This window comes from Alexandromys fortis, unplaced genomic scaffold (assembly GCF_014885135.2).
Source record: "Alexandromys fortis isolate MF-2015 unplaced genomic scaffold, M_Fortis_MF-2015_v1.1 scaffold_17, whole genome shotgun sequence".
Lineage (NCBI taxonomy): Eukaryota > Metazoa > Chordata > Mammalia > Rodentia > Cricetidae > Alexandromys > Alexandromys fortis.
In genome coordinates, this window is record NW_026067896.1 from 8,161,723 (window position 1) to 8,233,371 (window position 71,649).

At 39.0% G+C, this 71,649-nt stretch overlaps 1 protein-coding gene across 1 annotated transcript; it reads left to right on the forward strand.

The window, feature by feature from the left end:
• The first annotated feature begins 28,605 nt into the window (after positions 1 to 28,605).
• Positions 28,606 to 58,718, forward strand: Trhr (thyrotropin releasing hormone receptor). Its single transcript, XM_050163354.1, has 3 exons — positions 28,606 to 29,394; positions 53,246 to 53,632; positions 58,662 to 58,718. The coding sequence occupies exons 1-3, from the start codon at positions 28,606 to 28,608 to the stop codon at positions 58,716 to 58,718; spliced, it is 1,233 nt and encodes a 410-aa protein (XP_050019311.1).
• The last annotated feature ends 12,931 nt before the right edge of the window (positions 58,719 to 71,649 follow it).

Genomic DNA, 71,649 nt, shown 5'->3' on the forward strand with positions numbered 1-71,649 from the left:
CATGGTCGCCCCACATTGGCCAGGCACTAATAGGACTTAGCACCTGTTGATAGGCCCTCAGACAGACTTCAGGTTGGCTCAGCGTTGGAGGCCTTATCTTCCTACACTTGACTACAGTTCTCTGCATACAAATCAACTACCAACATGTCATACTCTTAAATATAAAATGTAAAAATATAAAGTTTCTCAAATTAAATGAAAGATACTTGTGAACTTTGACTACAAGATTTTTAGCTAGAATAGAATCATGAAAGAGAAAAAAATGGGTTTTATCTGATTTTAGTTACAAATAGTGGTTCATGCTTATAAGCCTCACAATCAGGAGGCTGAGACAGTAAATTCGGGTCAAGGTCAAGGTCAGATTGGCTCTATAGTTGATTCTAAGCTAACCTGGTGTCTCAAAAAAAAATAAATACTTCACAAAAGCCTAGGAATAACACATTAGAACATTAGGATGTTAAAGTCTTCATTACTCTTTCAGTAAGCATAAGTCTACACAAAACACAACTGGAATGGCCACCGCTAAAGGCTGATAGTGCCTGGCTGTGTCAGAATGCATAAGAGCTAAGATTCTCATGCGGTAATGACAGAGAGAATAGTTCTTTCATTTTAGAAAAGTCTAATATATGCCTCCCCTTTGGCTTCCATTCTAGGTGTATTTTTAGAAAAGAAAATAGAAGACATATGGATGAACAAAGACTCAAATTTGAATACTCATTGCCATTTTATTGGTGAAGCCCCAAACTGGAAACAACCTAGCTTTCTTTTTTTAAATTGGCCAAGATATAAATTCCAAGTGGCCAAGCGAGTGTCATGCTTGTGATTATAGGATCTCCCACCCCACACTTCACACTATAGCTAGATGGGCCTTGAATAACAAAACAGTAGATGTAATTGAATGATAAGCTCAAGAAAGTTTTAGCCAGAATAAATAGGTATTTCCATTAATGGAAAAGATGTTCCAATCAGAGGAAAGTCTGTGAAAATGCATGTAACCAAAAAATATCAAAATAATAAAGAAACATTAGGAGTATGACAAGTCACAGAGACTACAAACAGTCTGGCAAGAATGGAGAATAAGGGACTTAATAAGAGACAGAGGCTACTGGTGCGATTCTGAGTCAAATGTGATGAACACAATAATTTCACCTCATGAATTTGAGAATAAATTACTTCCTTTTCCATAAACTGGGTGAGAGTTCTCTAACAGGTTGCATAAAGTCTGGATTTTAAATACTTAGCCACTTTCTCTAAATCATTATGGGTTCCTGAAAGTATCACAATAAACACGCCTATCCTTCTGAGTTTAAGCAAATATGATCATTTAAAACATAACTTCTTTAAGAGTTCCCCACTCTTAGTAGCTTGCTCCTAGTTGACATGGTTGGAAAGCTCATAAAACCATTCTACAATTGAGAAATGGTATTAATCAGTCTTAAAATTAACCTTTTGTTTTGTGCATCTGTAGCAGTGGATTCTGAATGTTTCATTTTAATTAGAAATATTCAATTATAATAAATTTCTCTAATGATGACAGAAATAAAAGCAGAAGGGATTAGAACAGAGAAAATAGATTTCTACAGGTCAGCCATGATTTAGCCTCTTGTCATTGCCCTTGGAATCCAACACCTGGCCTAAAAGAAGGAAATAGGAACCACGTGTGATTAGTAACAACTCCATTTTAGAAGTCTTTAGAGGAGTCAGGCATCTTTCCCATCTGAATATTTAAGAGTAACAGGATTGATTTCAGAATACTACATCAAGAAACAATTAATCCTTCTGCATTGCTTCAATCACAGTGACCTCGTTCAGACAATCTTGAAAAGCTGAAAGGAAAGAACCCATCAAGCGGTAGCAATCCTTTGAACCTAAGCTCATGGCTTATCGGTTAGAATTTTTTTCTACCTTTCAATCATAATTCTTAATTACTAGACCACTAACTCTGCCAGCTGTAAATTCTTACAATGCATGACTGGGAATAATCCTGAATGGTTTTTAAGAAATCACTGAAATTCAGATATTCTGGCAAGGCTTTTAATCACACAAGTAGCATTAGAAACAACCTATTTTAATAAAACTTACAAGCCTACATTTTTTAATGTGTAGGCATCTACCTAAGGCTAGAACAGCACTTCCAAATTGATTATCTGGGTAGGTTCAGAGAGGCAAAGCATTTTTTGAAGACCTTTTTCCAATTGTAAAGAATATAATTTTGTTACAAATTTAGTAAAAAAGGAAAGTCAAGAATTTATAAGAAATAACACAGGAAGTCCATGGAATAACTGTGTTTACTATTTATTAACTAACATCCATGCTTTTTGTTTGGTTTTAGATTTTTGTTGTTATTGTTCCATAGTTTTCTCCTTTAAATTAATTTTTAGATTACATTATAATTGCAACATTTCTCTCTTCCCTTTCCTCTCCTTAAACCCTTCCATATAACCCTTCCTTCCTTTCCTTCTTTCTTTCTTTCTTTCTTTCTTTCTTTCTTTCTTTCTTTCTCTTTCTTTCTTTCTTTCTTTCTTTCTTTCTTTCTTTCTTTCTGATTAATGGTCTCTTATTGTTTACATTCCCAGATCCACTCCCCTTTCCTATTCATCCAACTCTGTATCCTTTTCTTTTTTAACTTGGCCAACTCCAGTTTTTGATGCTCAAAATATTCTTGTCTGTGTGATCTTCCACTGGAGAGTGGCTGACATACCAGGGGCTGCACTCTTGGAGAAGACTGACCCTTCTTTCCCCAGTAACTAATAATTGCCAACTGCTGTGTAGTTAGTGGTAAAGTGTTGTGCCCAGTTATTTTCTCCAAGCTGGTCTGGCTTAGATCTGCACAGTAGTAATGTAGGCTGTTAGAACTGCTCTGCATTCATAGAGTTCACGTGTCTAACTGTCCTACTGTGCCCCAGATAGGCTTAGTTTCATTCATCTAACACGTCAAGTTCTTACATTTTTCCTGGTGCCCCTTCCAGAGTGATCTCTGAGCCTAGGTGGGGTAATAGATCAGAATATATACTCCCTTTAGGGCTGAGCATTCTACCGCCTCTTATTGTCTGCACTTTGGCAAGTTAAGATCAACATTAATCATATTCTACTGAAAATAGAGACTTCTTTTATGAAGGTTGAGAGAAGCATTGATCTATGGCTATAATGACAAAACTTTAGAAGTTGGTGTAATAGAAATTGGCCATTTAGCAGAACAATAGTAGTGGGTTCTTCCTTAGGTCTGTGACCTGACTAACCTAGACTCTTGACACAAAAATTGTGTCAGATATGAGTGCCATCTTTTGAGTGGGGTTTAAATACCACCAGAAAGCGGCCTGTTACTCCCAACATGCTAATGCCATCATTATAGTAGTGGGCATGTATTCTCGGTCATTTTTGCAACCGGAAGACTTCACAGCTAGGTAAGATTGGCAATTACTTTTCTTCTCCTATAGCTTTACACTGAAACCTGCTATCAGTGCCAAAGCTAGCCAGTAGAAAAGATACTTCCAAATACATTCTAGTGATTTATCAGGTTCTATGACTCAAGTATGTGGTGTCTTCAACAATGAAGTCTTACCATCAAGTTCTAGAGGGTAACCAAGAGCAATGACAGTGTCCTGAAATGTTTGAGGACATATGCGACATCACTGTTCAACATGCCCAAAAGATATGAACCATTCCTGACTCCGGGCTTTGCATTCATTCTCCTATTGTGACTAGTAGGGTCATTAGCAAGTTAAAATTACTGGCTCTCTCTCTCTGTGTGTCTGTCTCTGTGTGTGTCTCTGTCTTTATCTCTCTCTCTCTCTCTCTCTCTCTCTCTCTCTCTCTCTCTCTGTGTGTGTGTGTGTGTGTGTGTGTGTATCTAAGAAATTAAGAGACAGACACTTGGCTAATGACACAGCCTAGAAGAATGCAAGTTTACAACATTCCAAAGCCCACAGCTTGTATGCCATACCCACAAGAACATTAGCATTTTAAAGATAACTTGGAGTCCTTAGCAACTTCACCCCTAGTACCCAAGAGGTGTTGTCCTTTTCCACAAGACTGTATTTTCACTGGAAAATATACGTAAAATACTGCATTTGTTCTTTTTTGCTGGTTTTGTTTTTGTGATAGGATCTCACTAGCCCAGATGCCTCAAACTCACCATTGTAGCTAAAGATGATCTTGAACTCACAACTTCGCTTTCCACATACTGAGATTATAGTTGCATACTGCCACAACCAGCCAACAATCGGAAACTAAAGAACAATTGTAAATCAACAGCTATCCCACATTCCCTATCACACTCTCAACTGCATGAGGCACAGAAAGTAAGCAACTAGATTCCACAGCCATTGGTTTGAATTTGCATTCCGTCTTTGTCATGTTAGATATACCTCAGTTTCCCCCAATTTGGAATGGGGACAATAAGTGCTATGGCCTGAATAAGAAATGCTTCTCCAGGTCTCATGCTTTGAAGGATTATTTCCCAGGTGGTGAATACAGCCACTGAGAGACAATGTGATCACAAAGGCTCCAAGCCACCCTTGATAGATTCATAAAATGAAAGCTTTATTAGGCAGTGATGGAAACCTTCGGAGGTGAGCCTAGCTAAAGAAAGTAGAACACTGGGAAGAAGACATAACCTGGAAGGTTATAGTTTGCCCTAGCTCTGCCTGCTCGCCTCTTCTTTGTGTTCAAGATGAAAATGAAAACTCTGCCACATGCCCTTCCTTATAATCTACCTAGCCTTAAGTCCAAAGCAATAGATTCACAAACATTAGACTAAAACTTGAATCCAAATTCTTTCTTCTTTGAATTGTTTTTCTCATGTATTTGTCCAGTGACGAAAAAAAAAAAAAAAACCAGCATGAGCAGAACCTCCTTCACATAGCTGTACTGAGGAGTAAATGTGAAATGACTATAATCATGTCTGGCTCAGATACATTTACAATTCCTGTTAGCTCTTTGAAGTAACCATAAATTTGACTCTACTAAGTCCATGCTTGTATAATTTTAGAATTTCCACTGTATTTTCTATTTGATTTTGGAAAATGGTGATTTTTATTCCAAGCTTCATTAATACCTCATTAAACACTCACAGGAAAAGATCCTACCTCCCTCTGAACAATATTACAAACATCACTGGTCACAAATACCCTTCTCCTCAAGCTTGTTCATTCTAGCAGGGTTTATGATCATGCGTTTTTAATGAGTTGAACATTCACACATTTCTGTCTTTATTTCCTCTAGCTTTTAATAGTAACAATAAATACTCTCATCTGTTTATTAATTCAGTCTAAGTAGCATCCTACTGTCTCATGTCTTTTGGTATCTCTGTGACCTTTAAAGCCAACAAAATTGCAGAGAAAAATGAAGAGCTCAATAAAAATCAATAAAAAAGAAGCCAACAATTGCTTTGTTTTAAAGTCCCACAAATGGTTATTAAAAGGTGACACCACCCCCTATTCTTTGGGATTTCTAAGTTTCACAACTGAAAGTTCTTTATCCAAGAAAACTTCTGGATCCTGTAAGAACTAGAAAGCCTGATCCTTTTATATCATTAATACGGGACAAATATATTCCAGTTTGTTATTAAAATATCCCAAATCATTAAAAAGTGAAGCACAATGATGCTATAAAATAAATACTTTGCATTGGTATGGATCTTGGTTTATTGATACAAATTTTAGGTCAATTTTACTATATGTATATTGCTGTTCTTGATTAAGGTATTGTGTTTGTACAACTCATTTTAAAAATGTATTATATAATTAAGAAAGATTGGTAGATAGTCATCTAAGCTTGTAGTCATGTTAGTTAAGTTTTCTATATATAGAAACATATGTCAGTTAGATAGGTATTCTTCAAATTTTCCAGAGACCTTCAGAATAGGGCATTTAAAATGTTTAAGAACTTAGGACTTTTCATGACAAGGAGACACATCTGCTTCTGGCAGCACCAATAACTTCAAGAGGAAGATGGGCACTAAAGAGGCTCCTCATGGAGTTTGATAGCCATTTGTCAAGAAACGGCTTTTGCCTAGACTGCTTGATGAACCGGACATGCAGGACCCACAGAGAAATGACTGCTGAACTTGCCTAAAGGTGAGAAATTCCTTCAGGGTTCCTGCTTCATGAAAAGTATGCTAGACATTCTACAGGACACAGAAGAATGTGACTTTCAAACTGCCAAAACAGGCGAAACTGTCTTTGAAATTTCCTGTTTCGTGAAAAGGTCTGCCAGATACTATGGGCCTGTGGGCTGAATATTGGATGTCCCAATGATACAGAAAAACTTTGGGTGACTGTCCAGGTAGAAAGATGTCTCTAACAATTCTGAAGTTTTAGAAGTTGTCTACAATGTACTTCCTGTTTATTTAGGTAATATCTCCTTCTGGAGTCTTTGATAGAGTTGAAAAATATATAGCTATAGTTTTCCTTAGTTATGATAGATAAAATAGATACAAATATTGTAACTGTAATTCTTGCTTGATAACTGTTTTGTTATATGTAATTACTATGCTAAAGTTAAAACCTTTTTTATTTAAACAGAAATGAGGAAGTGATACAGGACTCCCTTCTTTGTGCTGTGCTTACGATTAATTAATAAAAAAACTGCTTTGTACCTATAGCAAAGCAGAACAGAAGTAGGTGGGGAAAACTAAAACTAAATGCCGGGAGGAAGAAGGCAGGGTCCAAAAGAAACCATGGAGCCTCTACTGGAGACAAACACCAGACAAAACCTTCCTTGCTTAGCCACAGCCACGTGGAGATACACAGGTTAATAGAGATGGGCTAGTTTAGAATATGAGTTAGCCAAAAATATTCTTTTGGCCAAATAGTATTGCAAATAGTATGGCTTCTGTGTGATTGTTTCTAGGCTGAGCAGTCGGAAAACAAACAAGAGAGCTCCTTACTACACAGTGGAAACAGCATTAGACTAGTTTTCAATAACATGCTAATTGTGTACTTTTATCTCTTCTATATTAGCAGCTATTGAAGTATTTAAAAATTGAAAACACTGGTCACTCATAGTAGGTATTTGGGGATTATACAACGTTAAAGGTCAGGTACACAGAGTGTCAATGAAGAAAGCTTCACCTGTTCTCTGTTCCGGTCATAACATTTAATGCTGCAAAACTGTATTTCTACAAGATTTCAACTGCATTTAGTCTCCAAGAAGATCTCTTCCAAAATTTTATGTTAAGGTTTTTCACATTCAAGTACTCACTAGAGTCAAAAGATGGTATCCCAGTGCCTTTTGGTTCTGAATAATGGTGTTAATGTGATCTCAGCACCTGCAACCAAAAGAACTTTCATTTTTATTAGCCTTTCCATGGGCCGTCTTCTTCAAAATATATACCTGAATATTAATACCACCTCCATTAACAAGCAAATATCTGGTTTCCACGGTTTTGCATAATATTAATAGAATTGAAGATATCTCCCTCAGCCAAGAAGTTGAGGCATCCTTTGTAGCCATGGTGACCATTCTGTCAAGGCAGCCTCATTTCCACCCAGTCTGCTGTGACTGCCTTCCTGCACTCGCCATGTTGTCTCACTAATTCTGCAGCATGAGTCATCTCTCTCTACGAGAGAGAAAGTGGCCACTGACTTGCTGCTCTGACCAGCTGCTCAAGGTGTTACTATTTAAATTTTCTCTGCTTAAATAAGATCACATCTGTCTTGAGTAACTGTGAACCTATTGCTTAATGTAATGAGTAATGTAGTTTTTGTCAGTGAGATAACAAAACTGTCTTGAAAATGGCAGCCAGGTCTTCTCACTTCTCACAGGTATTCTGTGTTTAATTCTTAAGGGCAAATGGGGATAACAATGGATAACAATTTTGTTGACATGGCTTCACGGAAGTAAGTCTGGTGCCATCTCTTGTCCCCTAACCGATGGACCATTAGTCAACCTCCACTGATTAGAATAAATTAAACCAAAAAAGAAAAAGAACAAAAAGGACAATAAAGAATAAATTGTATAAAAGTCTATAGTATAAACACACTAATTATACTTAATAAAACATGAAATAATTGCAAATGTAGGAGACTGAGAATGGCTCTGTTTAAGGACAGCAAAGACCCAGGCTTTCCCTTGCCAGATAAGGCAGCATCTAAAAGATATTCTGGGATCCATAATGGCTGCAATATCTCAAGGGATCTCTTCTGTTCACTGGGAAGAGACAAAATCCAAAGATCTCACCTCCTAATTTGCAAACTTTAGCCTTCTAAGAACTCTGGAAAGACAACTCCCACTTATATATCTGCAACTAGGAATTAGAGGTCAGAGATGCTCACAGTGCTCAGAGGAAAATGAATATTGGGAGGCTGATAGCAACATCTGCCAAAATGTCTAGGAAGAAATCCTCTCTCCATAAATCATGGTTCACAAGATGAAACATGCTTGCTTTCCTGGAGATGAAATGACTGTCGAATATAATGGTGGCCTTTTCCCCAGTTAATTTTGGGGCAGGTGACTCCATTTCATTTTGGCAACAAATAATTTTGCAGCTCTCCACTCACAGTGTGTTACAAAGTTTTCAGGTTCTTACACTGAAGCCGTGTCCAAAACAGAGGATAGCAAACTTCGTGAGCAAAGACTTGAAAGGGTGATGTCTACAAAACTGTGCAGAATGCTTGAGGGAGCGCAGTGAGCCCCAGGATGCCCATCAGCCGGAAGCTGCAACCACAGCAACTCCAGACTTCATCAGAGACGAATGTAAATGAAGCGCAGGCTGGCATCTTGTCATCTCCAAGGCACAATCAAGATTTAACAGGCTGTGGATAGTACGGGGGGCAATCATACAGAGGCTAGCTGGAGGGCGTCATTCCACTTGGGAGAGGAAAAGTAGCTAGGAAGGCAAACTTAATGAGCCTCCTGTGGGCTGAGAATCAAAAGAAGTAAGATGTAATTTACGCTGACCACAGAGACTGCTTTGTATCGGTCCGTGAGCCTGAGCTACTCAGCATTCCTTTTAAAATATCACTTTCAAGGAAATTAGTTAAACACTTTATTAAGCTGCCATACCAACATGATTCTATCTTCGTTACTGAGAATGGTATGCCAGGCAAAACAGAACCTTAACAAATCCATGGAATGCCCTATCTTTACTTCAACCATCTTCGCCCTCTAGCATTAGCTAAATATTAGTTTGTCAAAATTAGCTTATCATTTGACCATGTAAATTGCTATGCATGCATGACATGTGGCCACCGTGCAATACTTGACAAATGCATATATCCAAAGGAAAGTCTACTTTGTGTGGGCACTGGGAGTCCCAAAGCTTTGTAATGAGGAGCCAGAGCTCAGGAAGAGTCCACCTCCCACCCTCAGCACTGCTTAACTGCCTAAGTTTTCCCACCTGCAGGACTAGGATGCTGGCATTTTATAGAGTGGGTTCTCAGTTGGTTTCAGGTAGGGTTGGCAATAAGGTTCACGGGATGACTGAAGAAGGAACGCGGTAGCAAAGAACAAATAAGTCTGAGTATGAGGCATCTAATGTTTTCTCCCAGATATTCATAAGCAATAAAGTTAAATCTGAATGCTCAAGTACTTGCTTTTAAAAAAATAAATAATTATAATGACCTTTATAATTAATGACTTAAGTCTCTTAAAAGCATAACTTCTCAATAATTTTGGAAGAGAGCTGAACACATGTTCCCAAACCAACATTTCTGTTTTGATGACAAATTAAAAGCAATTGAAAAATCTAAGGGCAGTCTCTAGTCCTTTCAGTCACACCAGGACTTTGTGGTCTAAAATCTATCCTTAGTTGCCTGTACTTTTACTTTTCAATAATCTGCTACTTTTCAATAATCCATTGTACATGGAGCTATGTAAGCCTGACTAGTCAAGTTTATATGATGCAATAAAGCAGAAAAAAAAAAACAGAATTGGTTATTGGGTAGTTTTAAATTTTTTCAAATGATGCAAATTTGGCTAAGCTGAATTTATTAAATCAATCTTTATTCCACATTAGGCATGGAGAGGTAATTCCTACATCACCATGCAAAACAGAACAGGACTGACATCCGAGTTAGCCATAGTACAAATGGATCCCTTGCCTCCATGATTAAGAGCTCTGAAGGGAGCCCAACCACGTTTTAATGTCAGCTCTAAATGAGTCTCTCAAAGAAACTCTTCACTCTAGAAATGCTGCTACTTTGCTTGGGGATTTGGCATGAATACATAAATCCATTCTCCTGGACAGGAACAGATACAAAGGTCTGGCCAACCCAGGCTATGCACTAAAACCCTATCTCAAGAAGAAAATACACACACAAAGCAAAAAAGAATCAAAACAAAAAACCTCATATGGGTTTTTGACAATCTGCTCAAGTACTTTCCAGCTTGTACTTACAGGTAAGATGTTAGGACTGCTGACCCTGGCCATTGCTATTCACTTTTTTTCTTCTTCAAACAACACATTCACTGTCAGGCAGCTCATCCTTGCCGATGCTGCGTGGATAGGACCTCCTGCTGCCTACAAGAACCTTACATGCAGCAACTAGAAGTAATGTGTACAAAAGCCTGAATTTCATAGAGGGGAAAGATTTATTAATGCACAAACAAAATCCTCTCATACCTGAGATGAAAGACCGAGAACTACACATTTGCAATGGATTCCAACTATCACTCGTCCCTTGCTATTATTTGTGAGGTGGTTTTGTTTTTCTTATTTCAAAGTGTTAACCCGATGCTTTGAGAAAGTTTCCTTTAAAAATATTTTAAGATGTTTATTATAAACTCACTAGAGGCAGTTCAAAGTAAAAAATGTCTCTAGCAGTCCTTTAAGTTTCGGGCGATGGGAAACAAGATTGTGCCTGGTATAGCCTTATGTTTTGACCCTCAGGATATCCAAAGGGATGTGAGAAGCCATGCTACGGACTTACGGGAGTGTTGTTTGAGAGCTAATGCATTACTTTCCAAAATTACTTCTAGTAAAATAAAACACAGAAAGTGCACGCCAATGAATTCTATGCCTAAACATAAGACGATGTGCTATATACTCTATACCTTCACAGAGGTATTTGATTTATTCTGTCAACATTTCATAAAGAGGTAGGAAATGTTATTCAATAAATAACTTTGTTTAATACAGAGTTTCTTCAAATTTTAAGTCACAAAATTCTTATCATGTAATATTAGAAAAATGCGTGTTTTCACTAAAACATGGTGGGGATTTTCTCTCCATAATGCACAGGAAGACTTGACAAATTCGCTAATTTTACCTTTGTTCAGGGTTTCAGTATCTATTAATAAATTTTTTTGAACAAACTTTCAGTTTCACAGAAAAGGTAAGGGAAAGGTACTGAGGCTTCCTGCACTGCTCTGACACAGGCTTGCATGGCTTTCCCCTTTATCAAGACCGTTCCCATCCCAAAGTGGTACAATCATTGTAACTGATGAACTGTATCCAATCCACACAGCATCTTCCAGGGTTCACAGTTCATGATGGCGTACACCTGCTGCTGCGCACTCTGTGACCAGCATATGATGGTGTGCACCTACCACACTAGCATCATGAATAATAATTTTATTGGTCCCGAAGTCTCTCTCCTACATATCTGTCTCTCCCCAGACCACAGCCTTAGGCAATCATTGATCACTTTATTGTTTTCATAACATTGCTGTTTCTAGAACATTAATTTAAATAGATAAGACTCAATTCTGCTAATTGAATATCAAGAACTGTAAATATCAAGTACTGTAGTAGCTGAATTTATGATACGAATGTATTTACTTTTATCAGAAATTTCATGATCACCGTGTGTATTTCTATCGCTTTGTGTTTCTTGAGCATTTTTGTTGCACCATTGCCTCCCCATCTTTTGATACTAGATTTATGGATTTTGGTCTTTTTAGCAAGTGGCATCTCATTGTTAATATAATTTGTACTTCTTTGGTATGGAACACCTTTACATACTATGTCCTATGTGGGTGGTTTCTACATTTGCCTCTCCAATTATTCGAGCAGCATTTGTTGCATGAATTATATTTTTAAATGTAACTTCTGACAATTTTAGTGTTTTTACTGTGTGGCCTCAGCAATCATTCTTGTTCTTTCACTCTTCATAAGTTCAAAATTAATAATGTTAATTTGACTAGCAATGTTAATGTTTTTGTCTCTGCCGGCTGAGTGATTAGGCCTTATTGAAATCAACGAATGATTGGTTTTATAATCTTATTACATATTTGGCAGTGGTAGTCACTCCTTCCAACTTAGTATCTAATGTCAGAACCTTATCCATAACTCCCATGTGCCAGGTATTAACACATATTTTCTCGGAACATCCGTTCAGATAGGTGGGATGAAGCTCACTGGAAGCCTTGTTCCCTCAGAGAGGCTGTGAACCTGTATTAGTTCCTTTTTCCTTGCTGTGGCAGAATGCCCACATAAACAGCTTACAGGAAGAAGGAAACATGGTGCTCATGATTTCAGAGGTGCTGGTCAGACGGCGTGACAGAGCAAAGCAGCTCACTCCATGCGGCCACAAAGCAAGGAAAGAGAAACAAGACAGGGACAGGGACAAGATGCCCTCAAGACCTGTCTTTTGTTTGTTTGGTTGGTTGGTTGGGTTTTTTGTTGTTGTTGTTTTTAATTTTTTCACCTCCTCTCCTCCTCCCATTACCCTCAAGGACCTATCTTTAGTCTCAACTCATACTTGCCAGAACCTCCCAAAACAATGCCACTAGCTGGGGACCAACTTTTCAAAACAGGATACTACTTGGACTTTACATAGTTAAGCCTTAACAAGATCTTAATTAGTAAGTATCAGAGGACCCAACTCATGCATGACTAGTTAACTACTAACACCTTCCTCTGGATCCCTCACTTTCCTGCTGCAATGAAGCCAGCTTGCCTTCTGTTTTTGGTCAGAATGCATGTTAACTAAAAGCATCCCGAGATACTGGTTTTAAGGGAGAAGAAAGGTTGTAGTTATGTACTTTAAGTTAGCCATTGTATACATCTCATCACGAATACCTGTGGGCTTATCCAGTTTGTGTGTGGAAACTATCTCAGCTATGCCTGACTTCCCCTGGGAAAATAGCAACTGTAGTGCTATCAGCGATGAAAATGAGCACTTACTCAGCAGTGTGATTTAAACACATTAAATATGTTATCATCCCTTCTTCGCACCTCACTGCCACCGCAAAGGCGCTTTTATTATTAACGTATTGTGGGTAAGGAGCCATGCATCAGAAAGGGAAGCAACTTGAGCAAGATTCCACATCTTAACAGAGGTGAGGAGCCAAGGTCTGAGGATTCTGAGGACACACCAGTGAAAAATTAATTACAAAGTGAAGACATTGAACTCCTGCTCTGTGCCAGCCATCATTCTCCGTCTACAGTAACTCCTCTCATTCTTCACACACCGATGCTGTGAATGCGATTACTACGCCCCTATGTCTTACCCCAAAGGAAACTAGGTTTAGAAATAGGAGCAAAATAATCTGGCAAAAGACCTTCAGTAACTCACCAACATCCCGACGCTGCTGAATTCTAGGGCACCAATTAGAGCTAACCTCGGTACTAGGGCTTTCGTGTTTGAATAAATGAATAAATTAACTAATTACAACCTCACTCCTAAAACACACATACCTAAATTTTTTCAAAGGTTTAATTAAAAATGACCAATCCCAGAAAAAATTAGCCACATTTCTCGTGAAATAATTAAAACACTGAGAGTGGGGCATTTAGGCTGCTTCCAGATTCTGGCTATTACAAATAATGGTGTGTGAACATAATTGAGCACATGTCCTTGTGGTGTGACTGAGCATCCCTTGGGTATATACCCAAAAGTTGTCTTACTGGGTCTTGAGGTAGGTTCTTTCCTAATTTTCTAAGAAATCACCATAATGATTTCCAAAGTGGTGACACCAGTTTGCACTCCCATCAGCAATGCAGGAGTGCTCTCTTTACCCCACAACCTCTCCAGCATTGGTTCAGGTTCTCATCAGTGATTTTGATCTTGGCTATTCTGACAGGTATAAGAAGGAATATCAGAGTTGTTTTGAATTGCATTTCTTTGATGGTTAAGGATGTTGAGCATTTCCTTAAGTGTCTCAGTCATTTCAGATCGTCTATTGAGAGTTCTCTGTTTAGGTATGTATCCCATTGTTTTATTGGATTATTTATTATTTTGATGTCCATTTTCTTGAGTTCTTTGTGTTTTGGAGATCAGCCCTCTGTCTGATATGGGGTTGGTGAAGATCTTTTCCAATTTTGTAGGCTACAGTTTTGCCTTGTTGATCATGTCCTTTGCTTGACAGAAACTTCTCGGTTCCAGGTGGTCCCATTTATTTACTGTTGCTCTCAGTGTCTGTGCTACTGGAGTTATATTTAGAAAGTGATCTCCTGTGCCAATATTACTGAAGAATGCATAAAGAAGATATGGTATATTTACAACAATGGAGTACTATACAGTGGCAAAAATAATGACATCTTGAAATTTGCAGGCAAATGGATGGATCTAGAAAACACCATATTGAGTGAGGTAACCTAGGCTCAGAAAGACAAATACAGTATAGTATGTACTCACTCATAGGTGGCTTTTAGACATAAAGCAAAGAAAAACCAGCCTACAATTCACAACCCCAGAGAACCTAGACAACAAAGAGGACTCTAAGAGATACATACATGGATCTAATCTACATGGGAGGTAAAAAGAAGACAAGCTCTCCTGAGTAAATCGAGAGCATGGGGACCAAGATGGTAGAAGGGGAAAGAAGTAGAAAGGAGGGGAGTGAAGAAAATATATAGCTCAATAAAAACAATTTACAAAATACTGACTCCATTTTGAAATTCTACAAACTGATGTCTGCGACCCCTAAGTTAAAGAAAATATTTTAGCACAGCGTTCTTTTTTGTGACTTTCATTCTATTTTAGAGAAAATCAAATCAGCTTTTGTTTTGGTGTTCCAAGAAAACTACTGAGAGATTTTAAATCCCACTGCATTCCAAAAAGGATGAAGACCATTAATAAGACAATCTCCAGGTATTTGCAAACTCCTTCCATATAGGAAATGCCTATCCTTTCTCTTCTACGCTGCCTCCCATCCCAGCCAAATCCTCGGCCCTAAGTTCTCCTAAAGGAACAAAAGTTAACAATAACCAGAAAGAGTTATATCACAGAAGATATAAGTAACATTAAAATAACTGTGTTTTTTATGGGTGGCGCTGATAGGGCAGTTTTCTGATGCCTAACAGCTGAACAATGTTCAGCAAAAATCTGTCCGCATAGATTTATGAGGTATAAAACATGACCATCATCAGGCCTAAAAATGAAGCGACCAGTCCTGAAAGCTCAGTGTCGACACTTAGAAGCTGCAGTAGGGAGCAAATAAAAATGATTAAATTTTGTGTGACAGAAGGTGCCAGAATGCGGAGAACAAGCAGCTGTTTCCTTGGAGAACCATTCGTTGGAAATGGTCCGTTGAGGCTGGCCAGGAGCCGGTGGGCAAGGGCAGGTGGATAAAAAGAGGCTTTTGATGTTCTGTTGACTTCAGAAAAGAGGAGACGTGGAAATGGCCTTACTCCGGGCTGCATGAGCTCTTTCCAGCACCATGTCTTCCTGTTTCAGCTAGGTGATGGTTGCACATCTCCCATAGTGCACAGAGGCGAATCTATGACTCAGCAGCACTCCTCTGAAATGGCACATCTTGTGAAGAGCAGCTCTAAGGATGACATCGTCCCATGTGTAGCCCCCAACATTTTTCTTTGGTTTTGCATTATTACCAACTTCCTGGTCCACATTGAGAGACCATGACATGAAGACGAGCTGCACAAATTGAGTAAAACAAAATAACCCAGGCTTCCCAAAGAGCTAGTATAAACCCAAATCATACTTTCTTAACATTCTATCCAAATCTGTATTTCACTTCCTTCGGGACATAGCAACTCCTCTATTCCAATTATCTGTGAACTAAGAGTAACTGGGAAAATTGAAATAAGTGTGTTGTGTGATATATGAAAATCACACAAGAGTCTAAATTCATTGCTAATATATAAAGTTTTATTGACACACAGTGAAGTTCATTCTGGTGTGTATTATTTAAGACTTTTTTTTTTTTAGTTACATTGGCTGAACCAAGGCACTACAATAAGTGATTTGGCAGCTGACAAAGTCCCTCAATATTTTTTCCTTAGATCATCACAGAAAAGAAAAAATGCAGCACCTGGTCTGTGAAATCCAGGAGCAAGAGAAAGGCAGATGATCCAAATTCCCTTTTCCTGCTCTAGAGATGTGGTTGAGTAGTTGAGTGTACTTGCTGCCTTTTCAGAGGACTTGGGTTTGGTTCCAGAACCCACCTTGAGCAGCTCACAGCTACCTGTAACTTCAGTTCCAGAGGGTCTGACACTCTTGTCTGGCCACCCCTGAGCCCAAGTGCACATGCATATTCACACACAAAGACACATGCACAGAAATCAAAACAGACTTCCTGTCTGCATGGAATGATCTAGTCATTTACACTGCCCAAGCCAACCCTCCAACCACCCGCTTCTGTCTCTTCCACGTTCACATCTTCCCCTTGAGCTGAAACACAGCATGACACCTGCAGTAGATTCGCTTGTGCTGGGGCACGTGAGCAGAAATAGCAGCATGAAACACCAGCACTGAAAGGGGAAGGCATTCTGTACAAAACTGAATAACAAACAGAGTAGTTGTCTGTAAATGAAACTTGTTTCATTTAAAAAGTATCTGGGGTAGTCTGAAAAGACGGCTCATTGGGTAAGGTCATTTGCAATGAAAATATGAGGAACTGAATTTGGATCCCAATACCCACATAAAATAACAGGCCTGGAGAGATACTTATAACCTCTGTCTGGCAAGGGAAGAGAAGAGACAAGAGGGTTGTGGCTAGCTCCAGATACCGTGAGAGACTGCATCTCAAAGGAGTAAGTCAAATAAGGATAAAGAAAGACATCTACTGTTCTCTTCTAACAGCCACATACACAGATGGGCACAGTGCACAGGCAGCTATATACCACACACACACACACACACACACACGCACACGCACACGCACACACACACACACACACACGTGCATGCGTGCGCACACATACATGCACTTGCAGGCGATCTTGGCCAGTGTTCTAGGCAGAAAGAAGGGAATTCACATTTGAAGACTGTTTTTTGTCAGAGTGCTCCTATTGAAGAATCAAAGTTTGAACAGTCACTCAGAAAACAAAATGCCTTGGGCAGATCAGCTCTGTGGCTCAACCATCCACAGCTGAAAAGGAGACAAGCCAGTGCAGGTGCGTCGCTCCTGAGACAGACACAGATGTGCATATGAAAGCAATCACAGAGAGGGCACAGCAATTGGGAAAGTAGTGCTTCATCCTCCCAGATGACCAGATTTCAAATGTTTTAATAAATAAAAGTAAAAAACACATTGAATTTAAACATCAGTTTGGTAAAACATTTCACCTGAATACTTCATGCCTGGCTTTTGTCTCTCAGGCATCACTATAGCAACAGCCAGGGCAGGATTCAGCATTTCCTAAACCACAATTAAGTAGATAACAGATAAAAGGTGCGAGCTTACAACAAAAAGGCCAGAAAACATACATCTTTAGACTCTGTTTTCTTTCCTCTTGGATTAATATGCATATATTAAGAACAGAAAACAAGAGGGTAAATACCATGATTACCTCCAAATAGGAGGTATCACTCTGCCTTCAAGAGATGTGTTTATATATCGAGAGATTAAACAGTCCTGTTCTTGGTTCTTTGACCTCAATGCACAATTTTTATCTGTATGTTTACATAACTCTTAGTCTTCATAAACACCAGCCAGTGGCAGTGAGCCTTGTATACAGAAGAGGCTAGGCATTTCCACCAGGGAAATGAGGAAGTACAATAGAGACAGCACGGTAGAGGTCACACATAGCAGCCTCGTAGGCATCCAGTAAACATAAGCAGCGGCGTTTGACAGATGTGAGGAAAAGCAGGGTGCACACGCTACAGGTTCAACTGCATCTTCTAAGATCAAAGCAAAGCTTTGTCTAGCAAGAGAAGAAACTAACCTCTCCTTCAGTTTCCTCAAAATAGTCAGCTGAGAGAGATGCTATGGCCTGACCACAAGCCACCAGAACCTTCTGTGGCTCTCTAGCAGAGCCTGAAATAAACTTAAATCCAATGTGAAAAGCAAAGCAAAACATCACTTCTTCTAATCCTCATTTCACAAATGAGGAAACAAAGGCACAGAAACAAATAGCTCAGTACTAACTTATTTATGGGTTACTGAAGTGTGTGTGTGTGTGTGTGCATGCACGTGTGTGTAAGAGAGACAGAGAAAATTAGAGAGAAGGGGAAGCAAGTGGGTACATATGGAAGTCAAAGGAGGATTGTAGGTGTTAATAGTCTCTCCTATAACATTAGGGGATCTGGGTATCAAACTCAGGTCTCCATGCCTGTACTCAAACATTTGTCCTTTCTGAGCCATTTCGCTGTCTCCTATACAGAGAGAGAAGACTCAAGTACTTCGTTTCCATAACCTATAAGACCACCTTCCTCTTTTGTTCTTCCAAAACTACAAACATTTGTCTTAAAGACAGTGGATTGCTGCGGAGCACACTATTGTCAAGAATTTTGTTGCTTACTGAGAAACCTGTGTCTAGGAGAAGGAGACAATCTTCTATAGTGTTGTTTCACTGGGAGAAGTGGTAAACACTTGACAGAATCAAATTGAAACAAGTGAGGCAAGTTTGGAGTTGCTGCCCACAGCATCTCTCTTGAAAGATCATACATCAATCAATAGGAAGTGCTTCAGACTTTGAAGTGTGCAGCCCCTTAGGTAAGCCATTTCAGGGAGGATTTATTAAGAATGGGCATAATATTGAGGACACTTTCTTTTTTCCTGTCTCAGCAGCATCCAGTTGTACATAGTGTAAGAAAAAGAAAACACCTTCTTTTCCAAGGTTCGGTCTTTCTTCAGCTATGAAGACTTAGGAAATATTATTTCCAATGATGATCTCAATAATGGAAAGCTTGATGTTTGATTAGTAGATTGGAACAAGCCATGATCTGCTTTCCCAATCCTCCTGTTTTCTACACATTCTTCCCTCAGCATGAAATGTACCTCTCTTCTTTCTAGCTTCAAGCTTGAGGTCAAGCTTCAAGATTACTCCTGAGGTTTTTCTGACCCTGCAAGCCAGAGCAGTGGTCACTGTTATATCTAGTTGAAGACCTTGCATAATTTCTTGTACTCTCCCCATCACACTTACAAGGTTTTATTGTGAGTTGTATTGTGTTATACATCTATTAGGTTATTCATCTATTAGAACGACGAATTACTTGCATGTGGAGGGCTTTGTTCTATTTACCTTTGCCCATGGAATATGTAAAGGCATAGAATACTTACTGCCTAAGAAATGTTTTGTGAGAGATACTGAAATTTTAAAGCTGGCACATCCTAGAAGTCCCTAAAAGCGTGTCCTTTAAGATATTGATGCTTTTTTCTTTTGTATGCACTTTTATTCCTTTTTCATTCTTAAATTGATTAGATCATTTGGCTAAAACTCAGAAGTAACCTGAACACTGACACCAGGAGTTCTTGCCAAGACAGTTGACAGTCTGTAGACGTAGTGCCTCTGCCTAGAAGGGGTGGGGTGATGGGTCTGCCCATCCTCTCTCCCCGTTTGTTCTTACAAACAAACGCTACTGCTGCAGGCCCATGGAGATATGTGCAGCATACATTACCCTTGTATCTTTCCTAGTTCCTAGAGCCAGGCTTCCAAACTGGCATCCTTTGTCCTTAGAGGTTTTTCAACCTCTTAGTTTCTTCATTTGCAAATTTATATTAGTAATAAGATCTATCTCTTGGGGTTGCCGTGTGAGTTAACTGAACTATCATATCAATTGAGTTCTTAGAACCATGTGAGGTGTTATGACTTGTATTATTTATATACATAAACAAAACCAGAAGCTTATGAAACACTTTGTCATTATCATCTGCACTTAAAGCAAATTTCTCATGGAATTTCAACTTGGTTTCAGAGCCAACATTTATTGCCATTGCTAGTGGATATATCTTTTATGTAACCATTTTTCCTAGTTCACATGAAAATGAATTGCTTTCTTTTCGCATGGACAGATGATACAATTTCAGCCAGAAGGATCAATACACTTAGCCCTTTATTTCAAAGATGTTTTCATCAAGAAGGGATCTACATTACAGCACTTGAATTCTGTTCTCTATAATACAAATGAGCATTAAGTTTTCTAAAGTTGGCCCTGTATGTAGCAATAACCTGACAACAATTTCAGAAGCCTAAATCTCAATGACCAGCACAATCAGAAAGAGCTTTTAAATCTATGCAAATGGAAGCAACTGCTAAAACTTAGTGTGCATTTTCTCAGGTATAGTTCTAGCAATTTCTACTCATATAATTCCACCTAATGCTAAAAAAAAGCAATAACAATACAACCTTAAGCAATAACTACTTTTACTAATGCTACTTTGCATGTGAAGAAATCAAGGCACAGAGAATTTAAATGACGTTCAGTCACACAGGCAGTAAGTGAGCTTGGACAGAAATCAAAAGTCATGAGGTGAGCATAGGCCTTTGTAATGAAGCCCAAGACCCAGGGAGGAGTCAGTGTCAACCTGGGCTGTGGAGTAGAGCTCACAACAGGGCCTCTTTAGAGAAAGATTTAGGCACTCGCTGTTCTGAGACTTTGCTTTGTGTGGATTCTTCCTTATACTCCAGTTGGCTGGCCCGAAGATCTTTTCCCAGCTCTCTCTAGCCTCTTTTGTTTTCCTATTGGCCTGTGTCCTCTTGGCTTCTCCCTGGTCTCAGAAAGCTACTCTGTATCTAACATTTCTATCTCTGTACTCACTTGACGATGTGCACAAAACTCAGGGATAGCAAGGAACACTGCCTTATAATTGGCAGTTTTTGTTACATCACCAATGCCAGCCTAGGAACTCCTCTGTGCTTTCTCTATTTATATTTGTCATTGCAAGGGCTGGCATATAGCCTGCCAAATAATTGGCACTCGATCAGTGAGCACTTAACCAGTGTGAATGGGTGGCGAGGCAAACCTCCTCACCGCAGGTGAGAAATCTCCTTAATGTAGGCTCCTATTTCACTCACCACGCTTCTCTGCCAGTCTTCGTTACAGAGGCTTTCCTAGTGGGCTGGAAAATTCAAGCCAAAAATATAACAAGGTATCTCAGAAGTGTCTTGCTGTTAGTGTTATTTGTGTTACACTAATAGTTTGATATTTCCACTATTAAAGTAGCTACCGATTATCTAAAGTGTGATACTTCTCTGCCTGTGCCAGGTTTTGCTCACCTCCTTCAAGTAAAATGCCATTGACTACCATGATGACTCCCAACAAGTTCTCACCAAATCCACCTTCTAAAGGATTGGGCCACCCATGGGCTGTCAGACAACATTTCCATGAAGGAATATAAAGCGTGTGGCTGCACATCAGTGCTGGGGTGACCTTGTTCACCATCCAGTTAGTGTTAACAACTGGAATCCTTGACTGAATTCTAGTCATGATTACTACCTTTCTTGCATTTTGAGGGAATAAGAAATGTGTGTTTGACTTAATACCGTGTGCTGTCCTTTCTGTCTGAAAACAATACTTAAGCCAATGCAGCAGAGAGGGCAGACTATGTAACACAACACAAAGTTCTCTGTAAATAAGTTGCTTGATCCCTCAGACAATTGACTTACAATTTAACTTATAGCGTAGCCATGATAAGTTAGTGATGCACAATACAGTTGTCAGAGACTCAGTCAAGTGTCTGGCGCACAATTAAAGCTTCTGCTTACTAATCTATCAATGTGAGGGGATTGTGAAAGATAGAACTGATATCATTATCCTTGTTAAAACTCCACTTAACACTTTCAAAGTGATATCAAACTTACAAAATTATCTCTTTCTGTATCCAATGAGCTTTTTGGTGGTTCGGCAAAAAGACACATCACTATAGAGACGGTAATGCCATATCACCAAGGAGACAAGATGACAGAACCTAAAAATATGTGATTCACAGCATGACAACAACAAAGAAATGGAAAACATGTGAATTTTTCTGTATATTTCCACACTGTATCCCAGAAATCAACAGAACAAGTAGGCAGAAAAATCAATAGGGATGTGGAATACTTAGCACCACCAGCCATTTCAAGCTAATCAATATTTACAGAACATTCTGTCAACCTGAAGAGAGCATGTGGAATATCCATCACAATAAAGCATGTTCTAGGCCATAAAGATAAATTGCAATACATTAAAATGAATTGAAATCATGACTAGTATGGGATTAAAGACAGTAAATAACAAAACATGTCTAGAAAATCTACAAGAATCTGGAAATTAAATAGCCCATTCCTAAGGTCTTAAAGACATCATAATATGAAAGTCAGGGAGAAAATGATTTGGCATTTTGGAGATGACTCAGTGGGTAAATGCCTGCCATACAGGCTTGTGGACCTGAGTTCAAATCCCAAGAACCCTCATATAAAAAGATGAATGTGCCTGTGAGGGTAGAGACTGGGGGCAGGGCTAATGGAGATTTTTGGATACCAAGCCTCACTCCAGGTTCATTGAGAGATCCTGTCTCAAGGAAAGAAGGTGGAATATTGATATGGGATTCCCTTCTATATGCTGTGAATACCATTGGTTAATAAGGAAACTGGCTTGGCCCTGATAGAGCAGAGTAGAGCTAGGCAAGGAAAACTAAACTGAATGCTGGGAGAAAGAGGTGGACTCAGTGAGATTCGATGGAGACACCAGAGAGGAAAAATGAGAGTTGCCAGTTGAAACCTTGCCAGTAGGCCACAAACTTCATGGTAAAATATAAAATAGTGGAAATGGGTTGATTCTACATGTAAGGGTTAGCTAGCAATATTCTTAAACTATTGGACAAACAGATTGCCAATAATATAGTTTCTGTGTGATTATTTTGGGAATCTGGGCAACCGGGAAGCAAACAAGTAAATATCATAGGGTAAGACATATGAAATATTCCTGTTCAGTGTACTCTGTACAATGTACTCTGAACATGCCTGATTCTGGACACACACACACTCATAGACATACAGAAAATATAGCGAACTTAGTAAGAATAAAAGTATAACATATTAACGCAATTCATTAATGCTAAAGAAGTAAATTAGTTATTCTAATATTTATGTTGAAGACTACGAGTTCTAACATCAATGAGACAATAAGTTTGTGATATAACCCTGTATTTCTACAATAAAATATTATACAGCGAAAACAAGAACAAAGTACTGAGTCTTACAAGTATTTAAATTATGCTACTTAAAAAAAAACAGTTGCATGCACTACAATCCCAATTATGTGACAATTCTGTAAAACAAACATATTTTAGAGATAGAAAACTGAGCCATGACTAGTTGACTACAGAATTTATTCAGAAACAATGCACAGAGACCATTTTAGGATGATAAAGTTTCTTTTTGATATGGCTATAAGAAACTTACATAGTTGCTGTAGCTCAGAAAATTCATAAAACAATTCTTTTGTTCTACAGAACTTGCATTTCAATGAAGTTTCTTTTAAGTAATGTGCATGCATTTGTTTGATCCTTATGATTTTCTGAGAGGTCTGGGAAATAGTATATATTTGTTCATTTGTATACACATATGGTATAATAAAAACATGGTATAATAAAACAGTATATATAAACAGTATATATGGGTGTTCATTTGCATACTCATATGGTGTAATAAAACAGTATATATAAACAGTATATATAGGTGTTCATTTATATACACATAAGGTATAATAAAAACATATGGTATAATAAAACCGTATATAAAAACATTATATATAGGTGTTCATTCATATACACATAGGGTATAATAAAAACATAACACTAGGAGAGTAACCAATGGCCAAGTTCTAAATTGATTAACTTAGTGAGGAAAAAAAATACCATTTTAGCAGTAAAGATTTATACAACTTTTCATTTTTAGAGGGGAATTTGACTTAAAATTTCTAGAGTACAAAAAAGAGCGTAGATACAATCCACTAAAATATTCAGATTTCACACTAGTTTTCTTATAGTAACCTCCTCAAGTTACATTCATTTTGGAAAATCAGGTTATTGCTTCATAAAATATGCAATAAATCAAACTAGATATGAACTCACAATCTAGACAGTTTGATTAAAGTCTATTCTTTTGTTAGGTCATTTCCTCGTGTAACACTTTAGAGAAACTTCTTCAAACTGTTAACCTTTCCTGAATATAAGGTTCATCTGGCCTGATAAGAACATAGTACATAGTACGAAGTACTAAGTCTCTGTCTCTCTGTCTCTCTCTGTCTCTGTCTCTGTCTCTGTCTCTCTCTCTCTCTCTCTGTCTCTCTCTCTCTCTCTCTCTCTCTCTCTCTCTCTCATTGTTTTCTGAACTTGCCACTTTTCCTTGCCAAGTTACCTATGACAATTTGATGACACCTCCCATGGCCTCCAGCAGCCTCAAATGAGAACTGTGGACAGCATAAATTGTGAACTACTAGTGGATTTGTGATGTATGGTGAACAACCACCTAGCTACTAGAAAAGCTCCCCCTAAGTGTGGAGATAACTCTCTTATAAATTGCTCCTGTGGTTTTGGCAGCATACAGCCATGCATGTCCTACGGAAGGAGTTTGGTTGTATGAATGTAAACTTTCTTGTGGCAATTAGGAAAGAGAAAACCAAATATCACGAGCAAGTCATCTAGCGGAGAATATGATTGGGCCTAAACAAGTGCTTGCAATTTTCTCAAGTTCAAACTGGAAGTGCGAGGCAAGATCAGAAAACCAATGAACAAGTCCCAGCCAGGAACTGAGACACTCTTCTGAGGTACCCTATGAACTGTGGTGCTGATTTTTCTTGTGAGAAATGAGGCACATGGCTGAGAAGCTTTGCCTAAATGGCAGAGGGCCAAAGAGAAACAGCCAGCACGTGGACTCCAGATGTGTGCGTGACACCTTGGGTCCACCATCTGTTTATAGTCCTTATTATGGTGCACCTACTATTTCAGAAGAAACGCCTTCATTTCTCTCTAATTAGTGGTGGAGCACGCCTTTAATCCCAGCACTCAGGAGGCAGAGGCAGGCAGATCTCTGTGAGTTCAAGGCCAGCCTGGTCGATAAGAGCTAGTTCCAGGACAGGAACCAAAAGCTACCGAGAAACCCTGTCTCAAAAAAAGAAAAAAATACAGTGTTGTAGGGGGCATGGAGTTGATAGAAAACATGTAGGAACATAATGATCTGATAAGTTTGGAGGTGAAAATGGGTGTGTGAAGAACTTTCTCCAGACTGTAAAGAGCAAGTTGAAGGGGATAATGTGAGCCCCAGCCCAGGGAGAACCCTCCTTAAACACCCGATCTGGCAGCCACCCAATGTCTGTCTCAACTCCTCTAGGTCAAGGAGGCGGTCACATCTTTCCCGACCCCGTGAAATCCTTGCCACTTTATGCAGCCTTGTACATCTCATTATCATTAATCCCAATGTCATCTCTTGTTCCCTCTTCTAAAGGAAGCTGTGCTTTTCTTCAAAACTTTTCAGATGCTACCTTGTGTGGGAGAACACAACCCGGTTTCTCTGTCCACTGCACAGCCACTCACAAGTACCTTCGTTTCATGATTCAACCCACTGAATGTCCATTTTCAATGTACAGATCACGTAACTTTTCCTAAACCTGTTTCTCCCAATAACTGTGAGCTATTTGAGGGTAAAATGTGATGTTTACTTACTAACCATACAGCACATAGTCCGAGCTTAACAGCTATCTGTTAGGAGGGAAAACAAAATGAGGTGAGGAGTATTTATTCAGAATAGAGATGCTGAGGGATGCCCTGGGGAAAGATTTGACATGGAGCTGGAGCTGAAAGAACTGACTTCCTAGCCCGCAATTGTTAGCTGTATTGTAAAGACATGCTGCACGGGAGTCGTCCCATACCAACTGAGATCTAATTAAAGGCCCTGGGAGAATGAGGAGGGAAGGTTAGCTTAGGAAGTAAGGCTTTAATTTGAAGTAGGGAAGTTAGGACTGAAGAGGAAGACAATGCCTCCCTCAAAAGCATTTTCACGCTGATGAGCAGCCAAGAGAGAAATGGTTCAGAGTCTTCTCTGCCCTGTAGACCAGGGAGAAAGCATCCCTAAGCCAAACCAGTGGGCAGAACAAACTAAAATTCAGGCAAAGATGGACCCAGGGTGAGAGAGCCTACACTGGACTGGTTTCCTCCTCGCCACTCAGAATTTGGGGATAATTCAGAGGCCAAAACTCAAACCTTGACAGGGGCCATACATGTATGGTTATGGGGGGGAAACTGGCTTGTGTAAAAGACAGGTGGAAGGTTGTGCCACATGTAGAACATGGGAGAGATGGCATCCTATATCAAGGACTCTGACTACAGTCACTGCTGGTCCTCCGTTAATCTCCAAGCGGGACTGTAAGCCCACCAGGGCCAGACCCTTTAAATTTTTATGAGAAAATGTCCTGGTTTTAATATGTAATTTCTAAATTTTGAAAGGTAAAAATAATCCAATTATTAAAATCACACTTGAGCTGGTCCTGTTTAGGCCAAACAATTATACCCCTGAAACCTAAATGTGCCTTCTGGGATGTTGCTCTGTAAGGAGCGGTGATTGGGTAAAAGAGATGGGTACCAAGGTTCAAAGGAGAGGTTGTTCCCTATGATCGGAGCTTTAGCTCAGTCTCATTGTTACTGGCATTGGGCATAGCTCAGATGCCCTTTTGGTCTTGTCCACTTAAAATAGACTCCCTGAGGATCTGATCTTTTAAAACAGAGACTTGGTGCCTCAGGCTGGGAGTCCAGCTAACGGTTGTTTTCCATGGTAAGACAGTCAGCTAAAAGTACACAAACATTAACGGCTGGTGCATTCAGTTGGTGTCCAGAGAAGAACCCTGTCATAGACTGGACACAGGAGGCTTTAGAGAGTGGGAATGACCCTGGGCTAGAATTTCACTGGATACTTCTCCCTCTTATGAGTATATTTAGATAAAGTTTTCACGGGCAGCCTCACAAGCCTCACAAGTTTCCACAGGTGGCTTTAAATTGAAATATTCTGATTGCTAATTTTACTTATTTATTTATTTGTTTGTTTTTATTCATGAGGCAAGGTCTTGATATACAGCCCAAACTGGCTTCACACCACCGTCCACTGAGATACCAGTGTGCACCACGCCTCCTAATCTGCAAGTCCTTTTTGAAAACTAATGCTTTTATGTGAGCCTCAGAAGCTCATAGTTAAAATGTTTTAAAATCAATTTTAACTTATTTTTCATTCATATGATACAAAAGGAGAGACAGCTACTTTTACTGATTTCCTGAAGCATCAGTCTGAGGCTTTCCACAGCAGAGAGAGAAGTTGATCTCACTGCGGACAGTTATCGCAGGCTTCAAGGGCTCTGCAAGAAAGAAGTAAAAATATATTTCAGAGCAGCTCAGGCACAGGAGTTTCTGCAGAACTTAGAGCACCATTATGTACAAGATCAGCTTTTCTCGATCTTTTACCTGTGATCAGTCTTCCACACTGCACACTATCAGCCACATGTTTAAGAGTACATTCTTCAACGGATTACGAATCAGTCAGATCTGACGGGCAGTTGGAAATGCATGTGCAGTGTGTGTGTGTGTGTGTGTGTGAGAGAGAGAGAGAGAGAGAGAGAGAGAGAGAGAGAGAGAGAGAGAGAGAGAGAGAGAGAGAGAGAGAGAGCTCTCATTAAGGGACGATCTATGATTTGACAGCCTCACTGCTGCGCCTGCTGCTGCCTCTGTTACTGCGGCTGTAGGGTCTGTCATGAGTTGAAAAGAGATGTGAGGCGTTGGAGGAACTGCCGCTCCAAAGACTGAGCCTCTGCTAAGTGATCTCCCTGCCAGACAGACTAGACACGATTTTCTGCAGGACTGGAAACTTGGACCTATTTCCCTTTCGTCTGCCCTGAGAAGCAGGCAGTGAGACAGAGTGAAAAGGTAAGAGAAGAAACTGTCTTCTATTGAGGCAGGGGGTTGGGGAAATGGGGAACTTATGTGCAAAGGTTTTCTATTTTATTAATGATGTTTTACTCCTGAGAGCCAGAGGCAGTAGCTAAATTCCTACCAGGCTTGACCACTGAGGCTTTCGGCTTTTCCACTGCTACCTTTTCCTTCTTCACTGTACTTTTTCTGAGCAACTGAGGGGTTTCTTTGTATTTATTTTGCAACTAGCACATTTTCTTTTTAAGTTTGGAATTGTTTGCTTGTTGTTTTTTGTTCTCCCGAGTGGACCCAGCTTCAAAAGAGGAGTTTTTCTGCCTCTCTTGTCTTCAGCATTTTTCCTCTGTGAAGAGAGACTTACCTTGTCCTCTTAGCATGATGTGGTCAAAACAATTGCTACGTTCTGCCTAGAATTGCAAAATAAGGAGTTTCCAGAAGTGCATAGGAGCCCCGTTACTGTAGAAACTCAGGTGTAAAGAGAGGAAATGAGTCGCCTGTAATTGTACCTTGCTTGGCGGTCATGGCATTGTGAGTGAACATGTGTGTGACTTTTCCCAGGGGGAAGAAGTATTCCAATAAAGGTGAAGTGTAGAGAGATGTTCTAAAGAGTCTGTATGAGAGAGAAACTTCAAGCCACAGAAGATGGAGAATGAAACAGTCAGTGAACTGAACCAAACCGAGCTTCAACCCCAGGCAGTGGTGGCACTCGAGTACCAGGTCGTCACTATCTTACTTGTGCTCATTATTTGCGGACTGGGCATCGTGGGCAACATCATGGTCGTCCTGGTGGTCATGAGAACCAAGCACATGAGAACCCCTACCAATTGCTACCTGGTGAGTCTGGCTGTGGCTGATCTCATGGTCCTGATAGCTGCAGGCCTCCCCAACATAACCGACAGCATCTACGGTTCCTGGGTCTATGGCTATGCTGGTTGCCTCTGCATTACCTATCTCCAGTATTTAGGGATTAACGCATCCTCATGTTCCATAACCGCCTTTACCATTGAGAGATACATAGCAATCTGCCACCCCATCAAAGCCCAGTTTCTCTGCACATTTTCCAGAGCCAAAAAGATCATTATATTTGTCTGGGCCTTCACATCCATTTATTGCATGCTCTGGTTCTTCTTGCTGGATCTCAATATTAGCACCTACAAAGGTGCCATTGTGGTATCCTGTGGCTACAAGATCTCCAGGAACTACTACTCACCTATATACCTAATGGACTTCGGTGTTTTTTACGTGGTACCAATGATCCTGGCCACTGTGCTCTATGGATTTATAGCCAGAATCCTCTTCTTAAACCCCATTCCTTCTGACCCTAAAGAGAACTCTAAAATGTGGAAAAATGAGTCAACCCATCAGAACAAGAATTTGAATGTAAATGCCGCCAACAGATGTTTCAACAACACTGTGTCTTCCAGGAAGCAGGTAAGCAAAGCTGAACTTGGAAATGAAGAGGGGAAGTGTGGAATAGAGATTAGGTAAAATGAGATCAACTTTGTCCTACTTAGCTGAAGGCAAAACCAAAACACAATCATGCAAATGTTTCCCAGTGTAAGCTTCTGCTTTGCATGTTAAACACACCTCTGGATCCACTGGAGATCTAAAAATAAATGGAGGGATTTGCTAGCCCTGTAGCAGGAAGCAGTTCCCTGTTAGGATGTAGGGGATTGTAAACAGAATCCCAGGAGTCTTGGCTTAAAACTCTTGTGTCTCTCAGAAAATGATAACTAAACATTGAGAAAACTTCCGGCCTCTGTAGGGGAAAATTCTATTGCATGACGAAGAAAGGTAATTTCAGGAATTTGACGACACAGTTATCAGGAGACTTTGAGACAGTTTTTTAATGTAGGTTTCTAGCTTAGTGTAACTGGAACTCTTTTATGTGTTCAGGTAACCTAAGTACACATGTAGCTGCAGTGGAATGATGGTTTTATTAGTGAGTAAAGCACCTCGTTCATCAGATAATGTAAAAATAGGAGGCTCTGTGACATATACTCATCTGTTTGTGTCAGCACAAGGGTCCTAAGATACACATGAGCCCAGCTCTCAATTCTTCCTGCTTCTCTCTTGCATGTAATAAATAGGTAGTAGATATTTATTCTCATAATGAAAAGAGAAATAAATAAAAATCAAAAAAAAAAAGAAAAGAGAAATCATGCAATCAACAATACTGGTTCTTTCAAATCATCCGAATTTTTTTTATTTCCTTCAGGGAAAACAGTTAATTGCATTTATATGGGTAGAAAACTGAATGTGCTCTTAAAGCCTGTATGTGGGTCAGGCATACTGTTATCTCTTAATCTCTAGGCTACCTAGTACATTATGAACTGTGACTGGATGAATAAACACACATGTATACATGCACACAACAGGGCAAACTCATAAAAGTGGAGATGTTGGCAATAAAAGGTGGGCTGTAGCTGAAGGGAATGCATGCAGCATTTTGAATGGTGCGTGACACTCAATTCACGTGGCATTTATTCTGAAGACGGAGGGAGCACGTGAGTAATGACTACCAAGTCTTTGCTTCCATGGCTAGACAGCGATGCTACCTAATGCAAGGTGTAGCTGGACATTACCCAAAGCTTGATTCATGGAGATGGAGAGAGAAACATTGGCCACCTGCCAAGACAAATAGTAACAATGCAATAAGACAATCAAGAATATGCATATATTAACTGGAAACCAAACATTAGTTAGTATCAGCAGCAAGGGTATATTGTTCCTTATACCCATGTTTACATTATATACATACGTATATATATATATATATGTATGTGTATATATGGTATTTAAAGCTTGCTTGTCTGGTCTAATGTCCATTCTTTTGATTACAGTCATTAGCACCTATCAGCATTTATAATGTACTTTAGATTGCTAGTTAAGTTAAATGCTCACAATACTTTCAAAGGATGTTAGTGATGAGCATGTGAGAGCCGTGTAGAGATGAAAAGCTGCCAGCTCTGGACAAGGACGATTGGAAGGCTGAGAGATGGGTGGCAATATGTTTGCAGGAGTAAGATCCTCCTTATCAGACAGAGGTTCTCAACCTGCCTAAGCTGTGGCCCTTCAATGTGGTTTGTCATATTGTGGAGGTCCCCAGCCATAAAATTATTTTCACTGCTACTTGGTATCTGTAATTTCGCTACTGTTGTGAATCATAATGTAAATATCTGTGTTTTCTGATGGTCTTAGGCTACCTCTGTGAAAAGGTCATTTGACCCTGATGGTGTCAGGACCCGCAGATTAAAAACCATGAACATATGAGACCTAAGGGATGAGGAAGGGGCCATTCAATATGTAGCAGGCTCACACTTACTCCCAAAATAATGAAATTATTCTTAAATAGAATACAAGAAGTAAAAGCAATCATGCCTCAATCAGTTTTCCTAAGCCCCAGTTTTCTCATCAATAAAATGGGTACTTCTACTTCTCATCAATAAAATGGGTGCTTCTACTTGTATGGTTGTTGATGAAACCAAATGAGATGCATTCTCGACCTTAGGGGGCGGCCCCGGAGAATGGGATCACGGCTGTGAATGGGGCCAATGTGTTCTAAACTTAGAGACCTATATTCTAGCCTTGCCCTTTTCTAAAAAAGTCTTAATTCTTCATAAGGTTCAAATCTGCATGTCCTATAACCTAAGGACTTTTATTTTAATATTTCTCTCTGATTTTTTTTCTTTTAGGCAAGTGTAATTTACATTTTAATAAATACTTATCTGGGCCAGCACCTTCTTACCGAGTTACTAAAATCAAATGCACATAGCTTAGAGGGCTACATTTTTTTTTAAAGAGAATAAAAGAAAGATTGTTTTTGTGCAAAAGACAAATATGATGCTTTCTTTGCCTGCTCATTTTTCACTCATATCTCCAATGTAAAAAAATCTAGATCAAAAACTTTTCTCTATTACTCAAAGACTTGATTATATTGTGGTAAACTACCTGAGTTGAGATAAATTAAATTCAGCTGCACTCAGTGGCTAGAAGCTATGTGAAGGGATTGCCTAACTGAATTAGTCTTTTGTTTAACAGTCGGGTGGTTTGACTCTACAGAGACAGGGTTTAAGTGGTGGTTTTTGCTACATTTTAGCTCTACTACACAAAGCCATAAGGCTGCAGTGCATTCAGCTCCTATGCTCAGCATTAGGAAGAGAAGCCACCTCTATCACTGACTCTATTTCTGCATACGTTATTGAATTTTAAATTTGGAAATACAGGGGCCCTTTTTGGTAAAACTCTGTACTATCAATAAATACATTAATTTTAAATATTTACTTTTCATGGGCCACAGGGATATGTAAGATATTTTACAAACTAGGCTTCGGGTTTTGTTTCCAGGGGAACCATTTAGCAATTTCTCTTGTCTTACAGGATAAGGAATAAGAAAATAGTATGACCTAATCCCAATAGAAACTTCCAGAGATATTGTCAATTTTTTTTTTTTTTGGTTTTTCTACACAGGGTTTCTTTGTGGTTTTGGAGCCTGTCCTGGAACTAGCTCTTGTAGACCAGGCTGGTCTCAAACTCAAAGAGATCCGCCTGCCTCTGATATTGTCAATTTTTGTAGGTTTATCTGATTAATCCAGTCTTCAAATTACCAGCCTTTCCTCCTATGAAGTGCTTACTAAAGAAAACTGTTGAAAGTCCAAGAAACAAAACAAAACAGCTTCCCTTTTTAAAGCGACATGTGCCATTTGGGGGATGACACTGAAGACGGTGGTGGTGTTTATAATGTTGCAAATGGTGTCATCCATCCCTGCTTTTCAGGAATTAAATCTTCCTTCAACTCCTCCCCCATATGTTCCGACGCAGTGCTAGCCATTCTGTGAGTTCATGGAAATAAAGGTTGTAATGTGCCTGCTCTCCTCTCCTCCTACCTTTCTCTAGTCTTTCTCTAACGTTACCCACCTCTTGTATGTGTGTGTGTGTGCATGTGTGTGTGTGCACGCATGCACGCATGCACATGTCTGCAGTGGTATATAAATATATATACATACTCACGTGTGTGGAAGCCAAAGATAGCAAGGGTTATCTTCTCTGGCTGTCCTTCACCCTACTCTGTAGACAAGTTCTCTTCCTAATAGAACTCATGGATTTGTCAAGACCTGGGCTTACCGACACGAGCAACAGCACACACACAGGTGCTGAGGATGGGAACTCCACTTCTCGTATTCGTGCAGCAAACTCTTTACCAACTGAGTCATCTTTCTAGCTCACTGTGAGCTCGGTACAGAAACCAGAGAGGACATCAGTAGCCATAGCCATGCTAACAGGGAAGGTAGAAGGCTCACATGGCCTCAACTCTAGACAAAGAACTGCAGGCAACTATGGAATACTGAAGGAAGGAGAAATAGTCTTCCCCAGGGAAGAGTACACTAGTAGGTTATCTAGTATCAAATGGACAGGGCTGAAAACATGTCAGGAACATCACACAGGTGGAGGCAGTTGTAGTTATACAATTAGGAATACATACAGATACATATGCACACATACACACACACATACACACACCACCAACAATAACAACAATTAAAGAAAAGGAGGCCCTGAAGAAGAGCAAAGTGAAGACACATGGGAAGAGTTGGAGGGCAGAAAGGGAAACTATGTAATTATAATCTCAAAATATTAAAAATAATGTATTTAAAAAGAAAGAATCTTGCACAAAGCACAAAGAAAATTAATCATGGTGATGATTCAACCCTGTGATGTCTGCACTTCAAAGGTTAGGCAAGAAGACTACAACTTCAAGGCCAGTTAGTAGAGTCACTGAGCAGTTTAACGAACACAGCAGACTCTAATTGAACAAACACAAAGGAAAGAGGCGAAGGCAAGGTCCTGGAATGCCCTGGCCCTAAGATTTGGGAGCACAAAGTCTTGAAAGCTGCATGACTCAGCAGTCTGCAACTGCATGCATCTCTTGGAGAACAACTCTCCTTTCTGCTTCAGAACCTAGCTCAACATAATATAATCTCCCGTCTCACCCAGGACCTTAGCCAGTGAGTGTCAGGCATCAGAGTAGTCAGCTTTTTAGCACTAAGCCTTCATTAAAGTTGGAAGTGCAGGTCTTTAATGCCAGCACTCACGAGTCAGAGATAGGTGTATCTCTGAGTTCAAGGCCAGCTGGTTTACAAAGGAAGTTCCAGGGCAGCCAGTACAGTTATGTAGAAAAACCTGGTCTCAAAAAAACTTTCCCAAGTTTGCTAGGGCTGTTTACACTGATTTGCCTTTCATGTTTTATTGCTTTATTTCTTCCCATCACGTGGACTCAGCTCTGTTCATACAAGTGTAAAAAAAAAAATCTAAGTTACATAAAATAAGTAATTTACCCCTTACCACACAGGTAGTTAAGTATGCCACTTGGATTTTATTTAAAGAATAGTTTCCTGATTCATATATTGTTTCAAGGGCATGTCCCATAAATACACTAAATGATGACCTCTTTAGCTGTGTGATTTGTGTCCTTCATCCTAGATAAGTACACCTGATTGTTTGCAACGTTAGAGCTGCAGCTTTCATCCAAATACATATGTGATGTTTAATATATATTAGTGTATTATATATTAATATATTCATACATATACACACAGAGTGTGCAATCAATACATCTCCTAGTGGCATATGTATCCATATGTACATATATGAATATATTCTTATATGTCTACAAAAGGAGAAATCCTGTACCACTGCAGAATTCTCAGCTCAGCTGATAGACCAAAAGATCTTAAAATCACCTCTTCTTGAGAGTTACAAACTGTACTTATCTGTACAGTTCCTTATGAATTTTTTAAAAAATCCAATTTTTCAGAATGATCTGAACCTTTCTTAAGTTTTGTTGCCTTTTTAATAAATAGGAGAAAAGTAAAATGTACACCTGAATTAACATTCAGCAAAATTTCAAGTCTCGCATCCATTTATAGTCAATACCCCCTATAATGCCATTAAACATTCTTTCACAAACAGGACGTGTCCAACATCACCCTAAATGAGGAGGATGCGGTAATATTGGACAATAACTTTTTTTTTTTAACTTCAAGAACCTTCATGTTTGCCTTGCACACAAGCAACCCTGAATCAACTACAATGTCCTGCGAGAGACAACAGATGTGGGTAGGGGTGGCCTGAGGGAGATTGTGACTTTCCTATGCCTCTTTTGTCCATTCTGTTTACAGATAGAAACCCGAGTCCATCTAAGCGCATTTCATTCCTATTATGTCTGACCTAAATCCAAGCAGTAGTGAAGATCTTGAGGCTCTAGTGGTGACTCCCGTAGCTGACCCACTTCTCCACCCACACTGCCATTGCCAGCTCACCGCCTCACACTGTTCTATTTCAATGCTCACCTAGCCAGCCTCTCTAACTCCCTTCCCCCTCCACCAAAGCACTCTGCACATTGCTGATTAAGTGATCTCTCTCTCATGGAGAGCTACGGTATCAAAAATAGTTTTTAGGGTTCCCCGAAGCCTACCATTTAAACCGCCTTGCATAACAAATAAAATCCTGGCACCTTCCCGCACTTTTCAGCTTCATCTCCCATGGCTCTCTCAACTTACACCTTATGCTCCAACCGAGCAAAATTATTTTCAGTTCTCTGAAAATGCTCTGTTCTCAGCCAGAACCTCCTTCATCTGGCAGTTTCCCAACTGTCTTTCAAATTTCAAATCAATCTCAAATGCACGCCGCAAAGCCTTTGCTGAAATTCTCAGGCAGAGTTACACATCCGATTCCCTAGCTAGCAGTACACATTTAAGTGCTTTTCCTATGCGTCCATAGTATTTTGTATTTATTTCTGATTTAGTAACATTAGCCAGAAGAATTATTAACCTGTCTGCCTTCTATTACTTCCGATATCCTAAATAGCAAGACCTTGTGTTCTCTCGGATGCTCAGCACTGAGTTGGAATGTGAAAGGCTCCCCAAGCGTTAGGAAACACTGGTGCCTTGTGGCACAAGTTTTGCAGGAGCAGGCTGTCCATTCTTTCCACCTCTGCACCCAGTACCACCACAGCATTGCTTAAAATTGACCTTGTCTTCCATGATTTCACTATAGAAATTAATAAATGTGATGATAAAGTCTTTTCTCCTTTTGTTCAGATAAATAAATGTGAAATATTTACCGGCATATTCCTCAAAGACACCACTTTTCATAAATAATATAAGTAAAAGTATCAAGGGTAAATTTGTGTATGCTTAGGGTCTCATTCATAGCCAACAGTGTGTTGCCCATAAGAAAATACTACCTACCTGTGCCATATCCTTCCCTAGTCATAAGTAAAATTTGCATCTCTTTTATTAAATCCTTCTTTAAAATCGAAAATTACTCAAATGAAACTAACCAGTAGATGGAGATAAACTTAGTAGATAAGACCTTGTAGGAAGGTTTTTTTTCCCTACAACTCCGACAGGGGTAATTCTGAAGCATTGCAGAATCGGACAGTAATTCATTTTGTAATACAATATCCAGTTGCCTTTCCCACCAGCTTTAAAAATCTTCTCCTGAGGATTTCTTCTTTGGACAGAAGAAACAAAGAGGTAAAGCAATGGCAACCCAGAGAAGATAAGCAATATGTGTACCTGTGTGAAGACAGTAATAGATCCAGGTAAATGTCCCTGTGTGACTGACATCATGTCCCATAAAACAGTATTTCCAGTCTCCTCTAACTGGCTTTGAAAACCTTATCATGTTTTCTGGCTTAGCTCACCTGTAGTTTATTTAACCCAATAATCATTTATTGAGCACCAATCTCATGCCAGGCACTGTCTTAGAAAAACCAATGATGTCACTGTTGTATAGAACTTACTGTAAGACGTGAAAGATCAACACCTATAGCAGGGGAAAGGCAGGCAGTTAAGGTTTATAGTGTGCAGAAGAGGCAGCAATAAAGGGTGATTATGACATATAAGGCTAGAGAGCCAGCTTCAACTGCGGTGAGACCTACCCCCATTCTTAAAGAATAATTATCTGCCAAGCCAACACAAAAAGCAAAGATGTTCATAGAAGCAGAAGTCATCTGTGTAAGCAAGGTATTCAATATAAGACCCTGGCATGTATTTTGTGATATCCGAAAGCATCTTAACTTGGTCAAAAAGTACTAGAGAACCAACACGGTCTTTTCCAGTGGTGGTAGAAAATGCAACTTTGACATTTTTAACTTGATTTAAAAATTATACTATCTAGCCAGCAAGAATCAAGGACCCAGAAATGAGGCTATTGCAGTCCAGCAAGAAGGATATAAGACTTGGGGTAAGAAGCAATGGCTGAGGTGTGTAGGAAGGACCGCAGATAGGAAATATGTAAAAACAAAATCAGTAGACACTAACAGCAAAATTTGACAGGTAAGGAAGACAGAGTCTTAGCTGGAATGCAAGCAGAATGCTGGGATACACATATCACAGATGAAGGCAGAAGAGCTCTTTCATCGGGCCTATGATATATCTAGCAACAGGTTTTTGGTCCTCCTAAAGTGCCAGGAATGGGTTTCCTCTTGTGGAGTGGGCCTTCAATCCAATCAGAAAGTGGTTGATTGCTCCCAGGATCTTCATGCTCCTACTGGGACAGTGGACATGTCTTTCCAGGACAGCCATTATTGAAGCTCCGAGGGGTCACAGCTTGGTAAGACTAATGATTATTTTATTTTCTAGTAGTATGCATAGAACCTTCTGGTACTAAGAAAGCTATCTAGTAGGGTTGAATGAAGCTTCCAGGTCAGGGGAGTGGAGAGTTGTCCCAGCAATTAAGATCACTGGTTGCTCTTCTAATTTGCTCTACCCAATTCAATTCCCAGCACTCATGTGGTGACTCAAAACTACATGCAAATCAAGTTCCACGGTGTTGGGGGGTTCTTCTGGCCTTTGTGCACACCAAGAATTCATGTTATGCATAGACTTACATGAAGGTAAAACACCCACTCATATAAAAACAACAAATTTTAAAATCACATATCACAGAATGAAGTAACAACTTGATTTCTCCATTCTATTATTCAGATCTGTGTGGTGCCTTCAGCAATAAATAGGATCTTACTGTCATGGTCTGGACAGTAAACAAGAGTATTGGCAGTATTATTGGCTCGCTGACCAACAACTCATAAAGACCTAATTCATTTCAGGGGCTGAGGTTTTTATTTGCTAGATTGTAGTGTCTAATACAGAAATTTATTTTTAAAATACCACTTATTTACTCATTCATAAAATATCAAAACTATAGACAGTATACATGTCTAACAGAATATTGAGGAATACTAAGTCAGTAAATCATTCTTTAACTCCTTTGATGTGCTCAGAGAGAGTTACACTAAGAATACCTCTAAGTCCCATGCATAATAAACATTCATCAACTTTTTATTATATGTTTACATTATTTGTGTGCTTTGAACAAACATACTAACTCAGTAAATCTCTACAACAATCTTGAGAAGTGGAGACTAATTATAGAACAGGATTTCTTAGTCACCTGTGCCAAAACACATCTCTTTTTAATAAAGCTAAGGTTTGAACACAGTACTTTCCCTCCAGAATATAAGGGCCAGGGGAAAACTCAATGATTAATTTAGTAGAAGTTATATAAATTTCTTGAAGCTGGGAGTATGAAAGGTATATGGAGAATTGAGGAGGACTCTTGAAAAGAATGGAAGAAGTCTTTTCAAATAAAGGAAAGAAAGAGTGTGAAATTATGTTATTATCAATAGAAGAATAGAGAAGAGGCCAGTATGAAAATAAGGATTTCTGTCTCAGAAATGCTATCATATAAGACAAATGTTCATTTGATGAAAACATGAACAATAAACTAAGAGATGAAAGAGACTGAGGTTGGAATGGTGAGTTCACTACAGTCACCTCACTCGAAGTTCCTTTCCAAATAGGTCTTCAATGATCTCTGGCAGTAGTTTCAGGACTACAATCAGTTCTTTCTGTCAATTATTTAACTACCATTTTCAAAACACTCTCTTCTGAAGTCTCTTCTCTCTGAAATTTACTATACTTGAAACCATCCTCTTCCTGTTGTAGTTACCTGAATCCCACAGCATTTCTTTCCTCTATGCCAGGTAGGTGAGGTGGCTAGTCTCACCAAACTTACAGAGGCTCAGTATGCATTGTACTTGCCTCTTCATTTCCTCTTCCAATTTATCTCAGAGTACTGCTAGTATAGCATTTTAGAAAATAAAGTGTTTCTGCCTCTCGTGAACAACTCAAGTCCCTTCTGGCTACACACCCTGTCAGACTGCCTTAGACATAACTCTATAGTAGCTGAAAACAGGTAGAGTATCCTGTTTGACTGGCATGGAGATTGAGACTATAGGTAAACTCAGTGTGTTTATTCAGGCAGCAGTAATTAGCTGAGGAAATATAGTGACACCACGTATCTCACTGAGTTGCTTGAGACTGGGAGCACTATGGCAAGTAAGTTCTATGCACTCCACGACATTCTGAGAACTGTAAAGTGAAGTGACACAAGGTGATACCTAGCATGCTTGTCCTGAAAATGCTCAGCTTGTATTGCTTCTACTATGTTAATATTTGAGTGATGACAGATATGAGGTAGGGCATAAAAAAAAGAATTCCCTGATACAGTTTCTATTTTCTCAAAAAGGATGGGAATAGGCTCATCGTCACAGTAAAATTGTAGGAGAAATATTTAATGTTTAAAGTGCCAGGGTGAATCTCCAGGAATTTCTTTAAGAATCAAGTAGATATATCTCAATATTAAGAGCAATAAAATCAGCTATTTTGTATACACCAACTGCAGTGCCAACTGGAAGTTCTACTCTGGCTTCAGTACAGTCTAGTTAAGCTCTTACAGTCCATTCCATCATGTTGCTACATAAGAGAGCAAACATGGGAAATAAAAAGCATAGATACAAATCCTGACAGATTTTCACTTTTCACCAATAAGTTAATTTAAAAAGTCAACTTCTAGGTCAAGCACTGTGTTAGGCACCATCTTGCAAATCTGAGTGAGGCAACATTTCTGATCACAAGGAGTTTGCAATCTAAGAAAGAAAGTAATAACTGTCTTGGTCAATGTTCTATTGCCATGAAGAACTACCATGACCAAGGCAGCTCTTATAAGAGACAGCATTTAACTGGGGCTTGCTTGCAGTTTCAGAGATTTGGTTCATTTTCTGCATGTTGGGAAGCATGGCAGCAAGCGGGCAGATATGGAGCTGGAAGAGAAGCTGAGAGTTCTTCATCTGGATCCACAGGCAGCAGGAAGAGTGAGATGCTGGGCCCAGCCAAGGGTTTTGAAACCTCATAGCCCATCACTAGTGACATATTTCCTCCAACAAGGCCTTGCCTCCTCATTCCTCCCAAATAGTACTATTCCCTGAGCCTACTGGGGCCATTTTTATTCATGCCACCACAAAAGAACTAAAGTTACAAAGCAATACAGTTATGATGGTAACCATTGCCTTTTGGTGACTGAGAAGCACGCCTTTAATCCCAGCACTTGGGAGGCAGAGGCAGGCGGATCTCTGTGAGTTCGAATTCGAGGCCAGCCTGGTCTACAAGAGCTAGTTCCAGGACAGGCTCCAAAACCACAGAGAAACCCTGTCTCGAAAAAAAAAAAAAAGAAGAAGAAGAAGTAGGCAACCATAGAGCTATGTGGAAAGTAGAACTCCTGAGCTGAGCCTGGTGAGTTAAGAGATATTGTGGATGGAATAGAAAGATGATGGTTTCAGCAGAGGAAACTATACAAGAAAAGACAAGAAAGCCTGAAAGACTAACCCTGCAAGGTAACTGCCAGTGCCTCCTTAAGACTAATGAAAGATGAAGGCACTGGAAAAAATCTTTACCTAGCTATTTTAGGAGCTGGACAAGATTTAAGGGCTATAAAAGAAATCACCAGCAGATTGCAAAGCAAAAACTTATGTCGCAGCAAGATCTATGAATATCATTATATCTTCAATATAGGAAAATAATTAAGAACTAGGGTCAAAGGCAATATTTAGACGATATCTGCAATAATGGGAGTCATCATACAAAGGGGTACCAAAATAAGATAAATAGCAATGAATATAGACAGATTTTTGCTCATTTGGAATAAAATCAATAGATTTAGGGTAAATAAATGGGTAGAAAATGAAAGAAAAATATTCAAAGGTGACGCTTGAACTATTGGAAGAGAAAATAGTAATGGTATTTGTGAGCATGAATTCTACAATATTATAGAATTGTGTCAGAACCACTTAATTTACAGTCTTGAACCGCAGTTTGTAATCTGTCAAAACATGATAATAGCAATACTTTTGTTCAAAAGTAATTAGGATTAGTAAAAAAGAAAAACCATTTAAGCACTTGTCATAGGACCTGGAATATGGAAACAATAACCATAGATTAACACTACCCTTTATTGAGAGTGTACTTTATCTTAGTGAGGACAGTAAATAAGGACAACAGACTTCAATGGGGCGAACATGGCTTGCCCCTGGGGCATTTAGAAACCACAAAGGCACAATTAATAAACTAGAATTGGGGCTCAGAAGAAGCATTTATGATGTGGGATTTCCCTCTGCTTGCTATGAATACCATTGGCTAATAAAGAACCTGCTTTGGGCCTATTGTGGTAAAGAATAGGGTAAGGCAGGAATTCAAAGCAAATAAAGGAAGAGGGAGTAGGGGGAGTCAAAGAGGAGCCATGTAGGAGCCAAAAGAAACAGATGCCTAGGAACTTTAACCAGTAAACCACGAGCCTCATGGTAAAATATAAAATCATAGAAATGGGTTAATTTAAGATATAAGAGTTAGCTAGCTATACACTTTAGTGATTGGCCAAGCAGTGTTTCAATTAATACAGTTTACTTGTGATTATTTCAGGTCTTCGCCACCAGGAAATGAACAAGCAGACTCCGCCTACACAGTTATCCTAAGATTCTGAACAAGTAGATGCTGATAAAGGCTCAAGAACAGGCACAGTCTCTGTAGGAAATGCTGTGGTACAGGAAAGAAACCTTAAAGTGGCCAGAGTACTGGGAACAAAGAAATGGCTAAGTTTTTTACTCTGAGCATAAGCCAGAAAACCAGCATACTGTTTCAGTAGTGATCAGTAGAAAATTGTGAAGACAAACACTCAAGGGGTCGGGGATAAATGTGGTGAAAGCAGACTCCTCACCACATTTATCCCCGACCCCTTGAGTCGGTGAATGGTGCTACAGGGAGATGACAGATCAGGGATGGAGAAAGACCCAGGAAGGCTAGCCACAGACCAGCCTGATGATGAAATGACAGTGGGAAGAGGAGAAATTAGGCAAGGCGTTTTTGTTGGGCTTTACTTCTGAATACAGAAGAATCCACGCCTTTTAAATCTTCATGAGAAGAGCCAATGGACTAGAAGGAATTATTTATAGATGTAGAACAAAACTTAATTCCAATGCCCAAGGAGTTAAGAAGGGTTACAGAAAAGAAATCTCTCTTGCCCTCATCAGCAGGAACTGTGTGTCTGAATCACTGAACCATCTGCATCACCTGGTACTGTGTGGGTCTGCACGGCAGTATCCAGTAAGTGTTCTGTGGACAGATGGATAACGGAGTGAATAGAAGCAGGACTACGTGTGGAATGAGCAGAGATTGGTTGTCATGGGTGCGGACCAAGATCAGTGTTAGGGGAGAAAGCTACAAGTCCTTGCAAGCTGGTCTTTATTTTCCTGATGGGATCGGTGCAGGTAATAGCAGGAAGAGGAGTCACACAGCTGTCCATGGCACAAAACGGGACATAGATAATAAATAGGATGATAGCAGAGTTAAGTCCCATTCATGATTAGAAGAACAGAGCTAGCAAGATCATAAATTACTGAACATCTGAATTTACTAGTGACGTGTAAATGCTCACACTCCAGTGGTTCTATCCTCCTAACTCACTCTTTCTAAAGCGTATTTGGATGAACCAGTTTGTTTCCCAAAAACTAAGCTGGTACTATCCTTGAGGCGATTTCTTTTGTGCCGCAATAGGAATCCATTACAATTTGTACTGTTTCACGCATGACACTCTCTTTGCTTCACTGATGGATCTTAAGACAGAGGGCCAGACTGAATCAGATTGGATGCATTACCGCATGGCCCGGAGCTCTTTATTTGCTAAAAAGTTCCATCTGAAGCCCTAATTCAAATCAATAGAGGCCAAATACCTCTCTAAAATAGAAAAAAAAAGAAAAAGCTCACAGGGAGAAATTTCTACCCCACCCCGAATCTTAGGTGAGGTCTGTCCTTTCTTAGTATCTTCAGCATACATGCCTAGGGTTGAGCCATTTCTCTCTTTAACTCAGATGTCTTGGTTGCCTTGACTCTTTCCATTTTGCCTCTAAAGGATTCAGGAAACCCACTTAGAAGAAATTAGACTTGGGATAAAAGCCCACAGTTCTTGACGTTGCTGCTGACATCCACCTTAAAGGTACACAAAATGCTCTTAATAAAGTGAGCTGGCTTCAAGAGCACTTGACTCTTCATTCGCAGACAAGCAGATTCTGAGCACACTAGAGAAATAAGCCAGAAGTTCTCTATCGTCTGTTTATTCCTTGGGGAAATGCTCCCAATTTTGTGTCTGTCGCTCAAAATCCAGTATGGGCCAACTTTGGAAGCTGCGGAGGTTGGCCATACCTTTTAAACTGAAGAGTAATAGTCTCTATTGCCAGCTGCTCTTCATTGGCATACACTTCCTCCGAATAATGCTCAAGAGATGGTATTGAATTGCATTAGGCTTACTTTTTCTGTTGTAATAATATTTTAAAATGGACAAATATCTTTGTGTATGCATACTGTAAGTTTAAAAAGCACCCATTAATTTAAAGCAATATTTGAAGTCATCACTGCTCAAATACTAGAAGGAAGCATATTTTCTTTGAACACTTTAGTAGTGAGGTATGAAAATTACTGGGTTGTGGTAGACTTAACTTACCTCAAAAGAATCGTAGTGATTACTGAAAATGTCTTGAAGGCATTTTAAAAGGAAATAGTTTTGCAAATGTCCGTTATGTATAATTCTGCTATCTAAAAAGCCAAACTTTCATCATTAGGATCCCATTTATTCAGGAAGGCCACCTTTGACTGACCTAAACTTGACCCAACATGTTTTTTTAAGAGTTCAAAATCAAGATATTTTGTAACAATGGGAAATTTATTTTGTTAGAAACTCTAATCATTTTTCATAAAAGCACTTCGAAGAATAATGACCAGCAAGCATACAATTCACAAAGATACATTCCCTAAACAGAAGCTAAATGTCAGCACTGAGAAGTAAAAGAGCCTGGTAAATGGTCACAGATTAGAACTGTGGGAAGTAAAGCGCATAAATGACTGAAACAAATCGTGATTTTTCTTGGGTACTGGCTAGCCAATCGTTTTTGTATTTGACAGTTCACACTCATCATAAAGATGTGAATATATTCTATCTTAATAATGTGTTTGTCTTCAACATTTGTTCCACTCTAAACTCATTGAAACATAGAGAATTCTCCTGTTAGTAGCTGATTCAAATTCTAATAGTGAAGCCACACTGGAGGCTTCCCTGGAGCATAGAGACTTTTGGAGAACCTTCCAATATTCTCCTCAAGCCCTCCTCATGCTTCCTCACACCAGCTTAAGAACCACTATTAAAACATGCCAGCTTGCATCCTCCCTTTACCACCTCACACCACACCACCTGACTGTTCTTCCTGACAGTCCCAACGTGCAACCATCTGCCCCCTTGCACTAGTATCAGGTGTGTTTTAACCATGATGGTAGGTAATACTGCTGCCCTCTTACTGTGTGTCAGGCATAGTGCTAAGGGGCTTTCCCGTGCCATGCCGTTTACTGCTGTTGCTATGAATGAATAGAGATCTGAAGCTTAACAGTTTCATCAAAGTCCTCAAAAACTGGAAGAACAAGAAATCTAATTCTAGTAGGCAATCACAGCCTTTGATCCACATCCTCACATTCTGGTCCGTCTTAACTGCATGCTGAATATGAGACAAAGATGGAGTGGACTATATTTTTCCAAGAAAAATGAAACTTATCCTTATATACATAGCGGCTAAATTTATTAGTCATTTTACAAAAATTGCATTGAATGTTTCTTTAAAAATTCTAACCACTAATTAAAAACTTAAAAACCCAGCAATGAACAAATTTTTACCCCATGAACCTCACATTCTGTTAGGAAAGGGCATAGAAAAATTGGTAAACACACAAACTATGCCAAGGTGGAATACATAAAAATTTAGAAGAAAATTTGTGAATATAAGGGGAATAAGAAAGGGATAAAGTAGATTTGTCATTTTTAAAATGACAATTGTAATTCTATATGCACACATGAGCAAATCAATGCTTGAAACTCAACCAAATCCTTCATGCTTGCTGCAATAGTAAAACGGCAGGCTGATCTCAGAGGTCATTAGGCTTTAAGCAAAGAAATGTGGCATTAGTAATACCAATTTTATTTCATAAAACTTATTGACATTCATTCTAAAACAAAATGTCTTATGTGTTCTGATTAAAAATTGAAGCATTCCCCAGTAATGGAAGAAGGACCACAAGGTAGAATGATGGCTAAGAGAAATTGTAATAGATGATCTTTTATCCAAATGTTGTGTTAACATTTGAGGAAAAAAGGATGACAATCTCTCAACCTGAGGAACAGACGTTATCTGTTTGGGTGAGATGAGACCTGCCACTGTTCTAACTGACGTAGGTACTGATCCTACCATTCAGAAGTGCAACTGCTGCCTGAACTCCCTGATTTTCCAAATGGAAGTAATCAGAGTGTTTTCCTATGTGCCATTATAGAATGAAATGAACCCATATGTGTGAAGTGTTCCGAACAATTCTTGAAACCCAGTAAGTAGGGTGTTTTCTAATGATGTCTTTGACTGTCCCAAGGAGTGACCTTTCATCACTGCTCCTCTCTCCACAAGACCTCTAGGGGGAGAGATGAAATTTCTGTCACCACTTTACTGAGGAAAAAGATGAAAATTTGAAATAGAAATGGCCCAGGTCTAGTAAGTTCTCTATGCCCTGACCGGAATGACTGTTGTGGACTAGGTGAGATTTTTCTCCTGGTAAATTAAAAGAAATTGATGGGAAAGCTGAGAACCAGGGTGTCACCTCCATCGATTCAAATTGTGTCTCTTCCAAGACCTCTTGTTCTTGTTTCTACACAACTGCTTAAATGATCATTCTTCGGGTTTTTCTTCTAGAAAACTGGATTCCATGCCCGTTAGACAACACAGTCTTGTTGTCTCAATGACAACATTTAGAAACTGCCAGAAAATCAATGCTAAAACTTAAAAGCCAAACTTTAGTACCAGAGGTAAAAACCTGCAATTATTAATTTATATCAAACACCCAAGAATTATTAGGTAAAAGACTTGAAAATTTATCCATAAGTCACAGTACTGATTTGAAAAAGATTCAGTGCCACTTTGCCTGTACATCATTCCCTTAAACTTAACTCCAAATCTCTCTAAAGGAGATACTTTGCCCACTGTAGTAAAGAATCCTAGATTAATAAACTCTAAAAGACCAAGTTGTCACCTCTACATGCAGGGGGACACTGGGAGAAACAGCTTTCTACAACTTCTGAGTAACTAAGAAGCCAAGTTGATTGACTGTGACATCAGGCAGATGAGATAGAACAACTGTCAGAATGATATTGTACCTTTTGGTGGCAAATCCCATCTCACTTAAGCTTGTGGCAACAAAGCATCAATCAACACTTTGTATTGAACATGACTCAAGCATGGATCACATTAACTTAGAATCTCCTTGAATCTTGAATCTTCCTAAATGCTTTATAACAGTATAACCAATAATTCTTCACTTTCGCAGAATAAAAACAGTGCCCAAAAAAACCTTTGGGGGAGAAATCAACAGAAATTGAGATGATAGATAAGACAATTTTCTTTTTTTCTAAACTTAACTTTTTATTTCAAACATTTTATTCATAGACTTGTTTTAGGACAGAGATAAAAATATGCCCAAAATATTACTCCTGCCACCAAGATCCTCCATGTCAGAGAAGAAAGGAGACACAGCCTCATAGTGACATGTGTGATTCAGGCTGGAAGTATGAACCAGTCTCTGGAATTCCAGGGAGGCAGTAAGGTTATGCACAGCATTGGCGGATTCTTTCCCCCACTCATTTCCTCAATATTTATTTTTCATGCTAGGTATTCATGTTTATATTGCTTCATGTACGTAGAGTAGAGTAGAGTAGGCCTCATCATTCTAGGGAGGAAAGGGAACCATTGTTCGAGGAAGGAAAAGAGTGGTAAGTGGGCAAGCAAATGCAAGAACAGGATGGACACAGCTTTTTGCTATCAACAAAAATAAGAATAAGGCAGCAGAACAGGAGAGAGAACACCTTGAAGAATGGTTAGTATCCACTCTTCTGTCCAGAATTAACGTCAGTTGGTCTCCTTTAAAAATAAAGAAAATATTTACATATACAAGGAAACCTACTTTAAGAGTTTTTACATAATTAGTGGGGAAAGGAAAGAAGAGAGGGCACAGACCTCTCTGAAAGAACGTGGTGAACGAGAGAGAGTGTGTGATGGGCATGTCAGCCTTTTAAAGGTCCAGTGCATACATATAGGGGATTATATGGCTACGCCATGCACGCTTATAGATTATGAGACCATGCTGTGCATGTGCATAGATTACATAGGGCATAAGACCCTAGGGTGACTAGGCAATTTGCCTGAATGCTGCTGGCGCATGCGCAGCCTTGAGACCCCCCCCCCCGAAACTGGTAACACCTGGGGTGACTAAGCATTTTGCCTGAATGCTAACAGCCGTAGGACGCTAGATGCGGTGAAAATCATAACATTCCGAGCAGGACAAAATGTTCAAAATCAGTAACCTTACTCTATAGAGCAAAACTAAGGACGCTGACGTAAGGCGTATGAGTCAGCCGTTCCCTATGGTTAGCATTTTGCTGGTAACTTACCTGGAAAAGATAGCGCATAGAATGGCTCAAGAACAAACCACAGCAGATAAAACGTAAAAAAAAAAAATTCAAAGTTACATTTTATTTTCTAAATTCAGATATTATTGTAATTTGAATCTCAATGCTGCCAGCTGAGATTTGTCTTTCCCGGCGTGTTTCCAAATATCCACCTCCTGCGAGCAAGAAAACATCCAAGCAACAGGGGAAGACTCAGCCTTTCAGCGGGCAGCATTTTGAAGACTAGGTAATCAATCCTGGAACAGCCATGCAGCAAGAGTTGCTAGCATTATGGAAAGTTCTGCACGGAGCCTAACTATAGAAGCTACATAGAACACAATGGCTTGCAACAGAAGAACCCTGAAATAAAAAACATGTCCCAACAGGGTTTAATGTCACAGCGAGAAAAGAAATCGTCTTGCTATTTACTTCAGGCATTTGGCTCAATTTAGAAATAATTCATTTCATGCTGGCTTCCTTCTTACAAACAGCCTCCATCAATTCCAACTTTAAGCCCAAACTTTTGCTTTGTTTGCTGTTTTGAAAACATGAGAAAAAAATATTTTCTCTCAAAATTTAAGGTACTTAATAACGATAAAAAGACTATGCTCTCAAATGTGCATATCTTCTCAGGTAGCCTTGTACACTAACATTAATTTTCTGCTGTCAACTTTACCCTCCACAATGCAGGTGAGGCAGGGCTGATGTGAAGAGAATACACACACACGTGCCATGGAACAACACAGATTCTGTCAGATGTCTTATTTTCTTCCCTTTAGGATGCTAATTCCTGTTACTAGAGTAGGACATTCTCAGCATCCATCCTGTGTTGCCATGTTATATGAAAACATGATTAGATGTTACTGCACATTCCCTCCATAACAGGCACTCAACTTTCTTGTGTGCTAAGAACTGTCAACATAAGTTATCTTTGGTCCTCAGTTTCACACAGCTCAAAGTCCCATCCCCGTGCCCTCTTGATGGGTTTTTGCCTCATGTTCATTCTATATCATACGTCAGTGTAAAGCACTATCCATTTTGCCTAGAAAGTCTTGCACACTTACATTGGGTGACACTTGGATATTTTCCCGTGGAACTGTGGTTGTCAGATAGAAAAAGTCACACTGTGTGTTGCAAAGAAATACATTTGCAGGTAACCTCAACTCTGGTATCTTTCGATGGCAGATTGTACGGCCCTACTAAACCTGAGGGCCTCCTGAGTCTTAAAGTTCAGTTTCATCTTCTTGTTTGTGTCTTTTGGGGAAAACATTCACTTCAACCCAGTCTACACCTGTATAGAAAAAAGGAAAAACGTTTTTGTTGTATGCACCACTTTCAAAATCCTATACCTTTAAAAACCATCTACCAGTTTGCCCTATACCATTAAAAACCATCTACCAGTTTGCCCTATATCTTTAAAAACTGTCTACCAGTGTGCCCCTTTCTTTTAAGCCCTATCTCTCAAGAAAGAATTACCAAATACAATTTAAAAATTATTCTGAATAGAACATTCAATACTGGATGGCAAAAGTAGTCAAGAAGCCCATGGAATTGCATCTCTGCATGGCTTCCTGTCAAGAGACCCATAGCAATGTGGAGTGCGGTGTCTGACAGTCATGGTCCCTCCACAGTGAATCGTTACTCAGTATTTACTCATTTTTATTGTGCTTCCGTGGATCTTGAGCTGATCCCAAGACCCTTTCCAGTCTCATCACTCAACTTTTAAACACCAGTGGTGACCTCACACCGTGGTATGCAGTGCCTCACACCGATTGTTGTTTTCAAAGCTGAATGTCCAGACTTACATCAAAAGAAAACGGAACACTCTGCTAGCAAAAAAAAAAAAAAAAAAAAAACAGGGCCCCAATCAGCACGGAGGCTTGGCTACACTCAGATCTATTTAATTATCTAGTCAGTTTATCCTTCAACTGCCTCAATTAATATAACAAAATGCAAAAGGTCATTGATCATTTTGCTGAGAGCTAAGAGCAAAATATATCCAGTTTCGGAACACTTTTGTTAATATGCAGAAAGCAAGAGAACATGGATAGAGTCCAGACACAGAATGTATTGCTGCCCTTTAAAGGATGGCATTAGAATATTAAAGGCTAACTGGTTTGTATTCATTAACCAACCATTGCTTTCAGAATGAAGTGTTCTGAAAGTGAGTCTCCCAGTCATAAAAAAGTGCAAGAGCCACAGCACTTTGCTAATTTAAAGGACTTCTATTTCACACATATTTGATAAGAATAAACATTTACCCAGCAATGCAACCATTCACTGAGCACGTGTTATGGATTAGGCTTCTGTACTGAGGGCTCCTCCTGACTTTTTATCCCCAAGATGTGTTTCCTAAGTATCATCTTGATTTATTTTACTTGAGAAGTCGAAAGCAGAGCACTGGACTTATACTATAGGGAATCCAAAATTGGTAAAGAACTTGTTCACAAATTAAGATTTCCTGCTATGATGCCTGGAAAACCACTCATTAAACAAAGAGTTAAAGAGCTGTCAATAAAAACTCTTTAAGGATAGGTTTGGACGTCACCTTTTTAGACTTAGCAAAGCTCCTCCACACTGGAGAGTATAACAGAACACAAGAGAGTACCATAGAAATTCAAACGTGGGCCATGGTCTCTGCCCCACGTTCCTGGAAGGCAGACACAAACTAGAAAACCTTGACACTGTCTGTCAGTCCTCCCTCCTTCTTCTACTGCAGTCATTAATTGCTGCACAAGGCAGTGATGTCTTCTTTGTCTCCCGACAGCAGCGAGTCCCAAGACCACACACAGAACCTTTCCCCCTCTGAATCAATCACAGAATCAAAGTTTAGGTATTTTTCTCAATCAGTACAAGAATCCCAACTAAACATCCTATGCCTTCCTAGGAAGACTAATAAGTTGATCTCTGACAATTAATTAAAATGTCACCAGGTCCCACGAAACCAGAGCCTAATAAATGATTTGCAATTAATTGCACTGTGTCCTAAGAAACGTGAGTTTCCATTACTTTTCATGGTTATTTTCTGCATTTTAATTTTCTTGTTTGTTTGTTTCCTTGGAAAGCAGATTGGTGTGAAGGACTCCTGACTGCCTTGTGGCAACTGTTTGTTCCCTAATCAGGACTCTAAATGGAAGACTTCAATTTGGGGCCAAAATACATGGGGGGCAGCATGGAGATTTCAGGTTTCCAGTGATGTGTGGTAGCAATACCAACCCTTCCAGGTTGTCCACAAACAGTATCTATAGAAGTACAAGTCTTACTGCTGAGTAGTACTCTAATATGTATATATTCCACACTTTCTTCATCTATTCTTCCATTGAAGGGCATCTAGGTTCTTTCTAAGTTCTGGCTATTACAAATAATTCTGCTATGAACATAGTTGAACAAATGCTTTTGTCATATGATAGGGCATCTCTTGGGTATATTCCCAAGAGTGGTATTACTGGATCAATTAGTGTTTTTGCTTTGGTCATAATGAGAATTATCTTTCAAAGTTAAAGGAGTATTTCATATTATTTTATAAGATACCAGTATAAAAAAGTACCAACCAGTACATTTTATTGCTACAGATGGAACAGAAGTAAAAGGTAAGAGAAAGAGCCAAAATCAGTCACATACAACTCCAAAGTTTCATAGCTGTAACAGTGATTGCAACTAAATATTTAAAGTATGAATAAAATTAATGTAATATGTATGCACTATGAAATAATATTCAGCAATGAAAAGAAATAAGCAACCAATACAACGCTGCAGTACAGGTCACTGAATATCTCAACCTGTGCGCAATTGACTGTTTCGTTCATATAAAATATTTGAAATAGGTAACTCTATAGGATTACTACTTAAATTAGTAGTGGCCTAGGCTTTGGGAAGGAGGCAGCAGGGAGGACATGATCACTAAAGGGGAGCACTCCACCTGCTTTTTTTTTTTTTTTTTGTCTTGTCAACTCCCTTCACCTCAGTATTGAAAGAGCAAGAATATACTTCTGGTATTGTTCACTAGAATATCTACAAAGTGTGAACTAAAGAAGTTGGTTTCTCTCAAAGCAACAAGAGACGTACAGCTTGTTAAATGTGTAAAATATTGCATCTAAAGAAAATCAATTAGTTATTATCTGCATGCAAAGATGATCCCTGCAATAATTGCATACATTCATCATGCTGTTGGGAAACCATGATCTCTCCATAATGCCCTTAATGGGAGGTTAGAATTTCATGGTGCTTTAGGGTTTCTAAGTCCCACCCCACTAATTATTTTAATCCCTCAATAACTCTGTGAAGTGAAGAAAACATAACAGGAAGATCTTCACACGTCCAAATGGAAAAATAACTTGATTAAGATCTTAAAACTACTTGTAGAATCAAAGCCAGGTGATCTTACTGTAAGTCCAATGAGAGCAATGCCAGATTTCACTGAGCACCAAGTTAAGAAGAATCTGCTAAAAGAGACCCTTGATCACCTCACTCCAGCAGGACCCCCATTCCCTGGTCTGAAAACTGGCAGACACAGTACTCCCTCCAAGTGGTTATAATCTTTTCGGTTCTGATTAGAAATATGCAATGCCTGAGTGTTACCTGATACCGAGGAGACGTGCCACAGCTCCTGCAATTTTTCTGCATCTTAAAGCACAATTATGTTATCACCTTTGATGATGGAAGATACTTTGGTCCCATCTTACAGATGGCCTATGAGGAAGTCTAGGATAATTTCCTACAGTTAAGGAGATGGATTTAGAAATATGTCTCATAGTATTTGTCACAGACACATTTGGAAGCAGCAAGGAAAGCCTTAGCTGGACTAATCCCACCTACTGTTGAAGTGGGTCGCTCCTGAGGGCATCACATTCCAGGTACTCAGAGTAGGTTGGGACTTTTTTTCAATCAAAGAAATTTGTCTTAAAGTCTTTAGGAGTTCTTAAGATAGAAAGTCCTGGAAATACTTAGGTTTTCTAATGCTTAGAGACATCCTTCAACAAAGAGTAGCAAGCAGCTGGTGAATAAATGTCTTTTTGACAGATAATTCTGGAATACAGAATTTGAGTTCAGTTGTCCAAGCGAGAGCTATCTCAACTAAACTCCTATTTTGTTCTTTCCTCCTGGGTCACATTCTTCTCTGTTCCCTCAATCCTACTTTCTGGGTTAAACTTCACAAAAAAAAGAAAGAAAGAAAGAAAGAAAGAAAGAAAGAAAGAAAGAAAGAAAGAAAGAAAGAAAGAAAGAAAGAAAAGAAAAAAACATGACTGAAAGGCAGTCTTAGACTACATCTTGGAAAAGATAACTGTGGAAGGGAAGAAGGCGGCAGGATCAGCTTGATTTGTTTCTGTTGGTGTCTGTACTGCATCTCTCTGTTTCTCCACAGGTCACCAAGATGCTGGCAGTGGTTGTAATTCTGTTTGCCCTTTTATGGATGCCCTACAGGACTCTTGTGGTTGTCAACTCATTTCTCTCTAGCCCTTTCCAGGAAAATTGGTTCCTGCTCTTTTGCAGAATTTGCATTTACCTCAACAGTGCCATCAACCCAGTGATTTACAACCTCATGTCTCAGAAATTCCGTGCAGCCTTCAGAAAGCTCTGCAATTGCAAGCAGAAGCCCACAGAAAAACCGGCCAGCTACAGCGTGGCTCTAAATTACAGCGTCATCAAGGAGTCAGACCGGTTCAGCACAGAGCTGGATGACATCACCGTCACTGAGACTTACGTGTCAACCACAAAAGTGTCATTTGATGACACCTGCTTGGCTTCTGAGGTAACCTTTAGTCAGAGCTGATTCATGAATGAGAAGCAAATGAATCATAGTCAGTGAGATTCTGTGCTGTGATCTATGCGAGAGAAAACAGACAATACTTTCCCTGGAGACACAGCAGGCAGGCTTGCCTTTAATTCAACAAGTCTTGGCCCTGCATGCTTTAACTCATGACAGTGTTTTTTCACTTTCCTTCTTTCCAAACTAGAATCACAAAACTGGGATCTGTCTCTGAAGGGGATAAGTGATAGAAACTAGAGGGCGGTTCGCTTTCATTTAAAGTGAGAAATCCTTCTCTTTCCTGGGGTAAAGACATTGCCATGAAACCTAGACAATAGTTTAAATTCTTCACAAAAACCTTATCAAATGTGATTTCATACAAACATGCTCCAAATATCTACACGTTTTGCAATTTGAAAGAAAAATGTGATTTTAAAATGATTTAATTTAGCATCTCATTTAACAACATTCGGTACTGTTTCATGAATACCTAAGCTACATATTTTAAAAATGAACTAGAAACTCAAAATACCCCCTAAATCATAAACATGAGGATTTGATTTGAAGCAAACCTAAGTTTTGTCAACTCTTAGGTTTCCGAAATGATGAATGGAATAAGGGTGTGCCCAGTCTAAACTTCTGTGAAGCGACCTCCTAACATACAATGAAATTCAAATATATAGCAAGTGCCAGGCTGGGTATTTAAAACATGGTTTCACTTTTTTCCTCAAAACTTTTAAAGCCAAAATCCCCTTTGAACCCTCTTGTTCATAAGCTAATGAGCTATGTCAAGCAAATTCGTCCAGCTGGGCCATGCTTAAAAGTCTGAAGCAGTTTCTAAGGTTCAGCTGTTTGAAATCAGTCAGATTCTTGCTATTTTGTCTCGACGCGAAGACACCTGACTCTGAGTTGAACTTTAACTTGCCTCCAATTGTCTTTCACTGCTCTCCCTTGTCATTTACCAGACTTACTTCACTTCAAATACCTAGGGTATTTTGTTTACAGATTCTAAATTAAAACCATGCAAACATCCTGAGTTTATTTTAAACTGATTTCAGCCTATTATTGCTAGCTCATCTGTACAGGTTGAACTTTGACCTAGCCTTCTAGTTATTATTAGACAGGTATGAATGTGCCTCTACCCAGGAGGCTTACAGGTATTATTTTAAGCCTCTTCAAATAACTCACCCACTGGGATAAAGCCAGTCAGATATTGAAGACTATAAATTGGTCTTGGTGATAGCTTCGTAGTCATTAATTTTTAATAGTTGGGCCTAAAAGCCATATTTTTAAGGGCCCCATAAAGCTGTTACTTTCCTCTCTCCAGCATATATCTTTATTTTATGGTTTTTCTTTAAAGTTTATTTGATAATGATAATTAACCCTTTAAACCCTCTTAATAAAGAATAAATTGAGTTCATGAGGATCCTGTCATCCAGGATCCATTCTAGGTATTCTTGTATGAAATTTTCTTCATCTACTCCAGAAAGACATCTTTCTTCTTCCACATTATCAGTAAAAAGATGCAATCAAAAATTTACAGAAAGGACCAGAAGTTTACCTGCATAACATTAAGCAATCTATTTCATTTAATTTCTATTCTGGATTAATTACTATTGGAGTATTATAAAGAGGAAAATAGAATGGCCCAACCTCAAATCACATAAGTACATATTTAGGTGCAATAAAATACACATCCACATATACAAAAATTTATGTGAAAGAGAATTGGAATATTTTAAACGTCCTACATTAGGGAGAGGAAATAATATAATTGAACATCTACTATGTGTTTGACACACTGGTAGACTCTTAAGCACCCTTATCTCAGTTACCATGTTCAAACATCGTGTGGCAACTACAGAGAGGGAATAATTTTTTCCTTTTGTAAAGTTGATAATTAAATTATTGTGATCCAGTGGCCACACAATACATACAGACACATATGAATAAAAGTAGTATCAGATATTGCAAACAACTTGTTTAACATAATATACATTATATACACATGATAACTCCACTTTTCTGACCTTAGAACATTTAATATATAGCCTCAGTTTTTCCCTTTTACGTTTTGAAAAGTTGTTTGTTAGCCTTTTTTTTTTTAGATCAGATGAGAAATTCAAAAGAATTCAGTCCATAGTGTTTCACTTTCAAAGAAAATGCCATTCTAAAAGTAAATGTTTCTGTGTAATAGCCAATAGATAGCTGAATTTACACCAAGGAGGTATAACTTTCTAAAATATTCAATATCATGCTGCATTAACTCATAAAGTATCTCCATAGATAATCAAACTATATATCATCAAATAGAAACTAAAGGACCAAATTAAGATGTGCTGCTGTAGAGAAATCATCTTATTAAGAGACTCCCTAAGGTTCCTAGAGTTGTAATATTACTTCTAATTCTGTTAATTGCTGAGGGACTTTGGGGAGATTGCACACCTGAGGAAAGTGGGCAAAGGTGGATGAATCCCAAAAGCAAATAAAGATTCTCTCTTAGGGTTTCTTCCTTTCAAGTTTGATGCAGATCACAAATATTCTACATGCTGACCTTAAATGGGAAAGATTCAAACCCCATAAACATTTCTAAGTAGGTGAAATGAGCAGAGTTATGGGTACACCTTGATAACCTACCCAAAGCAATGAGTGGTTTGTGTGAACAGCTTAGCAAAGCCATGTAAAGGAACATGGAATCGAACCAAGTTTTAAGTTGCTAGTGGAGCTGTTTCATGGAGGGTGCAAGTCTTAGCAAAGCAAGTGCTACATTGTTCTGGTCTCTTCTTTAAAAATGTGGACCCACTAGTGATATCGTTCTAATCTATAAATGATAAGTTGGAAGAATTAACATTTAAGAGGACAGTAATTTGAATTATTAACCCATAGTTCTATTAATTTTACAAACAACATATTCAGCATTATTTTCCTTCCAATTCAACTCCTAGAGGGGATGGGGTGTTGCATGCGAAGTCAGGAAAGCATATGGGATTGCGAGAAGACTAGGAAGCCCCAAGCTGAAGAAACATTTCAAATATTTAGAACCATTCTGGCGACAAGGACACAAACTTGAGCCTCTGAAGCAATTTATTTTAAATTTCTTCAGCTAGTAATGAATAAATATATACAAAAACACTGTGCTGAACAAATATAAAGTGTTACACTAGCAAACATACACACACACACACACACAAATCTTGTAGAACACTCTATTGATAGTTGTCTCCCTGTTCCCTCTTTTCAAACTCTCATTCTTTCACAAGTACCACTTTACTCAGAGCAGGAAAACTCTACTCAACTTCCTCAAAGAGCAAATGTGGACATGAAGTATCCTAAGTGAATGTATAAATGTTCTGCTGAAAGTACGAAGTATAGGAAAATTTTATTCAAATTCTAATTTTTATAAATGTATTAGTTAATGAAAAACTGGTCTGTTGCTTCTACAATTTCTATTTAGGTTTGCCATGATTTGTATAGTAGGAATAATGTGGAATTGGTATGTTTAGAGATATGAAAATGATATGATGAATATGAATAGAGACTTGGCACTTCACAAGCTGCAGTCAGAAACCTGGAAAAGAACATTAAATATATCTGAAAACCATTGCTAAAATTTTATGAGAGACAAACGAGCCTTTTCTATTCTTACAAAACTTACCCCAAAATGAAAGAAAGTAGTTCTGTGTGATAGAACCTAAGATAGCAAGTCGTAGGCAGCATTTAGGATGCAGATTAGTCATAGGAACTATAGCCTAAACCAGTCTTTAATATTCCACCTGTTAATACCTAAGACGACTTGTCTCAGAGAGCAGAGCTATCAGGAGAGTGGAGCATGGCAAGCATGGCGTCTCTGCTCCAGAGCAGAGCTCTCGGCGCCATCTGTTGAAATAGGAAGCGGCGGCGACACCCCGGCCGCTTGGCTAGCTCATGCCCGAAATAACAACACACAAACTGTATTCATTTAAAGAACTGCTTGGCCCATGAACTCTAGCCCTTACAGGCTAATTCTCGCACCTGGACTAGCCCATTTCTAATGATGTGTGTAAGCACCCCAAGGTGCTCTTACAGGGAAGAGTCTAGCCTCCGTCCATCCTGGTGTCTCTGCTCCAGAGGGCAGAGCTGTCGAGTCTCCGAGTCTCCGGGAGCAGAGCAGAGTCTGACCTCACTTCCTCTTCCGCCCAGCATCCTATTCTGTTTATTCCACCCACCTATGTTCTAAGCTATGAGGCCAAGCAGTGTGTTTATTACTTAACCAATGAAATCAACAGATTGATAAATGACACTCCCACATCAACGACTTGATAGAAGGATTATTTACATACTCTATTTTAATGGACTATAATTAGGAATAACTGTTTTCACTCTTAATTTTACTTTCCACAAAATAAAGAAGACCACAAAGGACACTGGAAGGCTTTCCTTGTGTGTTTATTTCATAATTATGGTCTTAAATCATTCATCAGTTGATGTCATTCAGGAGAGTTGCATACTGGGATACAGTTTACTATTAAGATTTTTCAACAGCAAATGGACTGCGTTGACTGGCAAGTTTAATCCGTATCATTCTTAATTCAATACCCAAATAATATCCTTTTGACAAGAGTGATCATGGATGTTTGTATTCAATATTATCAGACCAAACGAGACGTAATCTGCCTTCTTTTATACAAAGCACCTATATGACAACCAAATAGAATATGATTTTTTCGTATTTTAAGAATTCTGTCTAGAAACACTGGAAAAGGCTGGGACATACAATACTAAGTTAGTACATTGTCCAAAACTATCAAATCTGGATGTAGCAAGACAAGAAAAGAATTTAGTGACAAACTACATAGTCACATAATGATGGCTTCAAGTATTGATAGAGCCCATACCGTAGACTCTCAGCTGAAATAATGGAAATGTTATTTCAGCAGGAAATGAAATAATGGGTATTGAAAGTTATACTAAGAGGCTGGTAACCAGTAGTGTTAACCAGTAGTGTTAGCATTCCCGCAAGCATTTAAGTGACTCTTTCTTTCTTTCTTTACAGAAAAATGGATCCCATTCATGTGCATATTCTTTGACTGCCAAACAGGAGGAAATATGAACTTCCTCACCAACATCTTGGACCAGTATTAATAAAGGTGGAATCTTTCCAGAAAAGAAACAAGTACAGTACGACTCAGAATAAGTTTGTTCCAACTGACCAAAGGCCTTCATCCAGAAGTCAGTAAGGGCATCATGATACTGACAGGGTACAGGATGGCACAATAAGAAATCAAATATTTAATCCCTATGAGTACAAGCCACTCCTGTTTTGATATACATAAAAATTACTGGAGAGTTTATCTTAATATGTGCTTTGTCTATCTCTGTCTCAAGAAATTATCACTTACTGAGGACTCTGAGCTCAGCCTGAAAGTCACTTTGTTCTGAGCCTCCACATACACCCTTCAAAAATCTTGAATATTGAATAACTCTGAATAAACAAATAAAAAGAAAATGTCATTAGGACAAATTCATTTCATCTTCACAGCCCACAAATTAAAGTCAGACCATGACTTTGACATTGACTTTCTGCTGAATGATTGAATAAGTAAATCAGTGAATCTCCAACCAAAAAATATAACCTATAGGGGCTGTGGTGGAACACTCCTTTAACCCCAGCACTTGAGAGGCAGAGACAGGCAGAGTTTGAGGCCAGCCTGATCTATAGAGTGAGTCCAGGACAGGCTCCAAAAGGCTACAGAGAATCTTTGTTTTGAAACCACCCCCCCTCAAAAAAAAAAAGAAAATATAACCTAAAATCTTTATGCTGCCTGATTTTCCTGTAGATTTATCTTTACCATTATGTAACTTCTTTATTGATTGTTTTTATTGTCTTAAACCATTCATTCTCTTGGCTCATTAAAATGTACTATAATTGTGCCAGGTGATGATGACAACCACCCCTTGTGTATACAACATGAGCGCAGCCTTGTGTATACACCATGAGTGTGACCTTGTGTATACCCCATGAGCATGACCTAGTGTATACACCATGAGCATGACTTTGTGTATACACCATGAACACAACCTTGTGTATACACCATGAACACGACCTTGTGTATACACCATGAGCGCAACCTTGTGTATATATCATGAACACGACCTTGTGTATACGCCATGAGCGTGACCTTGTGTATGTACCATGAGTGCAACCTTGTGTATACACCATGAGTGTGACCTTTTATATACACCATGAGCACAACCTTGTGTATATAACATGAACACGACCTTGTGTATACACCATGAGTGTGACCTTGTGTATACACCATGAGTGTGACCTTGTGTATAAACCATAAGTGTGACCTTGTATATACGCCATGAGTGCAACCTTGAGTGTAAACTTCAATAGCATCCTCACATCTGTCGCCTAATTTAGTAATGATCAAGATTACTAGATTGCCTGTTTGCTCAGAGAGTGATAACAGATTATCACTAAAATGTGAATAAAATGAATAAAACATGCAGAGTACATAATAGAAAGACAAGCTATATGACTTCATACTGCAAACATTAGAATTCCTCTAGGAGAATAGACTATCAGCGAGTCCTAAAGTAGTGTGAAGGATTTTATAAAGAAGATTGGATTTCTTTTAAAAATAGACTTGGTTTAGATAGTCAAGAAAAGACAATCCATACAAGAGAAAGAAAATGAATAAGTGCAGGTTAAAAAGAATCAGCTCTGGTTATTAAGGCTGTTTCCAGTGTGGTATGATCATCAGAAATTAGTTAAGGTAAGCCACTAGCAGAAAGGAAAGAAAAAAATAAAGGACTTCCTGATGTTTATATTCGATGAGGAAATAGTCACCCAGACACCATAGGTAGATGTGTATATAAATAAGCTATTGTGTATTTTCAAAACCTTGTGAATTTCATTTGCTATCTACAGAAAATATAGTATACTATTTGTCTTCTCTGTGTTACAATTCTGAAAGTATTCTTAAAGACACAATTTTCCAAGTAAAAACTATATTGTATATGTGCATATATTTTCTATACACATTGTCATCATCCATGGAGAAATATTTATTTATGTATATATGATTCAGAGGTCCCTAACAGCCATGAAGTTATCCAGTTATGCTATATAGAGAGATCTATGCTAGCTCCAAGGCCCTTTGTGGTCCTAAGCATCCATATGAATTGTGAAACGGAGAAGCAGTGCATAGTTTTATAGTCCTCGACCTGCTGATTTGCATGTTGCTTACATTGTGTAGCTGGATGCTTTGCTTTCTTACAATGTACCTCGGAAGAATTTGGTTGTAGAGAGCTGTGTGCCAATTCATCTCATTGCTTGGAGGTTAACCAATGTGTCCATGTGGGCACAGATTCTTCTTTGAGAATGTTCTGTAGTTTGTGTCCTCTCTACTGTGGGAAACTGTTTCTGCATGTGTTTGCTGAGCAATAAAGCATCAAACTGAAAGATCCATGTCCTTTGGTCTCTTTTCATTGAAATCATCCTTTTTGGATATAGCTTGACTCTAGAACATTTGCCCCAAACATTTCATATTGATACACTGTTATCTGGCATGTGCCACCGATTTTTTCCAGATAATTGTATGTAAATGCATTAGTACATACTTTTCAATTTTAGTAAGAAATTTAATGTGTATTGATTCAACAATGACTAACTCATGCTATCCATGATCACACTGACATTAATGAGTTCATGTAATGTTAATATTAGATGAGGAGAAAATTACAGCTATTAACAAATAGTTGAAATTTGGGAACCTGTTTGGAGTAGGTGCTTCAAATATTTCTTATTGTCGCCTTTTCACCAATAGCAAAGTATACTCAAATATTTGTATGTAAAGCAGATTACTCTGGTTTTCATTCAGTTCCGGATAATCTCAGACAGTGCTGCAACTGGAGAAACAGGTTTAGCCAACACCTAGAACACACCACCAGCAAACAGATAAAATGTGCTTTGGTATACAAGAGGTAAATCATGCTCAAGGAAATCTCAACATTGTCTGGATGACCCAGTTCTTTCACAACTGTACACAGAGGTTTAATTATGAGTAAGTGTGTGTGTGTGTGTGTGTACTTGAAGCCGTGTAATTTTCAGAGGGCAAGAGAAGATTCATTTAGTTGCTTCAAGATTATGAATCACTAATACTATTCACCATTCAATGATACTTTCTTATACAGTGATACATCTTAAATATTTTGAGTTTTCAACTATCTAAGATAATTAGCTTCATGAGATTTCACCAAGATATGTATCCCCCTCTTCTAGGGCTTCTGAAAATGGCAATAAAAACTAATGAAAGCACAACTTGCTCACCAAGGTCAGCCAAGGGCAGTAATTTTCTCAGTACCCGGGACACAGTGGACCAGCCCTTCAAGAATCTTTTGCTAGTGGGTGAGAATGGACATGTTATAAAAGAAGAGACTGCAGTGAAGATGAAGCATGACATATGACACATCCTAGCTACAGTGCAGATCCCCCCACAGACACCAAGAAGTCTTAAAACTCCTCAGATTCAAACAACATCCAGTCACTGCCGTAACTTTAAAATAACTGCAGTTTCACAATTTAATTGTATGTCCTCTGATGAAAGTCATTTGCCTTCCCCATTCCTGTCTCACAATGTCCTTTCTGCTGACATATCCGTTGTAAAAGAGGACATTTATCACATCATTTTGAATAAGTACTTGCTGGTAGTGGCAGCATCTGGTGGTGCCTTGTGCCCTGAGGGCATTGTGATTTTGTGATTTAGTCACAGCTGTGGTAGACAGGTTCACACACCCTGCAGTTCTTTCCTGTTGAGAAAAGTGAGGTGAGAGCCTAACTGGCCAGCACATGGTTCAAAGCTATGGAAAGCCTTCGGTATGAACACAGCCCAGAATTTCAAGGGAGTTAAGACACCTGGGCAAAGCAATCACATAGAGAAAGATGAAACCCAGTGGGAAATTTCCTCATCTTCTGGTGGGATACTTCTGAAGTGGCTCTGCATGGCTAAGCTTCCACTGTCCATATGGAAAACAACCCCCAGACACCTTCCTTTCTCTTTTATCTGACTGCTTGCCCTCTGCTTTCTAAAGAACCTCCAACATAAGCCATCTGTTTTCAAATCCTTCTTGCATGGTCTACTTTATGGCCCCATCAACCACCAATGTTATAGTAGTTTTTAAGTTTTAAATTTAACTGTTCTCTTCATTATCTCTAATGGAGCCTATGAACATTTGACTCTCAGAGACTGTAATCAATACATTAAATACAATAAAATGGAAATGGAAAACCATAATTTATGAATGAACTAGAAGGGTGGAATTACATTTAAAAGTTGTCTTAAGATAACTGGCCACTGTGTGTATTTTTTTTTTCAATGGAATGTCAAGAACGAGGTATGACTCTGGAACGAGGTATGACTACTTTCATCCAAATGGGATACTTAGTTGGCTATGCCTCACGTCCTAAGACATATTCCTGAAAATATAAAGCATGATGATAATAACAGTAACAATATTATCTTACTAATTTATTTTCTGGTTTAGAATAATGTCAATAGCTGGAACTGTTCTGTATATCTAAAATTATCCAAAAGAATATGCTTGCTAAAAAAAAAAAAAGCAAGCAAACAAAAATATTAGCAATGAATGTCCATTAAGTTCCGTCTAGAATGCTTCCCCTATATGCTCCAAAATTATTTTAGCACCAAGATAGATGCTTTCAAACATTAGCCAAATGGCAGAATTATGCAAACCTTCTTCTCAAAGTGACTAACAATGTTCCTAACTGTCAAATACAATTTAAGTGCAGCAGGCAGGATCTTTGTGAGTGCATTGCACTCGAGTCAGTAGGCTCTTTATTTCCTTATGTAGCAGCATAAGCCAGGAAAAGAGCCCACAATAAAAATAGTCCACCCATAAGATTGTCAGATGTATAAAATAATATTAAATAAAAAGAAAACAAATTTTTCCATTTAGTCCATACCTATATTACTCAATCATCATATGTGATGTCTCCTCTGTATGATCTTTGGGAATCCTTATGTTCTCAGAAGCTGGAAATTACCTAAAAGAGTTTATAATGACTCTGATTTTTTCCAAGATAGCCTTAGAAAATTTTACATTGATGATTTAAAAAGGGGTGTTTCAAGTTTTAGCTCATTCTCCAGACCATAAAGTACATTCTGGAGATGGTAGGTTTATTAATTGTGGTAATTTTCAAGTTTTATGGAACACTAACTCTAACTACTGGACAAAAAAAAAAAACTGAAAAGCAATTGGCAATAGCAACAAGCACAGTATTTAAATCCAGTTCCTCATCATTGAACAAAGTTCTACAAAAATATCTGGAAATGATACTTTTAACCAAGTAGACGAAGGTAAGAAAATAATTATTTTTAAAAAACATTTAGTAAAAATGTTTCCAAATCACATATTTTTTGCCTTGGGTTTATTAAATAAAAAGAAAGTACTTTAGCATTTAATACTAGAATATTTTTATATGAATAAGAAGTTAATCATAATCAATCATTTTCTCTGGAATGGGTTCCATTGACTGCCAGAAATATTTGGGATGACTGAAAGAGTCAACACCTTCACTTAGAATGTCAAGCATATTCTTCTAAATGTAAAGATGTAAAGAATGCACAAGCAAGTTTTCCGTAGCCAGATGGAAGTTGCTGAACATTGTCACCTATGGAACATCTGGGGTGTAGCTCACAGTCGCTCTTATGCTCGCTAACAATGACACAGCAAAGAAGACAGTTCCTATGAATGGCTATACCTTATTTCATTATGTCATTTACATAAGGTTGGAAGTTTTATAGAAATTAGTACTGCTGTGTCTTAAGATTGGCATTACATAATCAGATAGAATAATATAATGGAAACACAAAAGGCTGAGGTGCGGGATCAAAACTGATACCTGCAGGAAGCAAGTCCTGAGAGGGAAGATGAGCTGAGAACTATCTTAGCTTTAGAAGCAGAGTGGAAGCCCAGACCTGTGGGATACCAGCTTTGTAATGCATATTATAGTGCATAACGGCAGGTGTTGCTTATTGAGCTTGTTGCAAGCAGACATTGAAAGTGAGTGGCGTTCCCCACTCCAGACTCTAGAACATGTATTCCATGAGTCCTCCAAGGCTCCTTGATTAGGATTTGCCTGGACAACTGACCCTGAAACAGGGAGAAAAAAAATTAACAAACGAGAACAAGAGGGGGATAGAGAGATGGCTCAGCAGGTAAGAACATTTGCTGCTCTTGTAAAGTACCTAGGTTTGAGTCCCAGCACCCACATGACAGCTCACAACTGTGATTATAGTTCCACAGGATCAGACACTTCCATGGGCACTGCACATACAAATGTTCAACACAAATAAATCTGAAAAAGAGCTCAAAAGTAAAAATTATATTCATAATAATAGCTAAAAGGTAATCTAACCAGAGTTACTGTTGTTAATCTCATAATATAAAAAATGCCTGGGGGAAGAATATGTGCAAACTCATGTGTGGAGAAAATGTTATGCTTGAACCTTTCAATTAGGACCTCCAACATGGCTGTTTCATCAGGGCTTCTCCAACTGAGTTCTGATGAATGTCTGACTTGCTAATGCTAGCCTTTTCTCTCTCTCTATCAACTGGGCTACTTCTATAATTTCTGATTGGTGTTATGAGCGCTCCATTTGTTGATGTTTGATTATCTGTCTGATGCTTCTGTCTGTAAGTCTTCATTCTTTTATTTTTGCTTGCTATGTACTTAACAAACTCATTTATTCAAGTACCACTATCAGATCATTCTCTGCCTTACAAAGCAGCATTTATTTCTGAGATTGAACTTTGCTTTTGCTTAGAACCGTTCACTGAATTGAGATTAGCAAATTGATTTCTCCGGATGTATGGGCTTTGTCTATGGGTGGCAACCCCTCTTGTCAGCCTTGAATTTCACTTTCAATCATCCTAATACCATTCTCATGCCCAACACACGACTTGTGACATTCCAAGTCCAGGTGAGGATGCTTATCTTAAAGACTGCTTGGTAATGAAAGCAATTGATCCTTTAATGATTCTTCCTCCTCCGACTGAGTTAAAATGTGTCAGACAGACAGCCAACAACTAAGTATTGCTTTCTTAAAGGCTTCATTTTAATGTGGGTAGGGTTACTCTTGCTGCTGCTGCCAAGAGCAGTGCACTTCCTAGACGTCTCCTCAACCTTGTATCTGTTGCTTTCCCAGCATCCTTCACCATCCACTCTCGCCCTTCTTTGAATAAACCTATTTATTCAGCATACTAGGCCTTCCCAGAAACGAGGTCTTGCATTTACTTTGTTACTAGGAGACATGAATTTTTGAGGCTTCCATTTCTGAAACATTCTAAAACCAACAAAGTTTTTCTCATCAGGCCTTAGAAAAATGATCAGACACAAATATGAAATAGTGGAAATAAAGCAAGGTAATAATTGACAATAATTTGATATTAACTCACAGTGCCCTCAGAAACAAAAGGTCAATATTTCTGTTTTCAAGTGGATGAAAGCTAAGGTCCCAGATATGCATTTGAACTGTCTGAAACAGAAGCAATTGCAAGTTACTTTCCTTTGTCCTTCACCGGCCTATCGATACTAATTGAGTTACATTAATATGAATGAGCAGTTTCACCAGTAAGCCAATAACATGCCTAGCCAGGGAGCTTTGGCTTCTCCTTCCCCTTTTCCTTCTAAACCTTAGAAATAAAAAACATATACAGCGCTTGACCAATAATAGCTCTTTCCAGCTACTAGCTTCTGGTTCCAACCCTAAGCAGGTAACTGCAGCATTGATCCAGGAGCCATCTTTTCTGAACTCAAAAACACAAATGTATCGCATGGCCAAGAAGAAGTACGTGTATTTTCCTGTCCTATATATCACAACCCTCCTATTGCTTTCTATCTGTGTCTTGGTCTTGTTTATGTGTACTGAAGCAGGAAATTAGTGTATGAGAATAACCTATTGGCAAAGAGCAAACCTGGAGGCCCCAGGCCTCAGGGCAGGCACGGTGACACTCCAGGGAATAGGAAAGTGGCTTGTGACATTATAAAGTATATGTAACAAACAACACATGCAAGAAAGCCTGCACTATACAAATGAGTCTAAAACGTTGATCCCATACATTATAAACACCCCCATCCTTTGTGCAAGCCTGTCTTTGAGATCCTAACCTTTCTCTTTGCTCCTGTCTGCTTCCCAGATGTATGCTGTTTCTTGGGAAGTGTCTCTGTTCCTGCTGTAACTGAATGCTGCTGTGCAATTCTTTGTTCTGGCACACAAAAACCTGGAGACCCCAACAGGTATTTGCAGATGTCAATAACACTACTTTCTATATCTTTGTGGAACAGTGATTTCTATGAAAACAGGCTCTCAGCTTCCACCAATAGCTCTCTTGGCAGACAATGAAATACAAGCTACACACAGCCTTTTCCATCTCTTCTTTCTAATTCTCAGCCACTAAATTCTCACCTTTAGTATATTTTTTTTCTTAACACAAACCAACTTGTGAATGTAACAAAAGGCCCTGGCGCATCCGAACAGCAGTCTTGTCTAACTGATGAGTGCGGTGAAAATGGGGTTGGGTAGGTTCAGACCTGTAATCTATCTATTCAGGAGCTTGCAGCGGGAGGACTGCACATTTATGGCTTGCTTGGGAAGATTGGGTAGACCCTGAAAGGTAAAGGGAAGTCATTCAGAGGACCCTGAGTTCAGTCGTCAGCATTAAACAAACAAAAAAAGCCCCCTTGTGTTTCTCAATCCTAAGTAATCAGCCCGAAACTTATGCATATGTGTGGCGACACTAATCAGAATTCTGTAGGTTGTGTGTTTGTGCATGTGTGTAAAATGCAACAATAATAGTTATAAAATGAGAGATCCTTAATTCAAGGATGTTTGAGACATGGGAGGAGTTGAAGGGAGAAGTAGAATTTATGTAAAATGTACTTACTCATGTATGATAGTATCAAAAATAAAATTTAAATTAAAAAAAATTGAGCACAAGCAAAAGTTTTAAAAGTTCACAAATTACAGCAGACCTTAAAACCAGAGGAGTTTATGTTGTCATGGGATTTTGAGTTTCATTAGCAGTGTTCGGTTATAGATAGATCTGTAAGCATCAAAATAAAACATCTAGTCTTAAAATCCAGAAAGAAAAGAAGGGAAAGAGAGAAGAAGAAAAGGAGAAGAAGGAAGGGGAGGAGAAAGAAGAGGAAGAAAAGAAGGAAGGAAGAAAACAGAACTAGTTTTCCTGTTGTGTTGAAAATAGATGCTGAAGGATTAAGTAAATGTGTCGCTTATTTTATTTATTTTCTTTGGGAAAATTGAATGAACCAGGCTTAAGAAAACATAATGGGAGACTCCTTACTGTACTTTAACTTGGATTCGACTTCGCTCAAAGAGGAAGCATTGATACAACCTCTGACCTCATCAGCCGGGGCTTCAAAATGCCTCTCTCAGCATCATCATTTGGTGTCGGGGTGAGGAAAGGGAATCCAGAATGAGACATATTCGATTGTCACCAGACTAGAAATGACCAGAATGGGGGGAAAAAAATCCTCGTATGATAAGCAACTGATGTCAGAGAGTGCTAACAGGGAATGCTGGGAGATTTAGCTGGTAAGACTTTAAAGTCAATACATTCAGGTGAATTTATACTTCTTGATCAGCTGCTCTTTTGCAAGCCTAGAGACTGGACTGAGATGATAAAGCATGCTGCCCAACAAAGCTCAAACTACCGGACCTTGTCTGTGCCCTTGGAGGAGGCCACAGAATCCACATGACTTCTACAATCATTAGCTGAGGGAATCATAAAATTCAATTGCACGGTGAAGGCCGGGGCGTGGCTCTCTCCATGCTTTAGAGCCCATCAGATGGCCCATTCTGTCCTTTCACGGGGTGTCAGGAAACAGTGAGAACTAGACCTCCTCCTGCATTCTTATTAGCAAATCTACAGTGCCCCCAAGAAGCCTCATCTCAGCTTGTACATGCAAATCACAGAGCACAGCGCAACCCGATTCCCCAAACCCAATAAGAGCAGAGGCGAATTCCATCCTTTAAATGGAATCCTCGAAGCTGATTTCCCTTTTTGCTTATTACCTCTCCTAGCAGAAGCTTCTCAGCAATTAAAAGTATTGAACTCATGCAGAGTGCCTGCTACACAGACAAAAGTCACACACAGAAATCTGTGGGACACACAGCAGCAGCAAGCACTGTCATTAAGAACATTACTTTTATGGTTTTTCTGTGAATACTAATGAGCGAATAAATGACCTAGTGATGTGGCCCCTTCATCACTTAAACCGGCAGATGGGGAAAGGGCGCTGAACTCTTCATGAGATACAAGATGACTTAGCGAGAGAAACGGGGTGCCAATTTCTCTCAATAAAAGAGAGGGGCCTGACTGCTTGCAAAATAGAAGATACGAAGACATGAAGCTTTAGCTCATGCATTATTCGGGGTCAAAGGAGAAAATACGGCAGAACCATCCCAGCAAGCGGTAGCTGGGGAAGTGTGCAAAGTGTAGTATAAGATGCATTTCCCTAAAGTCGTCAGCTTCCTGGGAGCCAACACTGCTCTTCGCCCTGACTGCGATCTGTGTTCTGATGGCTACGACGGCTTTTATTCTCGCCTCTCTGTGCCTTACCAAAGAGCAGGACAGTTGTAAGATGCAGGTCTTAAAACAGCGATGAGCAAGGCAGAGAGGCACTGAGCATGGCCCTATGAAGAATCTACCTGTCTTCAAGAGCCACCTTTGACAAAGCAATGATGAAATGCTTGAAACTAAGGAGTCGACTTAGGAGGCAAATAGAATCCAACATGCCAGGGGCATCATGAACAGTGAAATACGAAGAGTCTATTGCTGGGCATTGTATGCATTCAAAAGGACAGGCCTGCTGGTCCTAGCTCATAACTTCTCTGGGAGATTTAGTGACCTATTCCAAACCAAAATGCAAATCCTTTTCACAATACTCTCACAGTCTTCAAATATAATCTTGTAGCTCGAGACGCTCTTTTAAGATACCTCTAGGAACATATAAAGAACTTAAAAGTTCATGTTAGAAAACTGACTACAACATACCTAGAGACCTAATATCACAGTCTGATTCCATAAACCATATAATAATAGTCTCACGAAGCATAAAAAAAAAATTTTTGGTGGAGGAAGCATGTTCTTGCCCAGCGCCATAATGAACTGAGTGGGACAAAGAGAACAGCGTGCAGATCCAGGGCAGAATGCCCCAGGCTTCGAGGAAAAAACAGGGACACCATTATGGTGAGCAAATGAATGGTATGGTATGGAAGAGAGAGAGACAGAGTGGTTCGTGTCCTGTGGACAGAGGCATATCTGAAGAGGCAAAAGAAGGGAGGAGCAGGTGTATATAGTATGCACAAAATATTAATAACTGAGTTCAGAAGTTGGCATATGAGAAGGAAAATTGGGTAGTTCTTTTTATTGTTTTATTTTTATGTTTTTTTAACCTGCCTTTTTTTTTTCATTAATTTTTATTGAGTTCTTCACTTTCCTCTGCTCCCCTCCCTACCTTTCCCCTCCCCTTCAACCCTCTCCCAAGGTCTCCATGCTCCCAATTTATTCAGGAGAGCTTGTCTTTTTCTATTTCCCATGTAGATTAGATCTATGTATATCTCTCTTAGGGTCCTCATTGTTGTCTAGGTTCTCTGGGATTGTGATTTGTGGGCTGGTTTGTTGTTTTATTTATAGGACATCTGAGAGACCTTTTGATTATTTTCACATTTTAATTGAAGTTTCACCCCTTTGTGCCGAGGCGTTACTGAATCCTTTAGAGGAAATGAACCATCACTAGAGAGCTTGACTCTATGGCACAGGAAGCCACCTCCATTTATTAAAAAGGAAATGGAATCTGGAATATTAGCTTCATAAACATTTGGTAGATCTCTGATGAACAGTACAGCCTAAGTTTTCGGGAGCAGACCTTATCGTTGCATTGAAGTCTATCAGCCTGCGGAAAATTACAGGTTTACTTATTCAGAAGGAGAAGCAAAGGTGGACCTGAAGAGCTATCTTGTGTGAATGCCTGTGTTTGAAGAATCCTCTGAATGCCTGAATAAAGAGATGGAACATTGAGAAGGAGCGATCATGGGAAGAAGGTGAAATGATGCTAAGATGAATCAGGCTTTTCCTAGGTTCACCTGTTACTAACTGTAGCCATGACCCTTTATGCCACAAAAGGGGGGTGTACATCTCTGAATCACTCACTTTGCTGCAACAATATCTCATCCATGTTTCTTCTTTGTTTGAAGCATGTATATCGCATATAGGGTTTAAAAAAATATATATATATATTCCTTATAAATGAAAGCAGTAACATTTGGCAAGTTGATTGATAGCTCTTTGCTCCTCTTCTTTTAAAAGAAAACAGTTTTTATTTAATTTTCTTCTATGTGTAAACACTTGATTAACCACGTCAGTGCTTATGCTATATTTCATAAACAGTTGGAAAGTGCGTTTGGATTTCTAAACAGAACCAAAGATAGAGAGAATAACAGTGCAGATGGACTTTCTTAGACTCTCAGCTCAAATAACAACTCAGAGTCTTATTAGTAATTATGAAAGCTTGGCCTTGGTTTAAGCTTGTTCGCCTAGCTCTTATTACTTAAATTAACCCATTTCTATTTATCTGTGATTTGTCATGTGGCTCAGTTACCTCTGCTTTGTACCATATGTCCAACTTATTTGGAATTTCTCTAGCATCCTCAGCGTGCCTAAATGCTTCTCCTCTTCCTCTCCCAGGAAATCCCTCTCTTATCCTTTCCTGCCTAGCTATCGGCCATCTAGCTCTTAATTAAACCAATCAGAAGAAGCCTTTGGCAGAAATACATCTTTACAGTGTACACAAATATTCTGCAACATTGCAGAATGGAAAAGAATGAAAGACAAACATCTCATCTCATTGCAGTGAAGTGAGCTGAAATGGAGCTCCATAAAAACGGATCGCTGTGAGCATGTGTTCTCCTTCTGTGCTAAGGGAGAGGGAG

What these genes read in the sequence shown, in the direction of transcription:
- Trhr (XM_050163354.1), top strand. Translation starts at nt 28,606, where the DNA reads ATGGAGAATGAAACAGTCAGTGAACTGAACCAAACCGAGCTTCAACCC. An exon ending in CTGTGTCTTCCAGGAAGCAG is followed by an intron (nt 29,395 to 53,245) that starts GTAAGCAAAGCT and finishes GTTTCTCCACAG; the next exon opens with GTCACCAAGATGCTGGCAGT. An exon ending in ACACCTGCTTGGCTTCTGAG is followed by an intron (nt 53,633 to 58,661) that starts GTAACCTTTAGT and finishes CTTTCTTTACAG; the next exon opens with AAAAATGGATCCCATTCATG.